Source organism: Oncorhynchus tshawytscha, linkage group LG18, assembly GCF_018296145.1.
Source record: "Oncorhynchus tshawytscha isolate Ot180627B linkage group LG18, Otsh_v2.0, whole genome shotgun sequence".
Classification (NCBI taxonomy): Eukaryota; Metazoa; Chordata; class Actinopteri; order Salmoniformes; family Salmonidae; genus Oncorhynchus; species Oncorhynchus tshawytscha.
In genome coordinates, this window is record NC_056446.1 from 14,157,684 (window position 1) to 14,229,772 (window position 72,089).

At 41.8% G+C, this 72,089-nt stretch overlaps 3 protein-coding genes across 4 annotated transcripts; all 3 read right to left on the reverse strand.

Moving 5' to 3' along the window:
* Window positions 1-6,133: 6,133 nt before the first annotated feature.
* Window positions 6,134-20,558, reverse strand: LOC112217551 (DBH-like monooxygenase protein 1 homolog). 2 transcript variants are annotated; one of them, XM_024377905.2, is made up of 13 exons: window positions 20,445-20,558; window positions 19,925-20,120; window positions 18,187-18,333; window positions 17,814-17,981; window positions 17,532-17,615; window positions 15,324-15,503; window positions 15,072-15,174; window positions 14,717-14,883; window positions 14,284-14,475; window positions 13,811-13,870; window positions 12,323-12,465; window positions 8,385-8,553; window positions 6,134-6,478 (listed from the first exon to the last, which is right to left on the reverse strand). In XM_024377905.2, exons 2-13 carry the CDS (start codon window positions 19,979-19,981, stop codon window positions 6,323-6,325), a joined length of 1,626 nt encoding a protein of 541 aa, XP_024233673.1. In that variant the 5' UTR covers window positions 19,982-20,120; window positions 20,445-20,558; the 3' UTR covers window positions 6,134-6,322. The 2 variants fall into 2 exon arrangements, with proteins under 2 accessions (XP_024233673.1, XP_024233672.1); XM_024377904.2 differs by lacking the exon at window positions 20,445-20,558 and having other exon boundaries at window positions 19,925-20,411.
* A 6,534-nt stretch (window positions 20,559-27,092) lies between these two features.
* On the reverse strand, window positions 27,093-36,735 carry LOC112217552 (syntaxin-7). Its single transcript, XM_024377906.2, has 10 exons — window positions 36,630-36,735; window positions 33,901-34,014; window positions 33,575-33,644; window positions 33,362-33,452; window positions 31,758-31,895; window positions 31,624-31,673; window positions 28,355-28,457; window positions 28,014-28,086; window positions 27,554-27,636; window positions 27,093-27,426 (listed from the first exon to the last, which is right to left on the reverse strand). The coding sequence occupies exons 2-10, from the start codon at window positions 33,983-33,985 to the stop codon at window positions 27,331-27,333; spliced, it is 789 nt and encodes a 262-aa protein (XP_024233674.1). The 5' UTR covers window positions 33,986-34,014; window positions 36,630-36,735; the 3' UTR covers window positions 27,093-27,330.
* A 33,049-nt stretch (window positions 36,736-69,784) lies between these two features.
* Window positions 69,785-71,036, reverse strand: LOC112218066 (trace amine-associated receptor 1-like). The gene has a single exon (XM_024378662.1). The coding sequence runs from the start codon at window positions 71,034-71,036 to the stop codon at window positions 70,011-70,013; it is 1,026 nt and encodes a 341-aa protein (XP_024234430.1). The 3' UTR covers window positions 69,785-70,010.
* Window positions 71,037-72,089: the final 1,053 nt, after the last annotated feature.

Here is a 72,089-nt window from a genome sequence, read left to right on the forward strand (position 1 = left end):
CCACAGTCCTGTGGGTTGCAAGCTTCATAAAGGGGCCCAACGTAATCTTAAATCTTATTGTCACGATAAAATGTTTTATCACTCCTGTATTTCAGGGTCTGTCTCTGGTTGCAGGGGAAATGATTTGTGAGACCACCCTTGTGTGGTTGCTCAATAGTGGTTCCTGTACAACCACGGTACAGGGTCAAGGGTTTCAACTACACAACGATCAATGTTTTCCCTTCCTTAGTGTACTGTGTAATTACAAAAGCAAACACAGTCTGTCGTCATGGTAACGGACTCAGGCCATGTAGATAACTCGTAATAGTCTACTTCATTTTCTTTGGCAACGTTAGCGGAGAACGTACTGGGGAGGAGTGCTGAACTACAGCCGTCTGTTTATGAGACCTTCGCCTCACCGTGTTTTCACCATCCTGTATACCACTGGCATCCTGTGGCATTTGTGTGGTCTCAGCCACATCATAACCACATCCAACCTTTATAGGAGGAAGTAGGAACACGGGACTCTACTCAAGAGTGCACCTTGTCCGGCAAATATGAATTTCAAATACACATCTAACCCTAACTCAACTAAAGCAGTTCACTTCCAATGTTGCTAATGGAAGGGGGAAAACACAGCTGTCAGCCATGTACATAGCTCTCACACAGGCTTGTCCTGGGAAGTGGGTAGAGATGAAAGGTCAATGGAAGGGCTGTTGTTTTAGATCGTGACAGGACACAATGTAGGCATGCTGTGCGCCACCGACATTGGCGGATCAAATGTTTCTGATTTTTCACAGACCACAGTGGAATGCGGTCGACCTTGCTGTGCACTTTTGATCATGGTGGACATGGAAAGTGCTCTGGACAGTGAGTGGCTGGCTGCCTGGCTGTTGTTTGTGTCCAGTGATGACAGGAGGCCCAGATAGTACTCACTGAGTACTTAACTCTTGCCTCTCTGCTGTTAACGTGTCTCAAAATACCCCTGGTCCCTGTGCAAACATTTGTCTGTGTATTTTAGACAAAAATAAATAAATAAATGCATCCCTGTCACACATTAGAAGGCAACATGGGGTATGTTGTTTTCTGTCCTAATGCTCTCCAGTGTTTCAATACCGCCAATTGCACCATGATGGCTGTCAGGCCAGGCGTGCTATTGACGTGAAACAAATATATTAGCCCGAAACCGCACCCGCCAAATGAAATATTCTGTCCAATTTTGAGAGCAGACCAACAACTTCAAAGACTGCCTGGGAGAGTGACTTCAGTTGAAAAACACCAGGGGCATATTTAACTCTTGGCCGACAGCCACAAATTGCTGGAAGTCCTTGCAAAACATCAATATTTACTGGTATACTGAAGCCTTCCTATAAAAGTGGTTTTATGTTAAAACGTGCCAGTTGCACAGAGAGATGGGGAGAGGGATCTCATCTTTATTTATTACGTTTTTTTCAAATATGCCTTCTCAGAGCAGCCACCGCAGTGCACACTTTCATAGCAAATACAAAATTCCTTGGTACCATAGATCTAGTACAGAATGAACAACAGACCAGCTCCAAAGTAAAGTTTACATTCCTTCGGGGGTTCGATGAATCTGCTGGAATGTGTTCTTGAGAGGCTCTATTTTCATGGGGCCACGGGTATTACCAGTGGGGGCCACTTTATTGGGCAGAGCAGGAATGTACGATGCCAACACAGTTGTAGCTGCTGGTCTGCAGCTATTTCCTCCCGCCCGCGAAAAGGTAAATAAAGAGATATATTTCCCGTGGGCTTAAGCAAGGCCTAAAAATACTGTCAGCACAACATTAGGACATCTGGCTTATTGGAATATACGACAAATCACCTGGTTATTTCCCTATGCTCATCCATTTAAAGTGAGATATATGATTGAAGTGAATATAACTCAGTTTAGTCATGGAGTATTTTTGTTACCCACGTGTGGTACTCACCCAGAACCCTATATTTACAAGGGGAGAATCTCAATTGAATCCTCCTTGAGTCCTCTCTTTTGCCTCCTTCTCAAAACCCGTTGGAGGAGAAGGTTAGAGGGGAGGGACCACTGGCTTTCTCATCCAATGGGTTTTGTTAAGGAGAGAGGAGAGGACACAAAGGAGTATGCCATTGAGATACTCCCAAGGATACCCTTCTCCAGGCCCTGGGCTGGGATCCTTAGCTCTACCCAGCTAAGAGACTGGTGGTTGGTTAAACCAGATCCCCTTTTCTTCCCATTGGCCAGTTCTTTGTGTGGCTTGTATCTGATCAACTAACCCAACTAATTATAAAACCCTCTGCCTATAGAAAAGTCCATGCACATTGTGTGTTACTTCTGGTAACATCTCTTGTCTTTGAGTTAAGGGCAGCTGTGTATCAAAAATAGGTTAGCTAAGTTTACTTTATAGAGAAGTGAGTGGAAAAGCTGAGCCTCAGCCTGTGTGCTTGTTTCATGATATACCACCTGCATAAACATACATGTATGGGGATCTCCTTTGGGGAAATCTTGTTAAAATAGTCCTATCAAGTAAAAACTAAATCAACATTTATGATTTTTACACAGCTTTGTAGTCAGAGTTTTATTTGGAGCTTATATGTTGCAGATGTGGAGTGTGGCTCTGAAAGCTATTAGCTAGTGGCCGAGAGTACGCACTCTTACAGGGCCAGTATCAGCTGATGGTGTCTGATGTTGGAACTTGGAACCAGCCAACTGAAGCCGGTTTGGGTTCTGTTTTTTTTCTCTATAAAATGTAGGTCAATGCGTTCTCAGAACCTCCTACCCAATTTATATAGCAGGGTGGCATGCTTCCAGTAATGAGGAAACCATGGTTCCCAGACTAGACTCTAGTCTCTGGACAAAAACCATAGCAATGTACAGAGACAACAAAGACCATGGGGCGGAGGAGAGAAAAGTCAAGTTTCGAAGACCAGGGGAGGAGGACTCAGATCGGATTTTTAGAAACCCCACTTCAAGGGCTTCAATGTTATCTGCAGTATAAATACATCATCCAATGGGTTGAGGCGGCAGGGTAGCCTAGTGGTTAGAGCGTTGGACTAGTAACCGAAAGGTTGCAATTTCAAATCCCCGAGCTGACAAGGTACAAATCTGCCGTTCTGCCCCTGAACAGGCAGTTAACCCACTGTTCCTAGGCTGTCATTGAAAATAAGAATTTGTTCTTAACTGACTTGCCTAGTAAAATTAAAAATAAAACACGGTCTTGGGAGTCTACTTTGGTCAGAAGTGAAATATTATTATGTGCAATTATGACAGTTTTATTTACTGTTCATTTGAATGAGATAAACAACACCAAAAGCCTAATGTGGTATGTGTTGTCAGATGGACATCCAAACAAACGATAAATACTCTTCAGTATAGCCTACACGGTGTGCTTTTGATTAAGTCTGTAGTAAATATCTATATTGCGTTGCCATTCTCCTGGCCTCATACTGCATGAGTGAGGAATGAGTTTTATGTTCTTTTCAATTCCCCTGCTGCCTCTGCCTCAATCCTGTGCTGAGCAGCATCAAAGCAGGACTTTACGTAATAGGCCTCAGAAAGGCATCGACATTAGTTTCCATCCATATCCTCCAGCCAGGAGAAAACGGCACCTTCTGCAGTAGGAGACTTGTGCAGTCTTCTTGTCTTATAAAAGCAGGTCTCTGCCGCTTGAGGGCCAGCGAATGCCGTTCGGCGGGGAGTGCCAGTTGTTGACCGTGAGTCCGCTGCTGTTAAAGGTCCAAGGACAGGAGAAGAGAGGAGGAGAAAGGAGACAGAGGTAGGATGGGAAAAGGTCCTTCCCCATTGGTTTGGCCAGATGGGTGTGTTTACACACTACCCACAGCAGTCTGTGAGGCCTTGGGAAATGACAGTGGTCTGAGTCTTTCTCACTACCTTCCTCTGGGCTCAATAATCATCTCTCTGTTACAGGAAGAGGAACCAACGGTCTCCCAAACATGAGTGATGACCTCGCAGGTTCAGATGACTCAGCGGAGGGTTCCTGCCCCTCCAGACTGACCACGAATTTGAAACAAACGTTTCCATTCGGCTCCCAGACAGAGGGATCGTGTCTGTCTGTGTCTGAGACCGGGCTGAGACATACTATACAGGATTGATATGTTATGAGGGATCAGTGTGTTCATATCCAAAGGTTAGTCAGCAAGTCAAACCCAGTGCAGGATAGAGCTCCTAATAAATAAAAAAAATTGGCAAGCATCCTGGCCCAAGACCTTGTATTACACCGTCTGACGTAAAGGAGATGTCATACTTTTGATATTGGATTTAAATGATGCATACATTACAAGGCTTACTATGTAAAGTCAGTGTCTGCGATATCACACTGAGATACTTGTCATAGGGATGTCCTCATGCGCTTACACTATTTCTGTGTTGGTTTGAGAACGAGATGCAGCAATTTGCTAGTGAATACTGACCTCTGCTGGATGCGTTTGGAATTGATATCTTTTTGGAAAATATGGACCCCAAAAAACATGTCGCCACCCAGAAAGGACTATCCTTGATGTCAAATGAATGAAAATAATCCGCTATGGGTAATTATATCTGTGTAACATTGGCATAGTGACATTCAGTTTAGTAGTAGTCGTAGTAGTAGTAGTAGCAGTGGTAGTAGTAGAAGTAGTAGTAGTCGTAATAGTAGCAACAGAGGAAGTGGCCTAAGGAGTAAATTCAATTTGATCCAACAACATCATTGGACGGATTACACCAATTTACTCTGATGCACCACAGCCACATACTTTATTCTGAACATGCCCATCTTTAGAGAGCCTCTTTCATGTCTGATGGCATTTGACAAGGGCACTTACGGCCAGGAAAACCAAATAACCTTGCAAAACTCTTACATGGCTTCTCACTTTGCAACAGGATGCCGCTGAAAAGGCTCCTCATACTGTTGTTTGTTTTAAAATTTCTGCAATCTTCTCAATTGTGGATGTACCATTGTTAAACATGCCAATGATGGCTTAAACAGACAGATTTTGATGAATATTTTTTATTATACTAATTGGATTTACACAGGGTGAAAAAATATATTTTTTAAAGGTCACCTCAGTGCATACAGACCAATATGACTATCAGGGAATCCTCAATTAACTTGGATTTCTGGTTTTGGCATAAATAAATAAAATCCCTTTTTAAATTTGGGTGGTCTTGGTTTGCCAGTTTTGAGAGAGAGTGTAATATGGATACTATCTCATACTTTCAGTATTCTATGGTATCACCTCTATGTCATGCACCACAGAAACAGAGAGGAAAGTCGGCACAGACTCATAGAACAACAGACAGAAGAACTGTCAGACAGAGAGGTAGCCGAACGGGGGAAAAAAGGTCATGTTTTCACCCATGACTCTCTCAAACAATTCATATCAATCCCAGACTGTAATTGGTGGCAAATTCGTCTCCCCATTCGGAAAACCTCCCTTTCATAGCTATCCACGCCTAACTAGAGGCACAAAGAGAAACAAAACAATCAATAACTTAGTAAAAGATAATGATGGTAATACCTTTTCATAAATGGCCCATGTAATCTAATAATTCACATACCTTCTTCACCGTCACTATCCCATTGATGTATCTTGCTGTATCCATTAGATGAACAAAATCCATCCACTCATCCATTCAATCAACCATTCATCCAATGTCATCCACATGGTCTGGAAATAACACAGTATTCCATATTCCATGACTCTTCTCTCCAACTACTCCTAACACAAAAGCAAGAATGAGACCTTCCTTTTTGCCCTGGTTGCGACTGTATGGGACATTGTCACATTGGAGTTACTCAGCCAGAGTAATCGCTGTAAGTCGGACTAGTGGTGCTGGCAGCACTGCGGCCTTAGGGAGAGATGTTCCTAGCGGTACCAGGGTGACCAAGGCTGTAACAGTGGCCTTACAGTACTGAAACTACCCTGAGCCAACTATATGTTTCTATGTAGCCATGTCAATTATTTGAATCAGGTCTGGAGAAATTCACTGGTATTTGGGGCTATATTGCAGGCCTAAATTCTGGGCAATTTATCCATAAATCATAGAAGAATATGAAGAATGTGTCATGGGCAATACTAGCAAAAAGGGTCTTACACTCAACGTAAATAACTACCTACCTAAACTTGACCTTCTTGGCCATAGGTAATACTACTACTTCCAAAATACAACTCTAAATAAACATTTATTAACTCTTGGACATAAAACATTTTAAAAGTATGTTTTATATATATTTAGACAATAAACCCCCCCCCAAAAATCCACCATGTCAACATCAGCACATCTGATGGAAGAGTCCTTCTAATACACAGGGAGTGGTGTGATTCACACAGTTGCATGGCTATAGGCTACAGGCTAAAGGCTTAAACAGGCCTGGACTACGGAGTATGTGAGGCACAATGTAAAGAGGAGAACCACTCCGCTGTGTGGTTCTGAGGCAGAACGGCACACCACGGAGGGAGGCTTGACTTCAGACTTCACCTCTGGTGGTGACACTAACGTCCCTTGAATCTGGAGGGGAAAAGAACCAGAGGGAAATGGGAATAACTATGAAATATAGTGAGGAAGATGACTCTCCAAAGCACATTCAAGCATATATTATACAGTCAAATTAAACAAACAACTTTCAACAAAATGAATATAAATCAACATCCCGGAAGAGTGAAAGGGCACAGTTTCATTGGTGGATGACATATACAGTGCCTTGCGAAAGTATTCGGCCCCCTTGAACTTTGCGACCTTTTGCCACATTTCCGGCTTCAAACATAAAGATATAAAACTGTATTTTTTTGTGAAGAATCAACAACAAGTGGGACACAATCATGAAGTGGAACGACATTTATTGGATATTTCAAACTTTTTTAACAAATCAAAAACTGAAAAATTGGGCGTGCAAAATTATTCAGCCCCTTTACTTTCAGTGCAGCAAACTCTCTCCAGAAGTTCAGTGAGGATCTCTGAATGATCCAATGTTGACCTAAATGACTAATGATGATAAATACAATTCACCTGTGTGTAATCAAGTCTCCATATAAATGCACCTGCACTGTGATAGTCTCAGAGGTCCGTTAAAAGCGCAGAGAGCATCATGAAGAACAAGGAACACACCAGGCAGGTCCGAGATACTGTTGTGAAGAAGTTTAAAGCCGGATTTGGATACAAAAAGATTTCCCAAGCTTTAAACATCCCAAGGAGCACTGTGCAAGCGATAATATTGAAATGGAAGGACTATCAGACCACTGCAAATCTACCAAGACCTGGCCGTCCCTCTAAACTTTCAGCTCATACAAGGAGAAGACTGATCAGAGATGCAGCCAAGAGGCCCATGATCACTCTGGATGAACTGCAGAGATCTACAGCTGAGGTGGGAGACTCTGTCCATAGGACAACAATCAGTCGTATATTGCACAAATCTGGCCTTTATGGAAGAGTGGCAAGAAGAAAGCCATTTCTTAAAGATATCCATAAAAAGTGTTGTTTAAAGTTTGCCACAAGCCACCTGGGAGACACACCAAACATGTGGAAGAAGGTGCTCTGGTCAGATGAAACCAAAATTGAACTTTTTGGCAACAATGCAAAACGTTATGTTTGGCGTAAAAGCAACACAGCTCATCACCCTGAACACACCATCCTCACTGTCAATCATGGTGGTGGCAGCATCATAGTTTGGGCCTGCTTTTCTTCAGCAGGGACAGGGAAGATGGTTAAAATTGATGGGAAGATGGATGGAGCCAAATACAGGACCATTCTGGAAGAAAACCTGATGGAGTCTGCAAAAGACCTGAGACTGGGACGGAGATTTGTCTTCTAACAAGACAATGATCCAAAACATAAAGCAAAATCTACAATGGAATGGTTCAAAAATAAACATATCCAGGTGTTAGAATGGCCAAGTCAAAGTCCAGACCTGAATCCAATCGAGAATCTGTGGAAAGAACTGAAAACTGCTGTTCACAAATGCTCTCCATCCAACCTCACTGAGCTCGAGCTGTTTTGCAAGGAGGAATGGGAAAAAATTTCAGTCTCTCGATGTGCAAAACTGATAGAGACATACCCCAAGCGACTTAGCTGTAATCGCAGCAAAAGGTGGCGCTACAAAGTATTAACTTAAGGGGGCTGAATAATTTTGCACGCCCAATTTTTCAGTTTTTGATTTGTTAAAAAAGTTTGAAATATCCAATAAATGTCGTTCCACTTCATGATTGTGTCCCACTTGTTGTTGATTCTTCACAAAAAAATACAGTTTTATATCTTTATGTTTGAAGCCTGAAACGTGGCAAAAGGTCGCAAAGTTCAAGGGGGCCGAATACTTTCGCAAGGCACTGTATGTATTTCCGTCAGAGACTAATTGATAGCACCAGATTAGCCCCAGCCCCAGCTGCCTGATCCTCAGCGCCAGCTCTGACGGAACACTCACCGACCACTCGTCCTGCCCCCACTTGGAGCAGCGCACGTTCATGGGCAGCTGTAGAACCATCTGGTTGAAGGACTTCCCTCTTTTCTTTGACCACCTGTACTTGTCCATGGCCTCTGTGAAGGACAGGTTGCTATACTTCTTTGGGCTCTTGATCATGAAAGGCCAGGTCCTTTGACAGAAGAGGAATGTACATTAAGTGACAGTAGGTAGAATGTTTACCCGTACGCCTGCTGATGCGCAATATATCGGTCACTGCATATGTGTACATGTACACTATTCAACATTTTGACAACTTATGGTCAGAAGGGAAAAAGGGCAGAGCTGCTAAACCAGATCATTCCCAAAGCATTTCCATGAGGTAGACGTTAGGGGGAAGTGGGACATTTAGTAGTTTCCTGCTAAGGCCTGTTTGTGTTTACAGGTTAGTGTTCGTCTTTACGACAAGGTTACTTGGAGAGCACTTAGCCTTTCTCGGATGGAAGAAAGAGCTGTGTAACCTCATCTTTTTTTTAGAGCAGCCGACCTGATCTATTCGAAACCTCCTCGTTCTTGTGAATGAGAACAGAAGGAGTTCCGTCCCGCTGTAAACGCACTCCAGCAGCTCGACCCATGAAATAGGCTCTCATTTCCAGGCCTCTCATTATTCTCAGGGCCAAGGTCTTACCTTACGCAACCTACTAAACAGGAGCATATGAACAGTAGAGACCATGGACACATTACAGTACGTAGCATCAGATTAAGGAACACGTTGAACTGTGTTTACTGTACGGACATACAATGAACTGACTTCTATGTGACGTAATCATTATATGAAGTAAAATGACGTTATATTTTAGGATTTCCTTTCATGCGCTTACAGCAAACAAATTGAAATGTTACGGCAAAATGATTGTTTTCACAGCAACTATTGTGCATCGTTTCATTTCATTTGATGAAAAACATGTTATTTTGAACAAAATGAATGGAATTCAAGAGCAAAAACATAGTGAGGAAAACAATAAACGATTGCTTTGTATATCTCGCCGTCAAATTCCAGCTTGCTAACTAGTAAAACATAACAGAACCTGCTAAAACAGGACAATGAGTATCACTGTTCTCAGCTGCAGCTCAGCTCCACATGTTGACCCCATTGGGCTAGTGTGAGTCCATATTCCTCTGTCCTTCCTCCCTTCCTTCCTTCCTTCTAATGGCCTGCAATCTCCTTGTCCCATAAATCTTTTCCAGTCCTTCCCCTATTCTCTCTCTCAGGCCTGAGCGAACATACAGTGGGGCAAAAAAGTATTTAGTCAGCCACAAATTGTGCAAGTTCTCCCACTTAAAAAGATGAGAGGCCTGTAATTTTCATCATAGGTACACTTCAACTATGACAGACAAAATGAGGGGGAAAAATCCAGAAAATCATTGGGAGAATGTCATATGGTCAGATGAAACCAAAATATAACCTTTTGGTAAAAACTCAACTCGTCGTGTTTGGAGGACAAAGAATGCTGAGTTGCATCCAAAGAACACCATACCTACTGTGAAGCATGGGGGTGGAAACATCATGCTTTGGGGCTGTTTTTCTGCAAAGGGAACCAGGACGACTGATCCGTGTAAAGGAAAGAATGAATGGGGCCATGTATCGTGAGATTTTGAGTGAAAACCTTCCATCAGCAAGGGCATTGAAGATGAAACGTGGCTGGGTCTTTCAGCATGACAATGATCCCAAACACACCGCCCGGGCAACGAAGGCGTGGCTTCGTAAGAAGTATTTCAAGGTCCTGGAGTGGCCTAGCCAGTCTCCAGATCTCAACCCCATAGAAAATCTTTGGAGGGAGTTGAAAGTCCGTGTTGCCAAGCAACAGCCCCAAAACATCACTGCTCTAGAGGAGATCTGCATGGAGGAATGGGCCAAAATACCAGCAACAGTGTGTGAAAACCTTGTGAAGACTTACAGAAAACGTTTTACCTCTGTCATTGCCAACAAAGGGTATATAACAAAGTATTGAGATAAACTTTTGTTATTGACCAAATACTTATTTTCCACCATAATTTGCAAATAAATTCATAAAAAATCCTACAATGTGATTTTCTGGATTTTTTTCTCTCATTTTATCTGTCATAGTTGAAGTGTACCTATGATGAAAATTACAGGCCTCTCTCATCTTTTTAAGTGGGAGAACTTGCACAATTGGTGGCTGACTAAATACTTTTTTGCCCCACTATATGTACAGTGCATTCGGAGAGTATTAACACCCCTTTTTCCACATTCTGTTACGTTACAGCCTTATTATAATATGGGTAATAAAAGTGTGCTGCTCATCAATCTACACACAATACCCCATAATGACAAAACAAAAACAGATTTTTTGAAATTTTGCAAATGTATTATAATAAAAAATATATATATATTTACATAAGTATTCAGACCCTTCACTCAGTACTTTGTTGAAGCACCTTTGGCAGTGATTATAGCCTCGAGTCTTCTTGGGTATGACGCTACAAGCTTGGCACACCTGTATTTGGGGAGTTTTTCCCATTCTTCTCTGCAGATCCTCTCAAGCGCTGTCAGGTTGGATGGGGAGCGTCGCTGCACAGCTATTTTCAGGTCTCTCCAAAGATGTTAGATCGGGTTCAAGTTCGGGCTTTGGCTGGGTCACTCAAGCACACTCAGATTCTTGTACCAAAGCCACTCTTGCGTTGTATTGGATGTGTGCCTAGGGCCGTTGTCCTTTTGGAAGGTGAACCTTCGCCCCAATCTGAGGTCCGGAGTGCTCAGGCGCAGGTTTTCATCAAAGATCTCTCTGTACTTTTCTCCGTTCATCTTTCCCTCAATCCTGACTAGTCTCCCAGTAACTGCACCTGAAAAAAAATCCCACAGCATGATGCTGGCACCACCATGCTTCACCTTAGGGAGGGTGCCAGGTTTCCTCCAGGAGTGACGCTTGGCACTCAGGCCAAAGAGTTTGATGTTGGTTTAATCAGACCATTGTTTCTCATTGTCTGAGAGTCTTTAGGTGTCTTTAGGCAAACTCCAAGCAGGCTGTCATGTGCCTTTTACTGAGGAGTGACTTCCATCTGGCCACTCTACCATAAAGGCCTGATTGGTGGAGTGCTGCAGAAATGGTTGTCCTTTTGGAAGGTTCTCCCATCTCCACAGAGGAACTCTGGAGCTCTTTCAGAGTGACCATCGGGTTCTTGGTCACCTCCCTGATCAAGGCCAATCCCCCCTGATTGCTCAGTTTGGCCCGGCAGCCAGATCTACAGTAGGAAGAGTCTTGGTGTTTCCAAACTTCTTCCATTTAAGAATGATGGAGGTCACTGGGCTCTTGGGGACCTTCAATGCTGCAGACATTTTTTGGTACCCTTCCCCAGCTATGTGCCTCAACACAATCCTGTCTCGGAGCTCTACGGACAATTAATTTGACCGCATGGCTTAGTTTTTGCTCTGACATGCACTGTCAACTGTGGGACCTTATATAGACAGGTGTGTGCCTTTCCAAATCCTGCCCAATCAATTGAATTTACCACAGGTGGACTCCAATCAAGTTGTAGAAACATCTCAAGGATGATCAATGGAAACAGGATGCACCTGAGCTGTATTTCGAGTCATAGCAAATAAAGTATTTTATTTTTTAATATATTTGCAAACATTTCTAAAAAAACATTTTCACTTTGCCATTATGGGTTTTTTTGTGTAGATTTTAGAATAAGGCTTTAACGTAACAACATTTGGAAAAAATCAAGGGGTCTGAATACTTTCCGAATGCACTGTATGTACTCGCTGTATAACATGCAGTAACTCATTCGAAACATAACTTCTCCCTGAGAACACATGCTGTATGACCTTTGAAAGGTGCTCCAGGAAGAGAAACTCTTCACCTCAAAAGTATCTTCCCCAATTGTTGTTGCAGGTTCCAACTTGAACTGCTGCATAGGTATTGCAGCTGCATACTTACGTGACAGGGGCCTGGATCTCTTTGACTCCAATGAACTTGAGCTGCCCGGTGATCTCAGGGAGGCTCTCACACCTGGCCAGGTTCACTCTGGGATAGTAGAGCAGGTATGACAGACACATCTCATCCCTGGTGGTCAAACCACCCTGAAGGAACAACCAGAGGAAAATAATCAAGAAATCAAGCCTGGGAGACAATCAGTATGCTCAATATTAAACGCCAATACCACAGCTAAATTAAGGTTACCACTTACCATGTTTTACAACTATCACATTACACGTTTATTTCATTCTATTTAGCTCCACAGAAACATTTGTCAACAAATACACCGATATCTGCATAACAATCATCAACTCTAACAGCCACTAAGAAATCACGAAAATCTGTTTCGGAAACAAATTTGAACGTGAGTGATAGTTTACCCATTTGTGCCACAAATGCTAAAATGTTAGCATTTTGGAAACAGTGCCAGGGAAACTAAACTAAATCATGGATTAGTGTCATACCAGGTGCACAGACTGCTTACAGTGTAAGGAAACCAATGTAACATTTTGTAACTTGGGTGAATGATCCCTTTAAGGACTACTTCAGGGAGTATGGTTTCTGACAAGGAGCAGACACACAAGCATTGCTTTGTGGCGCCATGCGCTGGACAAAGTTGCAAATGGCAAGCAATGTGTTATTCGGGGGAAAATAATTGGCATGAATTCACAAAACCATGACAATGGATTCAAATTCAGTCTCATGTCGTTCCAGAATGACAATGAGTTATCATGTTTCCTCCTGAACAGTAGAGAGTAACTTCAGAAGAAAACGACCCCTGTTTTACGACTAGTCATCAGAAATGTGTTAGTTTGATGTCTCTGTAAGAAACAGTGCCAGTAGCTGCAAACAGCGATATAACCAAGATTCGTCTGTGGTCCTGGGGCTGTATTTGCAGACAGATTGTTCAGCCAAGAACAGACAGTCTTTAACACATACATCTGAAAGTATCAACCAAGAGGTTCATGCAGGGGAAACACAACTCATTCCTATAACAAAATTCCATTCCATTGCATTCAAGTAGCCTCCACTCTTTCCACTGATATATTATCCTTCTTAATTTTGAGAAATAGGAACGATAGTGGTCTTCAATGTAATTATTCTTCACAATAAGAATGTTTCAAAACAATGTGCTTCGTGTCTGTCTCATGGCGACGCTGAAGTCAAAGGAATAATCCCATAGCTCTATCCTAAAGGGTTCTGTAATAAAATTGGCGTGAACATGATCACTATTGTACCATCCGGCAACCAACCAAATCATAAAATCCTGGAAACACAGACAGATGAGAAACACGAGCTCAAATAGACTCAAATAGGCTCAGCCGGAGGACCAATAGGACACACTGAAAAATGTTGTGATCTCTGTAAACTCAGAAGAACAGTTAATTAAAGAAAAAAAAAATGTGTGTTTTCATTTATCCATGTGGATTGTGAGTACTACATTCTTACCCAGGTCATGTTTTGTCTGCCTTTTGTGGTGTACTTGCATTCTGTGATCAAATGGTCACCCTGAAAAGAAAACAAATTGAAATCAAGGCTCTTCTCCAGTTGTGAATTTAGAACCCCACATCAAACAGAATGGCGTTGTCATAAAGTACAACATCAATATAACACTAAAGCGACAGTGCATAAGGTGTGACTCACTGTGGTTTTAGCACGGCTGTACTGCGGTCAAAGGCAACAGCCGTTTGTATGAAATCTTTTTCACATAAGTGAGCAAAACCCCCCAAAATGAACCACTTCTGTCATGTATCTACAGTATGTCGGTGGATCAAAGTAATGCAATCATCAATCTTTACTGTTCATCAAAGGGTGAGGTAAACCTGCTTAGACCTGCATGGGAAACTCAAGCAGTAGATTTATATTCTCATGTTTCCTTCACTACTTAACATGTCAGGTTAACAGTATAGCAGTGTACCAACAGGTAGCAGCAGCCTCTCTTCCTTCAGCAGCTGGAACTCCTGGAAGTTGAAGTCAAACTCCTCATCATGTGACAGGGGCTGCAGCTCCTCCTGCTCCCGGAAGTGTCTGGTTCTGATGGCGCGGCCAGCTAGGTGGGCATGCATCAGAACAGCAAACACCCTCACTCCGTTGGGCATCTCCTGGCCTAGGGACTGATGGAGGAGCAAAGAGATTCTCTCATAGATGCAGAAAGTGCTTTTTTTAGTTTAATTGCACTTTTGGATGATCACTGTTTTGGGAACGTAGCAAGAATAAAACAGAGGCTTGCCACTGTAGGTGATGTAGCATAACAGTAATTTAACAGTGGATGTTGGACGCCTGTTGTTCCCTAGTGAAATGGGACTTTTGGCATCGCGCCAGATTGAAAAACAACGCCAGAGCTGGCTGTCTTACCTCCTGCAGACACTCGCGGGTACAGTGTCCTTCGGAGACGTACTCCTGCATGCCTGGAGGCAGCATGTGGTACAGACTGACCCACACACCTGTCTCTATCACACCTGCATCATACTGGCGCAGCTCCGGGGTGTAGAAGAGACGCAGGCCAGAGCTGTCCAGCACTCCTGAGAAGGAAACAGTAACATTACCATGCACAGGGTAACTGACCGTTGCGCTGTAAAGTGCTGTAGATGTCACTTTGGCGCACACACAAATGTGTATGCTGTGAACGGGTGAAAAGGAAGAACACAATGGCCATGGCAAACGAGCCACGTTCGCTGTAACATGACGCGTCTTTGTGGGTGTACTGTACCTTGTTGAAGGGCTGGGTTGTCATAGTGGACCTCCATCAGGACATAGACAGGGTCTATTGCTGTGCCAATGGACAGACCAACGTGGGGCGGATAGGTGAACCCCTGTGAGGGTAGATTGAGAGGCACACTGAACGTGTCGATAAGGACGCTTACGCGGGCCACTCCGATACACGCACACACACACACGTAGCTAATGAAATGTATTACGACACTGAATTGAAAACCACCACAAGTAGAAAACAATTGCCCACCTCACCACCGATGGCCCAGGCGAAGACTATCGTCTCACAGGTGAGAAATGAGTCAGGCATATTTGGATGGTAACATTCATGGCTGGCACCGAGCTCACTCTCATTCAAGTTGCTATCACATTGATACAACAAAATGTGATGAACCAGGTTTTCGTGGCCCCTTTGAATCAAAGGCTCAATCTGTAAACAAAAGAGGGGAAGTTGTACATTTGAATGCATTCTAAACCACAGTTGGCTTCTTTTGAATTGCCTACACTTGCCTTAAAAGACCTCAACTCTATTGCTCTTAACCGTAGGATACACATGAGATGGGATAAACAGGATTCGGTTGGCCCTGCTCACCATAGGATGGAAGTAGTGAAAAATAATATTTTTTCCTCGATAGGGGCCTCTAGTTTGGCCTGCGATTCTGAGCAAAGCAGCTTGCTGCCTGCTGGGCAAACTGTGACATCATACTGTGAGGCCTCCTTTCAAATCAGCACGACATAAGACCAAAGCTTGGCCTATGACCACCATATAAATATTTAGACATTCTTCCTTTTACTTTTTCTCAATTGTTATTATTTAGGGTGGAAGCAGCTGTCGTAGTCGAAGTTAGAGGTTGAGATTGTGACATGAGAGGGGGGGGAGTATCCCTTGTTAGACGATTTGAGACACTTTATAGGCTGCTGTCTCTGAATAGAGGACTTTGTTGAACAGAATACTTCTGTCAAAATAAAATACGCATGTCATGTAGACACAGTTTTCAGGAAGTCTTGAAAGTCAGAGTCAGCTAAACAGGAAGTGAGGTTGCGGTGCCCAGGATAATAGCGGGTGGGGTGAGGTGGTGAAAGGCCAAATAAATCCCCCAGAGGGATGAAACAGGTGGAGCAGAGGGTAGAGAGAGAAACCACGACTGAGAAAATACCATGGGAATGTTTTAAAAAATGTTTTTATGTCAGGATAGGCGTGCACAGGGAAAATGAGACTGGCTCTTTTAAACTTCTGTATAAATGCTTTAAAACGCAAAAAAAGAACAACAGTAATTTTTCTTTATGGACCACAGATGAATTGGATGAGACAGTCCTATTCAGATCACGCATAAAAACAGATGTCTTACATACGGCCTCTCGCTCGCTGACTCACACATCATGCACACGCACACGAAAACATCTGGGATGGAAAAATATGTTTAATGACAACAGCCTGACTCCCATTTGGATAACCAAATGATTTCCGTTTCACTCTAATTGTGTGCTAGCAACTCTTTTAGTATCTTACATCATTCCGTTATGCAAAAGATCCCTCTAAAATAAGAGTTCACAACAATATACGGGCTATCTTAAAACAACAGCGCGTGTGTTGTGCATAGTGGAATCAGACACCCCCAGCTGTTAATAAGGCTAGGATTTTCCATGTCTTTTTTTCTCCAATGGAGCATATTTTTAGTCTAGAATGGTGCTGGTGTTTCTCAGTCTATGCTCTAATTGTTATCATCCCAGTGGCAGAGTGGAGAACAGACGAGAAGAACCAGCTCAATGGGGCAGTACAGTAAGCTATGTGCTGGAGGAGAAGTAAGAGAAGAGGGAGCGAGCCATATTTATCTCTTTCTGGCACTGGTTCACTTAATCACTGAAGACTCTTTGTTTTTGCGTAACTGTGTTTGACTTGACAGAATAGTCGTACCGTAAGTGGTACGACAAATGACAACACGACACAGTACCACTATTCCACATGACATGATATAGCTAAGGCAGTGTAGATAAACGTACAAGCACATTTAGGATTTAGATTTAAGAGCACGTTTGGTATTTATGACAAATCAATGTGCCGTCATACCATACCTTTGATTCTAAATTGTATGTGCTACCTCCTTTAACCAAGTGTGTTTTGAAGGCTTTTGGTTTCATACTTGTTCAATTATGTTTGGGGTATATAATTAAAACAATGGCTCTTCTAATACACAGTAGCAATTTGAAGCTGCTGAGAGAGAGCTCAACACAGGGGGGGACATACTTCAGACGACAGCAATGAAAGAGGAACGCAGGCAGACCAAATAAGAACTCAAATGATCCAGGTGAGATGCCTTTAGAGAAGGGTAAACAAACTGACTGCGCCATGACTGAACTATAGGCTAGTCCTTCCTCAAGAGAAAGCCTGTCGTCGATTTGCTATTGTTTTTCTGCCGTGCTGTTAATATAGCTCAATGATTTCCAAGCGTGTACTTACTCTAATTATGTGATGCTTCTGCTGTACCTCCTGGATCTGAAATATCTGACACCAGTAGGTAGTGTCCTTGTATGGCACTGGCACCTATCTTGAGAGAAACAACAAGACAGCAAGACTGATGTTTACACTTAATAAAATGTGACTAGATCTCACACAGTGCAAATACGGTCTCAGAGTTGTAAAGGTCTCTCAGAAGTAACAAAAGCCAGAAGTGGTATCAGGTTTGTTTAAGAGACGGGTGGATACTGGGTAGCGTTTGTCTTCTCCAGCTGTCACACTTACGTTTATGTTTTGCAAGTTGAAAAAGTCGGTCCCAGAGGTAATATTAACTTTACTTCCTGGGTCGAGTAGTCGCATACTCTTCCTCCCCCTGTTCACTCCATGGTACATCGGTCCTGATGGTCCCACATCGTCACTGTGGTAGGCCCATATCACCCTCACTGTGCTTTCCTGGGCAGCACATATTACACATCTATTATCTATCAATTCATTTCAATGAAAAAAATTCTGCAAGAAGTACTATGACAACCCCGGGCACGAACTGACACTTCAACTAAAACGCCCACCCACCTTACCCCATACACAAGCACACATTTAAACATCCAAACAACCCACACATTTCCCATAAGATAAAACACTTCCACCGCCCACGTACCGTGATGTCCTTGTCATTTGTGTCACAGGTCAGGAGATCCCTGCTGAAAGCCAGGACAGTGTGTGTATTGTTCTCCCTGCCATACTCCAGCCTGTAGTTCTGCTGAACATCTCTATGCACTTTTCTCTTGGCGTCTGCAAAGTAATCCTGTAGAAAGCATGCCGGAAAAAACACAACTATTCTGGCTGCAATAATACTGTAATTAACCAAAAATGAAGGAGGGGATAAGAGAGCTCTTCAATGTAATTATAGATACATAGATGTAATTCACTAAACTTGGGGGAAACCAGTGTTCTTATGACACAATTGAAAGAGCACTCTAAACAACAAATGTGCATTACTGTTATTATTATTATTAATAATGACCTACTACGGCAGCAGGGTAGCCTAGTGGTTAGAGCATTGGACTAGTAACCGAAAGGTTGCAAGTTCAAATCCCCGAGCTGACAAGGTACAAAATCTGTCGTTCTGCCCCTGAACAAGCAGTTAACCCACTGTTCCTAGGCCGTCATTGAAAATAAGAATTTGTTCTTAACTGACTTGCCTAGTAAAATAAAGGTAAAATTAAATAAACTGTACGATTACTATAGCTAGGATGACTACAGTTACTATACCCAATTTGTCTTGAGCCCTGTTTATACCTGCCACTAACATCTTGGCACTAGCGTCTTTTGTCCTGATCTTGTCCACATTCTGACTGTCCCCACATTTTTAGACAGGTGTAGTCGATTAAAAGGCGCATTGTGATCGGATTGTGATCAGATCTTCCTGGCATGCATTCGTCAGGCATTGAACACCTCCGGAGGTAGTCAGGCATTGTGTCTGGATATCTTACAAGTGTAGACGGATCTGCACAGTTACAACTCTAAAATCATAGACAGGTGGCACCATTGACTATGTGTCTTAAAATAAATAAATCAATATTATTGTGAAAGAATGGCTTTGTAATAATTAGCATACAGGGAGGAACCAGGAAATCTGGTCACAGTGGGGACACCATGGACAAATCGGAGACACATTGTAATACCATGTGTAGACAGATTTCTGAAAATGTGGGTACAATCAGAATCTGGACAAGATCTCAGGACACAGGACCCATGTTTGCACCAGGTATAAAATGGGGCTGTTGTTGGCAAGTGTCTGGCTGTCACTGCCAAGCCTAGCTTGCAAATACATATGACAATTTTCCACTAAGGCGGGCAAACAACAACAACATTGGCACAAAACTACAGCTACCGTCTCCTTCTGGTAACACAATGAGAGAGGTTATTTTGGATTGTGTGGCATCGTTGCCAGAAATGTTATCCTTGATCCCTGATCCCTGAGGCAGAGCGAGATTCCTGTGATGTGTAGCAATATCAAGACCCCTTACACTGTTGGAGTTAAGCCATGAGTGGCTGGCGGTGCATCACAACAGTTTACCATACCTAGTTACACCTAACCAATAACAGATGTCACTATTGGTTCAATTTGGAGATCCTCAATGACTATGTTCTAGCTATTTTAATCGGGATTTAGATAGGACTATTTCAACACCCACAGTATAACCCAAATAGCCTTGGGAAAAGAGTTAAACATAAATGTAATATAAATCATTATTTTCCTATAGCAGCACAACTGAAGTATGCATGTCATGTAAAAAAAAAAAATGCAATTGAAAGTAGCCCACCTCGTGATAAAAAAGCAAGGCATAGGCCTAGATGCGTCACTTTCATTCTGTAAAACCAAAGGTGCATACCTGTAGATAGGGTCTTCCATCTGTGACTCCACCAATGACAATATCCGACAACGCCATTGCACCGTTGGGAGATAGACCAAATCCTACATATCCTGTCGTTTCCACTTCTATTTCGAAAGTAATTGTTCCCCGGTCAAACCTCCACTTTAGATGGTATTTCCCATGAGGGTCCAAGATGGTTGAATGTCTAAATCCGCTGCCGTGGGAAAAAGATGCGTAAAACCAAAAAGCTGTGAAGAGAACTAGGACATTACGATATTTCGCGGGTAACATTGTGAACGTTGACGTAAAAACACAAAAACAACTACAAACAAACTAAAATGTCTCATTGAATGTCGTTGTTGAGATAAATGGACGTTTCAGTAGAGGTTTGCCAGTGGTGCGCGGCGACCTAAAGACGCTTAATCTGCGAGGAAGCAGCGCTTCTCTCATTCTCTCACTACAACTGTCGAAATGTGTGCTGGCCCCTCTGATCTTTAGAGACACGTCCCACACGGCTACTTCTGTGGTCAGGCCTTACCTGAGTGGTTCGTTGTACACACAGGTGGCTGCGGCTTTCGGCAGTACAGCATAGGACCGTGATAGAGGCTACACATACTTTTAACGGCCTGTATCGACGGGACAGAACGTGAAGAATGGGTGCGTTACAAGCACATACATTCTGAAGTGTACAACAGGGTGCATGGTCAGAATGTATAGTTAGACACTGGATGGATCATCTCTGAACGTGTAAGGGCATAATAGACTATTAGCCTAAATACCAACCTGAGTTAAAAATAAAACTCAAAGCAAAAACACAAGCTAAATTACAATAGGTCTATAGAGGAAGAAAAAAAAGAGTATTACATAAATACGAAATAATAAAATATACAGAAGGCCTGTGTTTCTCATATCTCACCATGTCATATATTTTGTGGTAAAAAAAAAGAAAAAGTATTATCCTTGTCCCTTAATTTGAATTTATCCTAAATGTATCAGTGCCATTATGCCCTTACACGTTCACAACTGTAGGCCTGGATGTATGGTGAACTACAGTAGGAACGTAGCCATCAGTCAACAGGCTGACCGCAGTGAGACAAGCTGAAGCTGCCAAAACTTCCAGGAACTGTCCCTCCTTCAGAAACACACCTACATGCAAGATGAGGAGAGGGAATGACCCACTGCATAAAATGGAAAATGTGTTGGAATTCCTATATGCAAATCAAAAAAATAAGTAGCCAAGTAAAAATTGTAACAATAAGAATAATGCAATTAAGCATATGAGATTGAGTACACAAATCAGGTTTTTATTCTCATTTATATAGCCCATTAATCAGGTTTAATGAGTATATTGTACAGTAAAGCTTCCTCATTCAGAAATAAATATTCAAATATACAACAACTGAACATAACCAAGAATCAAGAAGTCCAAAAACATAATTTCAACTTTTGATTGTTACCATTACCATTAAAAGCATAAGGCAGATAGAAAATTGTGTAGCCTAAAGTGTGACCAAAACACACTGAATTAATATAGTATGCGAAGGTCAGAAGGAGGAAAGGGAAGCCAGGAATTATTTATTTTATTTATTTAACCTTTATTTAGCTAGGCAAGTCAGTTAAGAACAAATTCTTATTTACAATGACTGCCTACCCAAAGGCAAAAGGCCTCCTGTGGGGACGGGGGCTGGGATTAAAAATAAAAATAGATAAAAAATATATAAATATAGGACAAAACACACATTACGACAACACTACATAAAGAGAGACCTAAGACAACAACATAGAAAGGCAGCAACACATGACAACACAGCATGGTAGCAACATAACATGACAACAACATAGAAAGGCAGCAACACATGACAACACAACATGGTAGCAGCACAAAACATGGTACATAACATTGGGCACAGACAACAGCACAAAGGGCACGAAGGTTGAGACAACAATACATCACACAAAGTAGCCACAACTGTCAGTAAGTGTCCATGATTGAGTCTTTGAATGAAAAGATTTAGATAAAACTGTCCAGTTTGAGTGGTTGTTGCAGATCGTTCCAGTCGCTAGCTGCAGCGAACTGAAAAGACGAGCGACCCAGGGATGTGTGTGCTTTGGGGACCTTTAACAGAATGTGACTGGCAGAACGGGTGTTGTATGGTGAGGATGAGGGCTGCAGTAGATATCTCAGATAGGGGGGAGTGAGGCTAAGAGGGTTTTAGAAATAAGCATCAACCAGTGGGTCTTGCGACGGGTAAACAGAGATGATCAGTTTACAGAGGAGATAGAGTGCAGTGATGTGTCTTATAATGAGCATTGGTGGCAAATCTGATGCCCGAATGGTAAAGAACATCTAGCCGCTCGAGAGCACCCTTACCTGCTGATCTATAAATAATGTCTCCGTAATCTTGCATGGATAGGATGGTCATCTGAATCAGGGTTAGTTTGGCAGCTGGGGTGAAAGAGGAGCGATTACGATAGAGGAAACAATGTCTAGATTTAACTTTAGCCTGCAGCTTTGATATGTGCTGAGAGAAGAACAGTGTACCGTCTAGCCATACTCCCAATTACGTGTATGAGGTGACTACCTCAAGCTCTAAACCCTCAGAGGTAGTAATCACACCTGTGGGGAGAGGGGCATTTTTCTTACCAAACCACATGACTTTTGTTTTGGAGGTGTTCAGAACAAGGTTAAATGTAGAGAAAGCTTGTTGGACACCAAGAAAGCTTTGTTGTAGAGCATTTAATACAAAATCTGGGGAGGGACCATCTGAGTATAAAACTCTCATCTGCATATAAATGGATGAGAGAGATTCCTACTGCCTGAGCTATGTTGTTGATGTAAATTGAGAAGAGCGTGGGGCCTAGGATTGAGCCTTGGGGTATTCCCTTGGTGACAGGCAGTGGCTGAGACAGCAGATTTTCTGACTTTATACACTGCACTCTTTGAGAGAGGCAGTTAGCAAACCAGGCCAAAGATCCCTCAGTGACACCAATACTCCTTAGCCGGCCCACAAGAATGGAATGGTCTACCGTGTCAAAAGCTTTGGCCAAGTCAATAAAAACAGCAGCACAATATTGCTTAGAATCAAGGCCAATGGTGACATCATTGAGGACCTTTAAGATGGCAATGGCACATCCATAACCTGAGCGGAAACCAGATTGCATACCAGAGAGAATACTATAGACATCAAGAAAGCCAGTCAGTTGATTATTGACAAGTTTTTCTAACACTTTCGATAAACAGGGAAAAATAGAAATAGGCCTATAACAGTTAGGATCAGCTTGATCTCCCCCTTTAAATAAAGGATGAACCATGGCTGCCTTCCAAGCAATGGGAACCTCCCCAGAAAAGAGAGACAGGTTAAAAAGGTCAGCGATAGTCTTAGCGATGATAAGGGCAGCAACCTTAAAGAAGAAAGGGTCTAAACCATCTGACCCAGATGTTTTTTGGGGGTCAAGTTTCAGGAGCTCCTTTAGCACCTAGAACTCAGTGACTACCTGCAGGGAGAAACTTTGTAGGGGTGAAGGGGTAAAAAAGGGAGAAGCATCAGGGATAGTCACATTAGAAGGGTTGGGAGATGAGGAAATGTTGGAGGGGCAAGGAGACATGGCTGAGTCAAATAGGAATCCTGACTTAATGAAGTGGTGATTAAAGAGCTCAGCCATGTGCTTCTCATCAGTAACAACCACATCATCAACATTAAGGGACATGGGCAGCTGTGAGAAGGAGGGTTTATTCTCCAGGTCTTTAACCATTTTACAGAACTTCTTGCTGTTAGACCCACAGAGAGAGAACTGCTCCTTAAAGTAATTAACTTTGGCCATCCGGATAGCCTGAGTGAACTTATTTCTTATTTGCCTGAACGAGAGACAGTCAGCCTGAGTGTGCCGAGCCTTTTGTGCCGAGGTTTTTGCAAAATGCAATTCTTGAGGTGGAGTAACTCTGCAAGATCATGGTCGAACCAGGAGCCAAATCTGTTTTTAATTATCATTTTCTTTATGGAGGCGTGTTTGTTAACAATAACACTGAAAATATCATAAAAGAAGGTCCAAGCTTCTTCGACAGAGGGGATCAAGCTGATTCTATACCATTTTACAGAGGCCAGTTCATGAAGGAAGGCTTGCTCATTAAAGTTTTTTAGCAAGCGTCTATGACAAATCAGGGCAGGTCATTTCACTGAGCAGCCATTACGAACACAGGCTGTAAAACTGTGATCACTAAGGTCATTACAGGTGGTTTAAGCATGTCCCAGTTTAGGTCACCTAGCAAGACAAATTCAGGCTTAGTGTAAGGGGCCAGGAGAGAGCTCAGGGCAGGTATAATCCTTAATTGAAACAATAACAAAGTGGACACCCTGCCTCAGCTTTGGTAAAACGAAATGTACCCAGTCTCCAATTAATAGACAGGTATGGATGCAAGGACTGACCATTTATGAAATAGTTTTAACCGTGTCTACATTTACATTATTTTGGATTTTTTTTTAAATAAGCATATATTTTGGGTTCTGATGAAGTATTACTAGGGCTGTTGTGGTGACCGTATTATCGCCACACCGGCAGTCACGAGTCATGAAGGCAGTCAAATTCCACATAACCGTTCGGTCATGGTAATTAGGCTTCTTCCAAGCTCTGATGCTGCTGCTGTTCATTAGTAGCCTACCAAACATGCTAATTGCCTGGTACTCAGAACTCTATTGTCCCTATAATCACACTGACATCAATGCAAATGTTTTCGAAAATCTAATCAAACACTTCTTGAGAGCCCATGAGCTCATGTTGCGCAACATTTCTAAAGGCTATGCAATTGCGGGAGAAAACAAGAGTGATGGAAGCAAATAAAGAGCATGCTATTCTTTTCTTCTGAAAGCGACTACATTTTCTTCATATCACGCTCCTTTAGACCAGTCTAAAATAAATAATGGATTCATTGTGAAGGTGTAGGCTATATTACCTGGATTTATTAGACTTTTTAAAATGGCTTGTAGGCTATGTGTGGAAGCCAGGAGATGCTAAAATTGCTTATGTTAATTAATGGTCAATTACCGTGAGACAGACAGCTATTTGCTTGACAATCACCGACTGACAAAATTTCATGACCACCACAGCCCTAGGTATGACAGTTGACCTTAGCTCATTAGGCATTTCTAAGTTATATTCTTCAAGAACTAATGGGTATGTATCATCAATTTATAAATCCAAAAATGGATATAGCAACTACGGATTCTAGCTTTAAGAGTTCATTGCATCTAGTGTTGAACTGCTTTTTATTGAAGAAAATGAAAACAGAAAGAGCTATATAAAAAATTGTGAGGCAGCAAAAACATTCACTGGTCCAAAATCGTGTACAATCCATACATATTTAATCATACAGTGAGAGTAGTTATGAGATTAAATACAAATTCATAAAGTGAAGAATGAGGCAGCATTCCTTGGAGGAACCTTACAGCAAAAGTGATGCAAGATCTTGTTTAGTATTGCACAATCCTTGACCTCTAGTGCATAGACAAGGCTACGGTCCATTATAATCAGCAGGTCTTAAACAAGCCTATTCCGGGCATATTCTGTGTATTCTTCTTACTATAATATTAATTAACAATCAACAAAAATATGATTTCAATATCTCAGGATTAAAACGGCAAAAGCCTGGACACAAAAGCATTGGTCCATAGAACAAGAGACTACTATATACACTGAGCATACAGTACCAACCATTAGGAACACCTTCCTAATATTGAGTTGCACCCCCCTTTTGCACTCAGAACAGCCTCAATTCGTTGTGGCATGGACTCTACAAGCTGTCAAAAGCGTTCCACAGGGATGCTGGCCCATGTTGACGTCAATGCTTCCTACAGTTGTGTCAAGTTGGCTGGATGTCCTTTGGGTGGTGGGTCATTCTTCAAACACATGGGAAACTGTTGAGCGTGAAAAACCCAGCAGCGTTGCAGTTCTTGACACAAACCAGTGTGCCTGGCACCTACTATCATAACCCATTCAAAGTAGCGGAGGCTGCTCAGGGGAGGATGGCTCATAATGGCTGGGACGGCGTTAATGGAATGGCATCCAACACATGGAGACCATGTGTTTAATGTATTTAATACCATTCCACTAATTCCGCTCCAGCGACTACCACAAGCACGTCCTCCCCAATTAAGGTGCCGCCTGTTGTTTAAAGAGCACCTAAAGCTTTTGTCTTGCCTATTCACCCTCTGAATGGCACACAATCCATGTCTCAATCGTCTCAAGGTTTAAAAATCCTTCTTTAACCGTTCCCCTCCCCCTTCATCTACACTGATTGAAGAGGAATTAACTGACATCAATAAGGGATCACAGCTTTCACCTGGTGAAACCTGGTTTTTAATGTTTTGTATACTCACTGTATGTGCCTGCAGATAGCATACAGTATGTAGACACCAAAAGGACATACTCTTTAGATTATATAGAATTGAAGGAGTTTATACATTATTAATTCATTACTGATTGACTATTTTGACAAATAGAAGCCAACAATGGCACACTGACAAAGTTCCCTTGAAAAGTGATCTATTTAAATTTCAATATAATACACTGAACAAAAATATAAATGCAAAATGCAACAATTTCATCAATTTGACTGAGTTACAATTCATATAAGGAATTCAGTCATCTGAAATAAATTAATTTGGCTCTAATCTACAGATTTCACATGGCTGGGTAGGAGTGCAGCCATGGGTGGGCTTAGACCAACCCAGTTGGGAGTCAGGCCCAGCCAATCAAAAATAGTTTTTCCTCACAAAAGGGCTTTATTTACAGACATAAATACTCCTCAGTTTCATCACCAGTCCAGGTGGCTGGTCTCAAGACAATCCCACAGGTGAAGAAACTGGATGTGGAGGTCCTGGGCTGGTGTGGTTACATGTGGTCTGCGGTTGTGAGGCCCGGTTGGATGTACTGCCAAATTCTCTAAAACAATTTAGAGGCAGCGTATGGTAGAGAAATGGACATTACATTTTCTGGTGGACATTCCTGCAGTCAACGTGCCAACTGCGCGCTCCCTCAAAACTTGGGACATCTGTGGCATTGTGCCACTGTGTAATGATCACACTGTTTAATCAGCTTCTTGATATACCACACCTGTCAGGCGATGGATTATCTTGGCAAAGGAGAAATGATCGCCAACAGGGATGTAAACAAATTTGTGCACAGAGAGAAATAAGCTTTTTGTGCATGTGGGAAAAAAATTCGGCAATCTTTTATTTCAGCTCATGGAACATTGGACCAAAACTTTACATGTTGCGTTTATATTTTTGTTCAGTATAGTAAAGTGACAGTACAAAACAGCTGTCACATTTGTCTTCATTTTACAAGCAATGGGCCTTGAAACTCAAACTTAGTCCTAAAGAATCATGAAACTGCCAGGACCAAAGTGTGTGTGAAAAGCATCATCATCATCATCCTTTAACTGATGCCCAGATGATTAAACCAACGACAACAGCAAGTACGACCAGAACGACAATGAGAATGCAGATCTTCTTTCTAGATTTGCGCTGAAAGGGTCAGAAGAAACACTTAATGTGATATGCAAGTTGATTCGATGCAATGTTGTCACAATTTATTTACTAATTTAATTGAATAATGATGTATTTATTTAAGAATAATTTCCATGTTACCTACCTGATAGTCTGCAGCCTGTGCTAACTGCTGGGTGGCATTCTGAACATGAAGGTCGGCAGTTTCGACATGGGCCTCTATACTGTCTAGGGGTATAAGAAAATACAGTGAAAGGGTCATTCTCTCACAGAAGTTCAGTTTAGGTTTAATGTTTTGTTAACTTTGCAGAAAAGTTGGATGTTTACTTCAGAACACTGTTACTTTTGACTTGTACACTATGACGATGATTCAACTCTCAGAGGATGTCAGTTTTAACACCTTGAATTGATCCTCTGAGTGTTGTGTGACATATTTCAGTGTGTGTGTGTGGCATAGCTGATTGTCATCCTCTGTTCCCAGAACACTCGTTAGACTCTTCTCCATAAAGGCTCCTAAACATGCAGTATGTTGTCAATGTTTTGAAATTGGAAGAGTTTCTGATGTATTCAGAAGTCGAGGTATAAATGACTACATGGATGCTTACCGATCATATCACCCTGCTCATGGACCATCATTCCCAAGTCCTTAAATATTTCATTTATATCTGTAATATCAGACTGAAAAAAAGTAAAACCATGCATTGAATACACAGACAACATAACAGATTAAATAAACTGGATAGAAATCCATTACGTAAGTGTGATTTGCAGGATAGCATAAGGTGTGCTTACTGTATACATTTATTGAAAGGCAACCAATGTCATTTGGAGGAACAATAGACCTCATACAAAAATCTTAATTCAACCCTGAATCTTGCACATAATCGAGTTCGATGACTGCTCACATGGTTCGGGTTTATGAGTAACAATATGCGAGTGCTGTCACCTCTAGCTGTCTGATAGAAGTCTCTCTCTCCTGGATGAGCTGCAGGTCTTCCTCAGTGATGGCCACCTCCTGGGACTGAGACTGGACCTGGGCCTGCCCCCCACTGCAAAGTCAGACATGGGAAACACGGTCAACCACCCCAAAGCAAACACTCACCTCCCACTCTGTCAGGCTGGGCCAGAGAGATGGGCCTGAAAAGACTGACATAATAACACTAAAGTAGATTGTTCGATAAACAAGCAGACCAGTAGCAGTCAGAGAATAGAAAACTGTGGGATGTGTATGTGAACATTCATTTGATGGTTAAAACCCCTGTAGGTCTAAGCCCTTACATCACAATATCTACTAAACTAACATATGGAATTGTTTTAAGATGGTCATAAAAAGTCAAATTTAACCATTTGATTTGGAATTTTAAGACCCCTGTAAGTATAAAAAAAAAATATAAATGATATATACAGTGCCTTGCGAAAGTATTCGGCCCCCTTGAACTTTGCGACCTTTTGCCACATTTCAGGCTTCAAACATAAAGATATAAAACGGTATTTTTTTGTGAAGAATCAACAACAAGTGGGACACAATCATGAAGTGGAACGACATTTATTGGATATTTGTATTTTTTTTAACAAATCAAAAACTGAAAAATTGGGCGTGCAAAATTATTCAGCCCCTTTACTTTCAGTGCAGCAAACTCTCTCCAGAAGTTCAGTGAGGATCTCTGAATGATCCAATGTTGACCTAAATGACTAATGATGATAAATACAATCCACCTGTGTGTAATCAAGTCTCCGTATAAATGCACCTGCACTGTGATAGTCTCAGAGGTCCGTTAAAAGCGCAGAGAGCATCATGAAGAACAAGGAACACACCAGGCAGGTCCGAGATACTGTTGTGAAGAAGTTTAAAGCCGGATTTGGATACAAAAAGATTTCCCAAGCTTTAAACATCCCAAGGAGCACTGTGCAAGCGATAATATTGAAATGGAAGGAGTATCAGACCACTGCAAATCTACCAAGACCTGGCCGTCCCTCTAAACTTTTAGCTCATACAAGGAGAAGACTGATCAGAGATGCAGCCAAGAGGCCCATGATCACTCTGGATGAACTGCAGAGATCTACAGCTGAGGTGGGAGACTCTGTCCATAGGACAACAATCAGTTGTATATTGCACAAATCTGGCCTTTATGGAAGATTGGCAAGAAGAAAGCCATTTCTTAAAGATATCCATAAAAAGTGTCGTTTAAAGTTTGCCACAAGCCACCTGGGAGACACACCAAACATGTGGAAGAAGGTGCTCTGGTCAGATGAAACCAAAATTGAACTTTTTGGCAACAATGCAAAACGTTATGTTTGGTGTAAAAGCAACACAGCTCATCACCCTGAACACACCATCCCCACTGTCAAACATGGTGGTGGCAGCATCATGGTTTGGGCCTGCTTTTCTTCAGCAGGGACAGGGAAGATGGTTAAAATTGATGGGAAGATGGATGGAGCCAAATACAGGACCATTCTGGAAGAAAACCTGATGGAGTCTGCAAAAGACCTGAGACTGGGACGGAGATTTGTCTTCCAACAAGACAATGATCCAAAACATAAAGCAAAATCTACAATGGAATGGTTCAAAAATAAACATATCCAGGTGTTAGAATGGCCAAGTCAAAGTCCAGACCTGAATCCAATCGAGAATCTGTGGAAAGAACTGAAAACTGCTGTTCACAAATGCTCTCCATCCAACCTCACTGAGCTCGAGCTGTTTTGCAAGGAGGAATGGGAAAAAAATTCAGTCTCTCGATGTGCAAAACTGATAGAGACATACCCCAAGCGTCTTACAGCTGTAATCGCAGCAAAAGGTGGCGCTACAAAGTATCAACTTAAAGGGGCTGAATAATTTTGCACGCTCAATTTTTCAGTTTTTGATTTGTTAAAAAAGTTTGAAATATCCAATAAATGTCGTTCCACTTCATGATTGTGTCCCACTTGTTGTTGATTCGTCACAAAAAAATAGTTTTATATCTTTGTTTGAAGCCTGAAATGTGGCAAAAGGTCGCAAAGTTCAAGGGGGGCGAATACTTTCGCAAGGCACTGTATATATAAAAATATTTGATGAAACATTGAATTTGGCCTCAACGCATTGAATAACTCATTCAGAAATGGAAAAACAGACAGATAAAAAATAAACCACAAAGGAACAAGGTTTTGAAGCGTCTGTCCTATATCTGAGAGAGAGATAAGAAAATGTATTTTACCCCCTTATTCACTTTTTGCAATTTGTACAGCCATGGTTTACCTTCAGACAACTCCCGTAGACCAGATGAACAGAACCTTTGTGTTCGTGAGAGTCTCCCCTTTCGTTTATTGGTGACATATTAGTTTGTATCCAACGGTTCAGTCTGGATGGTCAGGTTTTGTGAGAAGACCTCTTCGAAGTCAGGATGTCCGCGACAGAAAATTCAGACAACTGCCGTAAAACATAAAGGATGTCGTAGAGCAAAACAACCAACGCTGCCGTGATCGTGAGAGTCTACCTTTGCGATAGTGGTGACATTGCGGGGCGTTCGAGAGAACTGGAATTCCAGGTTCGATGACCGTTACAAAAGATTATTCCCAGTCAGACCTAGTTTTTCCAGAGTTCCCAGTTGTCTTGAACGCACTGAAGTCAGATTTCCGAGTTACCGGTTGTTTTGAAAGCGGCATTAGTTTGTAGCTCACATGGTTCGGGTTTTACAGCCAATTTCATGACGATTTTCTTGTACGGATCCTCTCATGTGTAGAAAAAGGCAGCTTTCACAAGCCCCATGTCATGGTATAGGCGAAAACGTCAATGGCAGAAAGAGGGGATTGAGCTGCAGGCTCTACAAGAAATGGTAAGTCTCTAGCATAGCGGAGCTTCAAATCGACTTTAGGGGGTACAGAGGAGAAATTCATAGTAGAACAAAAGGTTGACCCTATATAGTCACAAAACACGACATTAAAAATAGAGCTAAATCCTAATAGACCAAATAAATATTATCTCCACTGTTGTGGTGTTGAGAAAAGAAGATGTTTCCATCCTTCACAACTGTAGGCAACAATAATTGAATCAGGATTACAAACTCTGGATAAATCCACAAAATAGTGTCTAGTGATTTCTTCCTCTGTAGTCAGGATGCAGTTTTATGTGGGGACAAACATTGGGTTGTATTTAGACAGCTTGCACAGTATGTTTAGTGCAGCATGTCTGTGCACTATTGCACTCAAAAGAACTAGACCACTGAAATGTTGAACTCTGACCTTTCAAAGGGGTTTCCATTTCCTCCAAAGCTGTCGTCAGGAAAACCACCCTGAGGGGGGACAGAACAGTGAGCCTGATGCACTCGCATTTCAGGTGCGATTTGATTTGTTTGTGTAAAGCATTGACTACTAACCGACACTCTGGACTCGGCACGGACTCTGGCAACAAACTCCTTCTCTTTCTGAGCAGCCTGCCTCTGTGCCTTTTGGAAATTGGCCAGTGCATTGGAGAAGTCGTTGATAAGGCGATCTTTCTGGATCTTTCTCTGGCGCTAGAAGAGGTAAACAAATGAGCAAACATCACATACTGTACAGTGTACATGATACTGTGTCATAGCACTCTTCAATTTCAACTGATCGACAACTATTCTTAGGATTTCTGTCTCAGGCCACCACACCCTACTTTACATAAGATGCTAGTATTTCACTTCTGCTTATTAAAACATTTATATTAATTTTGTTAGCAAGAAATACAACTAGAATGCATTTGTAATTAAACCAATAATTTTCTTTCCATTGTCTAAATTTGGGCTCCCGAGTGGCTCAGCGGTCTAAGGCACTGCAACTCAGTGCTAGAGGCACTGAGCTGTGTTTTATATGTTTTAATAAGCAGAAGTGAAATACTAACATCTTATGTAAAGTACGGTGTGGTGGCCTGAGACGGAAGTCCTAACAATAGTTGTCAATCGGTTGAAATTGAAGAGTGCTATGACACAGTATCATGTACACTGTACAGTATGTGATGTTTGCTCTGTATCACAACCGGGAGTCCCATAGGGCGGCGCACAATTGGCCCAGTGTCGTCCGGGTTTGGCCGGTGTAGGCCGTCATTGTAAATAAGAATGTGTTCTTAACTGACTTGCCTAGTTAAATAAAAAAACATCTAAGACCGTATTGAAAAACAGAAATTGTGGATGTTTGTAAGAATTTAATTATTCCTGCCTGTGCATGCGTTCCAGCCATTCCTTATGAACTTCACAAGAAGGCACTCATTTCTTTCTTTACCACACACAAGCACACATTTCTTCAACATTGTGGGATATCTGCTGTCAGGAAAAATGTTCATGCTGTGTGCCTTGGGCCTTCCTTGAACAAGAACCCCCACAACTACAAAAACAGGAAATAAAGGCCCAATGTGCTTAAGAATAGTGCACCAGCTGAATTTATAAATAAAAAGGGGTACCTTACAGTTAGTTTCCTGTAATAGTTCATTACACAATATAATGAAAAACTGTTCTATAATGAAAAACTTATTTAAATAATTGCATTTTGAGAAGAAATTCTTATCTAATGTATTATCTCCAATGTGTCATATAAGTAAAACTTTAAGTATGCAGGGTAAATTGAATGGACAGGTGGCTAAAATAAAAGATTAAATAACAGCATGTACATTTATTTTATATTGCAGGGTTTACATGCTTGCCTGTAGATGGCGACACGTGCTGTTTAATGACATGCATTCTTAAAAAGGTGAACAGAGGACACTATAGCATTTTTTTTTGTGTTAAGAGACTCAAGGAAAAGGTCATCCAGGGACCAGCTTGGACAGCACAGGCCCGCCCAGCTAACATGTGACCAATGAGCACTGAGGTGCTGTTCACATATTAATGTATGAGTAACATTCTGTCTGCTATTGGGCATTACACTACACGTTCCATGTAGTGCACACAATTCCTATACATTTTGTTGCTTGTTGTAAATTAAGTTGAAGCTACCGTACAAAAAAAAAGTTGATTACCTGTTCAGTTGTGACAGGCAAAGAGCCAAATTCCTTCACACATCGGTCTGTCTCTTTGGCAAGGTGGTTGACATTTTGCTGTTTCTGCTGGCTACATTTGAAAAGTCAAAAGCGTCATTTAGATAACATTCCACAGAAATACACATAGCAGCATGTAATAACTTTAAAAGCTACACACTGCAAGAGCCCTCTTCTGATTAGAACAGAACTCACAGCTGCTGTCTGAGCTCAGTTGTGTCTTGTGGGGTTCCCAACTGATTCACAATTCTCTGAATTTCAGATGCTGGTAGAAACAGGGCACAAATATTGTGACAAAACAATAACAGTACGTGTGTTCATTCAATAGGTAAAGTATTCAATTTGAAAGTTAATTCAAAATGAAAAAAATAATGTAAAAGGTATATTAAATACTTCTGAGTCAATCCCCAGGCCTCATATGAGAAGTATAGTATCCTACAGTCCTACTAAATTCAGAGGATATGACAAAACTTGTGTACTGATTTACATGTGTGCACAGCTTGTCCATATGTCTCACTTACTTTGTTGTGTTATCTTCTGGATGTTGGAGATTATTGTCTGAGTAAGCACATTTGGGTCCTGCACTTTTCCATACTGGTAGGCCATGGTTGACGCATTGGGAGTCTCCCGAAGACCTTGAAATATAAAATGTTACAAGTATTGTTGTAGGTCAGTCACTCACACAGCTTCAGTTCATTCCACCTGCTTTAGGCATTATGTACACTCATTCCCCTAGACATACTGTAGCGCGTCACCACAAGTGGTAAAAATCCCATTTGCTTGTATAAAATGGTTTTAAAATGAATAAACCTACATATTGTATTCATGAATATTGAACATACTAATAATAGGCTGTCGGTAAGAGTAAGAAATGAATGTACACAGGGTACATTCTGCATGAATCAGCCTTCCACTCAGATTAGATAGGCCTTCAAAGAGGCTAGGCATAGATGTCAGCTCAAAGTCAAATTTTGATTTAGCCTACATTTGGTTGAGTTGTCAACTGACATGAATTCAAAGTGAGCGCAACTAAAAAATGTCACCATGTCACTGGATTTAGATTAAAAGTTTGGGTGAAAAGACAAAATGCCCTTACGTTGAGGACTTTTCAAAAAAATCCAATGTTTTCCCCGTTGATTCAACATCACACAGATGTTTGGGGATAAATGATGTGGAAACAATGATTCAACACGTTTTTGCCCAGTGGGAGGCCATCTACAGGATAAGCTAATATGCTGACCACGCCGCCTGCATTGCATTGAAAAATAAATGTACACATACATGTTATTCAATCATTTCATCCAAACTGCTCGCGTCAACGAGCATCTGCATAGCCAGGCGCTAAAATTTAACTTGCTTCTATGTTTAACTCCTGATATGCTGCAAGTCCCGCCTCTCCCATCTCCCCATTGATTTTTTAGGAACATAACCACATGGGTGATTGAAAGATGAACTAAGGTCCACACTCCCCAGCTAGCACAGTGTATCTGGGCCGATTCCGGCTGAGAGTAGGGGCACTCGGCCGAGAGTAGGGCCACTCGGCTGAGAGTAGGGGCACTCGGCTGAGAGTCAGACTCGGTCGACATCATGTGGCCCGAGTCTCGGCCGCCTTCGGCAGAATTACTTACGGCTGGCTAGGATGCGGGGATTGAGCTCGGGCCGATTCCGTTGTGAGTTATCTGGCCCAAATGTATTACTTGGGGCTAAGGCCAATTGAGGCTACTCTCTGGCAGATGATTACACAGGCTGCTTTATATAATTAACATTTCATTATTAATTTTTCCATATATTCTCAATGTTTCTGTGATCAAAAAATACAATTAACATTTAAATGAAATTCTTTAAATGAAATTCTTTAAGAGTCCTGTGTAGTATTTTGATACTTTATGCAAGGCAATTGATAAGCATGAAAAACTTTGTGGATGGAGCCTCCCGAGTGGAGCAGCAGTCTACGACACTGCATCACAGTGCAAACTGCATTGCTACAGATGCTGGTTCGAGACCCGTGCTGGCCGCAACCTGGGAGACCCGTGAGGCGACGCACAATTGGCCCAGCGTCGTTCGAGTTAAGGGAGGGTTTGGCCGGTCGGAATGTCCTTGTCCTATCGTGCTATAGCGACTCCTGTGGCGGGCCAGGCGCACGCACGCTGACACAGTCACCAGGTGTATGGTGTTTCTTTGACACAAAATGCTTTTTTTTGTGGATGGGTATAATTTGTATTTATAAAATGTATAATAGTAATATTTAAAATGACTAAAATTGGGTAATTTTGTATGCGTTTATTTAAATTTGCATCAGGCTGCTTCTGGGGGGGATTCTGGTAAGATGCAGGCAAAGTTGGCTGAATTCGGGTAGACGAGTCCGACACCGGGCCGATCAGTTCCGGCCCTCTTCAGGGCCGCTTCTGGGCCGATTACTCATTGCTAGCTGGGTCCAGTCCAGTTCGTGGTGGTAATGCACCTTAAAGTTGGTTGCCAACCGTCATATAAAGTCCACAGAAAAAGAAGCGATTACTAGAAACTAACTAGGCTATGCTTTTTATCTGTGGATTAATTGTTGGAGTAGAGAGCACACGATTTTGGCCTGACTCAAAATGGGTCAAAATTCTTCAAAGAATAATTTTTTTCCAGGGGAAAAAAAGGAGCTTGTGCATTTCAGGTAAAATAACAATCAATTGTTTATATCCCAGGACAAATTAGCTAGCAACAGAAAGCTAGCTAGGTAAATGACCATGACGGTTTCATGTGTTTCGACTGTCTGCAAATTAATATAGTTTGTTTTGATATGTCAACCTGCGTGTCTTGATCGCGTCTGCTGTGGATGGACAAAATCAGCATGCGTGCGATTGCGCATGCGTGCACGGTCTCGTCGGCATGTAACGCTCTCAACCTGAAGAACGAGGCCAGAAAGATGCGGAAATACAGAAGCCTGAATAACCTGTCTCTATTTGCGACTTATGTCATCACATATACATTTCATCAAACGCAATAGACGTGAATTGTTAATTACCATGTGAATTTATATCAGGAAATACTGCAGTGTAAACGTTAAAGATACATTGTTTCTTCAGTTGCACAAATGCTGGCAACTGTTTGTGAAAGCAGACTATAAACATTAGCATTCCTTTAAGGTCGCATGATTTTTAGCTTAATTGTCGCTTGTCGACATTTCCAAATGATTGCATGCCCAAACATTGCTTTTGTCAAATTTCTGCCAACACTAAATACTTGTTTTCCATGTTTCGTTTACCTTAGTTCTGTCTTGACAGTCTGCCCCACTTGCACTCTGCTTCCTTATCTATGTGTCATGCTTTTCAGTCACATGATCTGCTCTGCTTTACAGGGTACCGACAACGTTTGGGTTCAACGTCAACTATTAAACCAAAGAAGATAAAATGTATCTTTGGATAAAAAGAAATAATCTATGACCTTTTTTTTTTTTACACATTATTCTACGGTACAGAAAAATTACAATAAAAGAGTTAAACGATTTATAAGTCAAACACTGTTAGACAGAAAAGGCCAGGCAAATGTTGACAGCAGTAGAATGAATGTGTGCAGAAGAGGTTTCTCAAATGCTTGAACACACTATTCAAAGTAGGCAATGTCATTGCTTAGATACAAAAAAAAGAATACCACTGAACCACATACAGTACATTTATTGACATGAATCCAATAAAAGCAATTTTCTGGGAAGTAAATTCCCTGTGCCAGCCATCTGCCCCCCTTAAAAAAGGGCCATCATGAAACATTGTAAAATTGTTTGCAATAAATTAGCTACATACTGTTCACACATAGTTTTACATAATAGTGATGTAGCTTTACAATGTCCTATCATGTAGTAGTAAATATATTTATATAGGATGAATTTTTATAAAATATTTCACTGGAGTCATGTCCCTCAATGTGATACAAAAATGGCAACGGTGTGCTTTAGGGATCTGCTGGATTTAGGACCATGTGAACACCACAGAGTGGGCTGGAGGCCAAATATAAGATCAGAGCTATTTTGATAGATGTGTGGCAGAAGAGATGGGACTCTGAGCCCAAGGTCCAGCATTTATATGGCCTTCAAAGAAAGGACAGTGAACCAAGATTCAAAGGTCAGATTAGGAAGCAAGAGTTGGTGTTTGCTCGATTTGGACATTGCACATTGAACTCGTCATTACATTTGGTTGGCGAGCATGTTAATGGTTTGTGTCTGGAGTGTGTGGTCGATGAAACGGTGGAGCTTGTGTTGTTATATTGTTGTAAGTATGTTGAAGAGAGGGAAAGCTTGAAGTGTAGGGTCATTGAGGTTGGATGAAGTTAGCAGGGCTCTTTTGTATTTTCTCAGAAGTATTGAGTTAGGTAGGAGGATTTAGAAATTTTGTAAACTGTGATTGATTCGGATGTTTGTTCAGTGCAATGTGAGTTTTTATTAGTCAGTATTGCATGTAATGTTATTGATTTGTCTGTTTTCCCCTGGCTAATTCCCTACTTTTCACACTGACACAGTAATAAACAGCTCTGATGTTACAGGCTTGAGTGGGACCAATTTCTTCATACTGCTCCCACCTGCACGTGCAGCTTTTCATACCGCAAGAACTGATCCCAAACCCAACTGTAGTTCTGCAATGTTATTTTAGGTGTATATGTGACTCTCCTCACTTGCCATCCATTATCACAGCAATTTTGCTCCCTATAGGCAATGTCAAATGTGCAAAAAAAAAAAAGAAAGTTAAATTACCAGAGATTCTCACATGGCCCTTACATTATATTAGGCTATCTGTATTACTGGGCTATATCAGCCAATATGATAGATGTAGTTTGAAGAGGGCAGAGTTGGAGAGACTTGCACTTTCTCTTGAGCTATTTCTACAGCCTACCTTTTAGAGCTGGGAAGATTTTCAGATGGAGAAATATATCTATATTTATTTATAGGCAATGTAGTAAACTATAGCCTAATCATAGGCCTATTTAGGAAGTACATTTCCTTGGAAAGATAACTGCCCCATGCTTCTCCGCCCATTCATAAGGCAATAGCCTACTCTATTTAATTGAGAGCACAAGCACACCTGATCTTGCAGGTATGGCTACTGAACGGGAAGCAGCAGGAATGATGACAGCGACACTTGCAATGTTTTGCACAGGCCTTTAGGATATAGCCTACCTTTTTAGGAGGACGCTTTGCAGGCAGAGACAAATAAATGGGTAATCAATACTTATTGAAAATAATAAGGCACAATGCTCGCTCACCATAGCAGTCTAACCTATGTGCACGTTGTGCCTTTTCAATGATGATTACAATCTTTGATTGCACTTCGACTTAGGTTTGTTGAGCGCCCTCCACTTCTTTCCATCGTCAATATTTATTTACAGAAAATGTAGGAAACTACAGTCTAATCATATTTGGGCTCCCGAGTGGTGCAGCGATCTAAGGCACTGCATTTCAGTGCAAGAGGTGTCACTATAGTCCCTAATTCGAATCCAGGCTGTATCACATCTGGCTGTGATTGGGAGTCCCACAGGCCAGCGCACAATGTAAATCAGAATTTGAATTTGTTCTTAACTGACTTGCCTAGTTAAATAAAGGTTAAAACATATATATATATATATATATATATATGATAATTTCATATTTAAGTTAACTGCCACGTGATTCTCTGCCCATGTAGGCAGCCTACTCTATTTCAATGAGACCACTATGATGAAAATTACAGGCCTCTCTCATCTTTTTAAGTGGGAGAACTTGCACAATTGGTGGCTGACTAAATACTTTTTTGCCCCACTGTACTAGGGGCACTTGAACTCTAGTATGTGAACTAAGAGAGGTAGGATACTGAAGTTAAAGCAGCGAATTCTGAGTTTGTGAATAATGCAAAAAATATGTGATTTTAATACAAGAGGTAGGCTAACGCATTTAAAGCAGAAAGATGACAATTTCAAAATAACTTGTGGCTATGTACAAATAGTGTTGTAATTTCTAAACAGTTCACCCGATATGGATGGATATACCCTCAAATGAAAGCGTACAGCCTTCACTTTAACACTTTAACTTAACTCTACACCTCCCTTTGCTCAAGCTGAGCCTTTCCAATGAGCCCGGAAGATGTAGCAAAAAAATGGGCAATCAGAATGCATATCAGATTTTTTTTCAGAGCTAATCTGCATTAGTGGGAAAAAATATCAGAATTGTGATGCCTGTCTAAACAGTGTCAATTCCAATTTCGGGGGTTAACCCCAACCGGGACTCAAACCCAGATCCAGCCATCATCTTAACCTCTACGCCAAGAGTGTCAAAACTCTTGACGAGCTTTCTAGGTGTTGGCTTAAGGTCACGACACTACCCCCTTCCTTTGGGAGAGTGTGTCTTCTCACATGTTCTCGCTTCTTAGATGGCCTCACGGGCGCCTTCCCACTTCTGACGTCAATGTAGCGAATTCGGGGGGTAGCCCCGACCGGGACTCAAACCCGGATCCAGCAACTGTCAAGCCAAAACTTTAACCTTTGCGGCCACCAAGAGTTTGGACCTCTTGGCTTAATGGTTATGGTTTTGGCTTGATAGTCGCTGGAACCAGGTTTGAGTCCTGGTCAGGGTTACCCCTGAATTTGCTACAATACACTTCCATTGTTTGGTTCATTGACTCTACCTGCCCCTAATTGACCTTTTTTTGCTACAACTTCCAAGCATTGGGGAGGATCCGCTTGAGCAAAGTGAGATGTAGAATCATTGATCTACAAATAATATTCCCTGCCAAATAATAGGTTTTGTTCAGAGCTATGCCCCCCCTGGCTTAGGGGATCTCCCATGGAGATAGTTCAATCAAATCAAAATCACCTTTATTTATAAAACCCTTCATTCATCAGCTGATATCTCAAATTGCTGTATAATGCAATGCAGGTGTAGAAGCACGGTGGCTAGGAAAAACTCTCTAGAAAGGCCAGAACCTAGGAAGAAACCTAGAGAGGAATCAGGCTATGAGGGGTGGCCAGTCCTCTTCTGGCTGTGCCGGGTGGAGATTATAACAGAACATGGCCAAGATGTTCAAATGTTCATAAATGACCAGCAGGGTCAAATAATAATAATCACAGTGGATGTCGAGGGTGCAACAGGTCAGCACCTCAGTTAGAGGACATACCATTGTATCTGTCCCATTATGGCATCTGTGAGAGCATGGGCATCTCCATTTTTTCTCCATTATGGCATCTCCATTTTGAAGTAGTCCATTTTCTTTTTCTACTACTTCTATGAAAATGTAAATGTAAACAAACTATGTAAACAAACTGAAATGGTGCATACTGCCACCTGTAATGTGTTACTTGAACAGGTTTAAAACCATGATTGCTCAAGGCCAGCCTTGCTTAAAGTATGGGTCGTGACCCAAAGTGAGTCGCGGACCGGTTATTAATGGTGGGTCGCAATGTGTCAGTGTAAATGTATAATTGTTTCAATAATTACTACAATTGATTTGGCCAAGTGCATCGGCACTCTCTGCTCAGTGCGCTTTCTGCTTAAGCAGTGGTCTCTGCTCAGTTTGGCAGCTGCGCGGGTGTGAGAGGGAGATGTCTGTGTGCTTCGCGGTTTACCTGATCTTTTTTCTGCAGTTTTTTTGAAGATCACGCAGAGACACACACGATGATGCGCTGTCAGCCACTTACTTGTCATTCCCACTCGCCATCACTCACCGCTGTCATCAAATGGACTCATGCTAGCTACAAGTTCTTACTGAGCTCAATTGTCATGAAACGCATATACAGTGATTAGTTCCTCTCTCTTTCATACAAACTCATAACGAGGAGCACCCACAATGTGTATTGCGTGTGGAAGTGCTTAGTAATGAGTCTCGCATAACGAACAAATTAATAAAACGACACGTCCTGACCAAACATCCACAGCATGATCGTAAACCCAGGAAGTTATTTCAGAACAGTTCTTTCTTTTCTCTGTATATATACATATATACACATATACACTGTTGAGTCTTATTGGTAGACTCAACAGCCTTGGTTTCTCAAATGATTGCCTCGCCTGGTTCACCAACTACTTCTCTGATAGATCTCAGTGTGTCAAATCGGAGGGCCTGTTGTCTGGACCTCTGGCAGTCTCTATGGGGGTGCCACAGGGTTCAATTCTCAGACTCTCTTCTCTGTATACATCAATGATGTCGCTCTTGCTGCTGGTGATTCTCTAATCCACCTCTACGCAGACGACACCATTCTGTATACTTCTTTGGACACTGTGTTAACTAACCTCCAGACGAGCTTCAATGCCATACAACTCTCCTTCCGTGGCCTCCAACTGCTCTTAAACGCAAATAAAACTACATGCATGCTATTCAACCGATCATTGCCCGCACCTGCCCGCCCATCCAGCATCACTACTCTGGATGGCTCTGACTTAGAATATGTGGACAACTACAAATACCTAGGTGTCTGGTTAGACTGTAAACTCTCCTTCCAGACTAACATTAAGCATCTACAATCCAAAATGAAATCTAGAACCGGCTTCCTATTTCTCAACAAAGCCTCCTACACTCATGCTGCCAAACATACCCTCGTAAAACTGACTATCCTACCAATCCTTGACTTCGCCGATGTCATTTACAAAATAGCCTCCAACACTCTACTCAGCAAATTGGATGTAGTTTATCACAGTGCCATCCGTTTTGTCACCAAAGCCCCATATACTACCCACCACTGCAACCTGTATGCTCTCGTTGGCTTGCCCTCGCTACATATTTGTCGCCAAACCCACTGGCTCCAGGTCATCTATAAGTCTTTGCTAGGTAAAGCCCCGCCTTATCTCAGTTCACTGGTCACCATAGCAACACCCACCCGTAGCACGTGCTCCAGCAGGTATATTTTCCTGGTCATCCCCAAAGCCAACATCTACTTTCTGCTGCCAATGACTGGAACAAATTGCAAAAATCTCTGAAGCTGGAGACTTATATCTCCCTCACTAATTTTAAGCATCAGCTGTCAGAGCAGCTTACCGATCACTGCACATGTACACAGCCCATCTGTAAATAGCCCACCCAACTACCTCCTCCCTCATTTGTTCTTTATTTTGCTCTTTTGCACCCCAGTATCTCTACTTGCACATCATCATCTGCACATCTATCACTCCAGTGTTAATGCTAAATTGTAATTATTTCACCACTATGGCCTATTTATTGCCTTACCTCCCTAATCTTACTACGTTTGGACACACTGTACACAGATATTTCTATTCTGTTATTGACTGTACATTTGTTTATCCCATGTGTAACTCTGTGTTTTTGTTTTTGCCACACTGCTTTGCTTCTTCTTGGCCAGGTCGCAGTTGTAAATGAGAACTTGTTCTCAACTGGCTGACCTGGTTAAGTAATAAATAAATAAGAAACAGACCAGAATGCTTCAGGAAACAGTGCCTCGACAGTGGAAAAGTAAGTCAGCTAGCAAGGAATTGTTGTCATTTTACAGCAGGTGATGATAAGCAGAAATAAGGGAGTACTAACTAACTCTCATAGTAGTAGATGTGAGTTTCTCTTTCAAACAATCCCCTGGCCTTGTACACAGCTAATAGCTAACATTCGCCAAAGCAAGCTGTACAGATGAAGATGAAAAATGATCAGGCCTAGTTGTCACGTTCTGACCTTAGTTCTGTTGTTATGTCTTTGTTTTAGTATGGTCAGGGCGTGAGTTGGGTGGGTGGTCTATGTTCCGTTTTCTATGTTGTGTTTGCGTTTGGCCTGGTATGGTTCTCAATCAGAGGCAGGTGTCGTTAGTTGGTTCTGATTGAGAATCATACTTAGGTAGCCTTTTACCACTTGTGTTTCGTGGGTGTTTATTTTCTGTTCTGTGTTTGTATTTCACCGTTCAGGACTGTTTTCGTTTCGTTCTCATGTTTTGTTGTTTTTGTTCGAGTATTCATTAAAAGAGAATATGAATACTTACCACGCTGCACCTCGGTCCTCCTCTCTATCTCCCAACGATGAGCGTTACACTAGTGTACATCTTACTGTAGAAATTATTGTTGAAAATTAGTCTAGGTTGGAATTGTTGCTGTTACAATACAATAATAATTGTCATTCTTAACTGGAATAAACTGATTGAAGCAAGGTGCTTTTTGAGGCAAACACACTCACACAGTTCTGAGTTGCTCATCTACAACAGGAAGCGGTCTCCTGCCAGAAAGAGAAAGCAGTAGATGCTCTGGTCCAGTTTGGCACCACATACCTTTGCGAGTCAGGGTTCTCAAATCTGACATACTTAAAAAACAAGTACAGAAACAGTTTCAAGGCTGTGCATGACCTCAGTGTTACACTGTCAAAAACAGAGCCCAGAATAGACATGTTGCTGTTAAAATACAACACATATTTTATATTCTGAACTGGAATAAACTGATTGATCACATCACACATATAGACCAGAAAAGGACTGTGTATGTGTTTTCTGGTATATATCTGTGTGATGTGATCAATCAGTTTATTCCAGTTCAGAATAAAAAACATGTGTTGCATTTTAACAGCAACAGTTCCAATCTAGACTTTCAACAATCATTTCTACAGTAAGATGTACAGTAGGCCTGATAATTTTTCATCTGTACTGTTACTTAGGGTTGCACTATCAAAAAGCCTGTGTGTGTTCTGTTGTTTATCTGTGTGATGTGATCAATACGCTTATTCCAGTTCAGAATGAAAATTATTTATTGTATTTTTAACAGCAACAGTTCCAGCCTAGACAGATATGTAAGTGTTTTAATGGGGGAAAATAAACATGAATAGATATTTATATGGATATTTAATTTCATTGTTATTTGTTTTTGTCTATATTGCATTTGTTTTAGGCATAAGGGCAATGAAATATACCAATATTTATATATAGTTGCATATTTTCCTAAGCTTGGGCCCCAGGAAAACACAGAATTTCTCATTTGGGTCACAGGCTGAAAACGTATAAGAACCCCTACTCAAGGCTGATCCCTCCTGATGACCTGGATGGAATTGACCCTTCGCTAAGCCCTGCCCCCCCTTGGTTACTATTGAAACCTCAGACAACATTTTCCCAGGAAGCTGAATTCCCCCTTCTAACCACTGGTGAAATCCCCTCACAATGATCTCAAACTGTGTTTTTAATGAAAACCTTCTTGGTTTCCACTAATGCAATTCTGCCGTTACAATACCCTATGACATTCCTGCCTACTTCCTGGTGCATGTCCCATACTGTTTGTGATTGTGCGTAAAGCTTATATCAGCTTATAAATTCATGAAAATGGGACTTCATAGGGTATTGCTTCATGGGAATCTGGTACAATTATGTCTGAATTCACTGTCAGCATACAGTCAAAGCTACTAGCCATTTTTGGAGTTGTGCCCTCAAATCGTCAGATAGGAGTTGTATTAATAGCAGGGCTGTCCACGACAACTAAAAAATATTAGGCAACCAAAAGTTGTCTGTTCTTTCGACCAATCGATTGGTGGATTTAAAAAAATGTATTTGTTGTACTTTGTACCCCCATTTATTCTCCCCAATTGGTAGTTACAGTCTTGTCCCATCTCTGCAACGCCCCAATGGACTCGGGAGAGGCGAATCCCTAGAGTGTCCAAAGCTGTCATCAAGGCAAAAGGTGGCTACTTTGGTTAATCTCGGTAGACCAACAGCCTAACGACCAAACAACTGACCAGTTGACTAATTGGAGTCAACCCTATGTCACGCCCTGACCTTAGTATTCTTTGTTTTCTTTATTGTTTTGGTTAGGTCAGGGTGTGACATGGTTGATGTATGTGTTTTTGTACTGTCTAGGGGGTTTGTAGGTTTATGGGGATGTTTACTATCTAGGTGTTTATGTAAGTCTATGGTTGCCTAGATTGGTTCTCAATTAGAAGCAGCTGTTTATGTCTCTGATTGGGAACCATATTTAGGCGGCCATCTTCTTTGGGTATTTCGTGGGTTATTGTGTATGTCAAGTTCCCTGTGTTTGTATCATAGCGTCACGGTTATTTTGAATAGTTTGTTTAGTGTCTAGCTTTATTAAAAGTATCATGTATTCACATTACGCTGTGCCTTGGTCTCCTCCGTACAACGAACGTGACACCCTAATTAATAGCATGGCTAACTTAGATAGCTAACATACATTTAAAGAAAAAAGTTACATTAAGTGACTAAGTTATTTTTTTACCTGCAGCAACACCAATGGATGTTAAAAAGGCCAGGCATTCAGATATAGAATTTTTCTATGCACCCCTAGTTTTTCTCTTTAGTTAGAATCACCCACTTTCTCAACCAATCAAGGCTTAGCTATTCCCGCATCTCACTGGTGCTCACATTTTCCAGTCAGTGAGTGGGGTTGCCTAGTGCAGTGGTTCCCAAACTTTTTATAGTCCTGTACCTCTTCAAACATTCAACCTCCAGCTGCGTACACCAGGGTTTCAAATTTGTTTTTTTTTGCCACACACACACAATATGATACATTTATTAAACATAAGGAGTGTGAGATTTTGTCACAACCTGGCTCGTGGGAAGTGACAAAGCTCTTATAGGACCAGGGCACAAATAATAATATAATAATCAATAATTTTGCTATTTTTCTAGCCATCTTACATATAAAACCTTATTTGTTCATCAGAAATGGTGAATAACCACAGGTTAATGAGAAGGGTGTGCTTGAAAGGATGCACATAACTATGCAATGTTGGGTTGTATTGGAGACAGTCTCAGTCTTAAATCCTTTTCCACACACAGTCTGTGCCTGTATTTAGTTTTCATGCTAGTGAGGGCCGAGAATCCACTCTCACATACAGTTGAAGTTGGAAGTTTACGTACACCTTAGCCAAATACATTTAAACTCAGTTTTTCACAATTCCTGACATTTAATCCTAGTAAAAAGTCCCTGTTTTAGGTCAGTTAGGATCACCACTTTATTTTAAGAATGTGAAATGTCAGAATAATAGAAGAGATAATGATTTATTTGAGCTTTTATTTCTTTCATCACATTCCCAGTGGGTTTACATACACTCAATTAGTATTTGGTAGCATTGCCTTTAAATTGTTTAACTTCCCACAATAAACTGGGTGAATTTTTGTGTGTGTTTTTTTGTTGTTGAATGTTACCCCCTTTTCTCCCCAATTTCGTGGTATCCAATTGTTAGTAGTGTCATGACTGTACTAATCAGGTCAGGTTACAGGAGACCACAACCCTACAGATAGCTCCATCTATGGGCTTTTATGTTTTGCTGTCGTGCTTAATTTGCGGTAGCCTATATTAATTAGATAATGACACACTCATTTGCGCTTTTGTGGGCTGGGGCTCATAAAACGTCTTTTAATGTAGGGATCATATTTTTTTTTAAATATATGGCTCATCAGGCTCAGGTAGTGTCAGGCTTGGATTTTCATGGCGATCAACGCACTAATCAAATCCATACGTGCTTTAAGTGCTTTAAAATGACACTTCCGGTTTGGGTGGGAAATACCTGGTTACCAGGGAGAAAAGTGATTATTCTCAGTATGGAACATTTGTAAATTACAGGGAAAATATTCAGGCCTGATCTGTAGCTTATTCTTTAGATGTTTGGGGCTGCTGGTGAACCATGATGTGCAGGTATAATCAAAGTGAGGGTGTCTATAGCTAGATCCCCATCCAATTGGTGACAGATTTTCATGCAAATATTCAAAAATCTGAATATACTGTAAACAATGAGCATTTTAGGGTTTCCTTTGGGAAAATTTTATGCCTGACCACGTGACCAGGAAGATTTTAATTTACTGGACATTTGATACATTTACCAGACATCCATATGCATTCAGATCGATAAACAAGGGATGTTGGCCAAATGAGCCACATTTTACATGTCCTTAACAGCATAGAACAAGTTACAAAAACACTATTGTGTTTGGATGTGTAGCATATGCAAAACTTTATAGACATTTTTTTGTTTTTTGGGGGGCTGCTTTCCTAAAACAATTGTTCAGATCGTAATGATGTACCCTGAGAGTCAGGAAGCAAGTTCAGGGAGTGAGTGTTTTAATAAATAAACAGAACATAATACAAAATAAGGAACACGAACAACGCACAGATATAACACAGAAACAGAAACAATAACGCCTGGGGAAGGAACCAAAGGGAGTGACATAAATAGGGAAGGTAATCAGGGAAGTGATGGAGTCCAGGTGAATCTGATGACGTGCAAGTGCGCGTAACGTTGGTGACAGATGTGCGCCATAATGAGCAGGCTGGTGACCTAGAGGCCGGAGAGGGAGCACACATGACAGCTAAAATTGTCCCTTTCCTAAATTAGCCATGGATGGAGATAGGGACTTGGACTTGTAGTTTTACTTAATTCTCCGTACTGGCCAATGTTTATAACAGCGATTCTGAACCAACCATTAATTCATACATTTTTGTACCCCTGACCTGGGAGGATGTAAGTTCAATGTATGTAGCTAGATGTAGAATGTTTACTAGCTAAAGTTGCCCATGAATGGAAGTTAGGCTGGCGAGCAAGCATTTTACTCTGTTAGCTTATGATGATTGGAATTAATAGTTTTTTGTATCTTTTAGTTGTCACTGTATTAGACTAAGCAGAGGTAATTGATGTTGAAATGCTCCTGTTTTCTTTGCGACTTGCGGTAACTCTCTGTGGTTATAAATCAATAGTTGTTTAGTTGTCCGAAAAATGTCGGAAACATTAACTTGCTTGACCATGCTGTAGGTCATGTAACTCTGTTATTGTACAAGTAACGTTAATATGCTTTGTGGACTTCACTGGACAGTGGTTGCTGTCTGGTTTTGTGATAAAACAAAGGTCTGGCTAATGTGTTTTTACTATCTCTCTTAAGCCTATATCACTGTCACAAATCATAAGAGGTTATTAAAGAAGAGATGGAGAGGGACAGAGACACTTAATTAACATTGCCACATTCAGGAACTACTCTCACCTACAATAACCATATACTTTTCACACGAACCGCTACCCACTTTGAGCAAGAAATCATTCATGTATTTGTGTGAAATGCCTGGGTTTGCCAGGGATCTCTCGGTGAAGAGGGCAGTCTTGAAAAAGGATTGGGCCTTTTTTGCTGCACACTTGTAAGGCTCAGATTGTCCAAAATGGTTCCAACAACTCTTCTACTGTTGTCCTTCTTCGTAGTTGTCCGGTATCCGGTGACTTGTGTAATACTGAACAGAACTACAGAGTTGATTTTCCTTCCATTCGCTCTTAAAGATGCTTCTTTGAAGACCGGCTAGCCAGCCGTATTGATGGTGCTCCAGTGGGGTGATGAGAGTAGCGTAATACGATGGTTTGAGCAGAGCAACAGGATGGTCCTACTTATATTCCCTTTCGAAGATACCTTACTTAGGACAGCTAATCAGCCGTACCAGTGATGGTCCGGGAGGTGATTTTTATCGCTTCCACCTCGTGTTGAGATTCAAAGTTCAAACCATTTTAAACGTGTAGCTGCTGCTTCACGCTTTTTCTGGTTCGTTGTCTTTTTTTTCTTAACCCATCATTTATACCTTTGCTTGAAAGGGGCGGTTCCGGAAGGCTGGCACGGTCCCTGACCTCACTCCGGGGTGGTAATTACTCACTGTGCAAAGTTATGGAATACAATTATCTCTTATAACTTCTCAAATCGCATCCCTCTCTTAACAAAACCACTTGGATAATTTTCCATATTACATGCACAACCCATAGTATGCACACTTCATCCATATAGTGGGTATACTTACAGTATTTCCTTTATAACATTTTTAATGACATCACAAAATGACATTAGTGTTCTATCGATCGCCTCTGACCATTCCCCACGTTCTACAATATAAATATTGTTAAAGCATTCGCTTTTGAACGTGTTAGAGTTTCAGCGGGAAAAGGTCTGTTGAGACCAAGCACATTCCTTTGGTGAATTTCGAGAGCACAGGCCTGGATCTTCTCCCTTGATTTATAACAGGACATGAGTTGTTAATACCTACATGTACTTCTCCCTCAACCAGGACAGAGAAACCAGACACATGCTCATTTCTCACAAGACAATGAACAAATGTACACAACTGGTTATGAAAATAAACCAAAACTTGTTTCTCACTAGTGTAGCTGGTTGTGAACTCTTCAAACAACGTTTGCACTGTGAGAATGAGAATGGAAAATGACTGTAATTAACACATGCATTAACAGAAATGTATGTACCCAAATGAGGGGGATTGGTGGTACATTTACTAAGCCTACTGGTGACATACAGTACCAGTCAAAGGTTTGGACACACCTACTCATTCAAGGGTTTTCTTTATTTTTACTATTTTCTACATTGTAGAATAATAGTGAAGACATCAGCACTATGAAATGACACATATGGAATCATGTAGCAACCAAAAAAGTTTTAAACAAATCAAAACATTTTTGAGATTCTTCAAAGTAGCCTCCTTTTGTCTTGATGACAGCTTTGCACACTCTTGGCATTCTCTCATTTATAAAAAAAGAAATATTCAAAGGGCAAAACATCAATTTATTTTAAGGGAAGCCAGCATCTGTACTGTACACTGTGCACCCACCTACTTTCCTTTCCAATTCGCAAGAGGGTGAAACCAACGATCTGTACAATGGGAGTCGTTGTCCCAAATGCGGGATGGCACGCGACAAGCTTAGGTCTGCATATTATGCCCATAGAAATGCATTGGGCTAATTCTGGACAGTTTTTTTTGCGAGACCTAGCCCTTTCGCTTCCAGTAGAGGTGCTTGGGTAAGGTCACTAAGGAAGCCAAGCCAATCCATTAGTTCATACTCCACGTGGTATACAATAAGGCCGTGACAAAAAAAGACAACTCTCACACAATGGCAGAATAAATTCCACTGCACATTTGTCACCAAACCGGAAAGCAACATATGTCCAGTGAAGTCCACAAAACAAGTATTGCAAACAAACACCTGCAGCATGGTCAAGCAAGTTAAAGTTTTTGACAGTTTACTAAACAACTACTGCTTTAGAACCATCAGAGTTACCATCAGCACAAAGACAACAGGAGCACTGTCTCCGCTATTCCAGCACCATTTTAAATTTAAAGATCAAATCAACAAGGCTATATATGCTTAGTTTAATACTATGAAAATAAACTTAAAGATACCAAAACAATTTAGTATTTAGTCCAAAGAATGTTGCTAAATTTCATGTGGCTGTCCATGGTACTGATTTTGTGTGTGTGTGTGTGTGTGTTTGTGTGTGTGTGTGTGTGTGTGTGTGTGTGTGTGTGCACGTAAGTAAAACCAATAATATTGACTCACCCTACTTGTAGACTAGTTGAACACCTATGCCACCCTCTTTCATGTTGCCAGAACAGTTTATGGTTCTGTCATACAGTACACTTTTAGTTTTTGTTGTCATAGGCTACCTAGCCAAAATGATTGGCTAATTCTTTTATATATTGTTTTATCAAGGGAGACCAAATGCTTGCTGGTATCAATCAATATCGCAGCAGCATGTTATACTATTTTGGTCCAGACAGCGTAAGCTACATGGGCTACATATACTGAGGGGTGCTGTTTCCCTCGCTCGGATGATTTCTCCATGCTAATTGATTATGAAAACACAGAGAAACAAAGAACAAATGATTTTATAATAATGTGCTTGTAATCATTAAGGACTGGGGAGTCAAACTCTAAATAATGCTATAATATAACCATTCTCCTATTTGCTTAAAATGCAGTGGTAAATATGTTTTACAGTGGTAAATATTCAAATAAAAACATCCAAATGAAACAAAAACCCCCACCTCTCTGTCATGGTTTAAACCATTTATTCTACGTGGCTACACAAACAGTCTCCCTGTCTATGGCGATGTCCACTCAGTAGTGCTGGATTTCGGCCTCAGTTGCGCTCCTTCAAATGCATAGATTTTTCTTTGTACTTGCTCATTTTCACCATTTATTTGCCATGCGCCCTTCAATAAAAATAGCCTTCATTCCAATGCATTTGATTTATCATTGTTTGCCTTTGGCAGTCAGCTGTTTAGATCTCTCATTGCTTTTTTTTTTTTTTTTTTTTTTTAGGTGGGTACAGGTATTGGTGTTCTCTGTCCTGTCAGTGGCCAGAACAAGTAGACCATTTTATTTAGCTTTATTATTTTCTCTCAATATTTGTTTTCTTTCCTGGATCAGCTGATGATGGTCGCCAATATCACTAGATAACTAGCCTACAGCCAGACACCAATGTGCATCCAAACCATCCACAATGAATGACAGTAGGCCTATAGTTGACTCTTTCGGTTAGAAGCATTTGATTTTGCAATGGCGTAGGCCTACATTATTTTCGATTCGTGTGGCCCTTTTCACGGCGAAAAATAATAAAATGTTACGGAAATCCAAGATCCAGGAATCGTACAGGATTTAAGTTCAATGTTCTAATTCAATTGTTAAACGCTTAATAATTACAAATAACACTGTCATTAATGTAAGGAAAGAAAGGTAATTTTTTATGTCACGTGATCTGTGAAGACTCCAATCATTCAACTCAGGAATCATGGACAACTCATGAACTAGGGTGTAAAACATGTTTTGATTCAACTCATGTCTTATATTGAATGTAAGCTACCTGTTCTGCATGTGTTCATGTGTGTAAAATTGCCTTGGCTGAGAAGGTCGGTTACCGCCAGTGACTTTTGAAAATATATAGTTATATGCATTGAAAGTATAGGGAGTGTTACTACTTTCACCACGATCGGCAGTCAGTTTACCCACCAATTTCTTTACCACTACATCACTGGCTACCGGTAAGCCTATTTGAACTTCATGGTAATAGGCATACACATTGTAGCCTAGTCTAGTAAATTGACCATATGTGTTAGGATGACCATCCCATTTTTCCCGGGACAGTTTCAGCTCCATTTAAGGTGTCCCGACTCCATCCCATTTTTCCCGGGACAGTTTCAGCCCAATTTAACGTGTTCCAACTAGAGGTCGACCGATTAATCGGAATAGCCGATTAATTAGGGACGATTTCAAGTTTTCATAACAATCGGAAATCAGTATTTACAACTTTATTTAATGAGGCAAGTCAGTTAAGAACACAATCTTATTTTGAATGACGGTGTTATGGTTTTCTTCTATCTTCTCCTCTGAAGAGGAGGTGTAGCAAGGATCGGACCAAAATGAAGCGTGTTCATGTTCTTTAATAAAGAAAAAAACTCAAACATGAACACAATACAAAACAATCAACGTAACGCGAAAACCGAAACAGCCTATTTTAATTTTTTTATTTAAAAAAAATAATGTATTACATTCAATACCATTCATTCTTTACAACTCATAATTTTCATTCATACTTCAATAATGGTATTTTAATTTAACTAAACAAAAACCCCCAAACAAAACCTCAGGGGAGCATCTTCCCTCCCCGTCATCCTACAAACTACCTTTCCCCATCTCCCTGTCCCTAATCTATCCCCTTACAAATCTAAATGACACCCAGCCCTAAACCCCCCTTCCACCTCTCCCGGGCAGCATACTGCCCCCACTTCCTCTCCTCCCTCTTCATCCTCCCCCTCAAATCTCCTTCCACCCTCCTCACTATCCCTTCCACCCCCCAATCTCTCCCTGTCTTCACCATGTTCTGCCTGGCTTCCCACAGCCCCCGTTTAAAGAGACTCATGAGAAGCCAGAGCAGAAACCTGTCCCTATCCGTCCCTCTCGCTCTCCCTACACCTCTCTCTAACCTGGCCCACGTCAATACAAAATCCCCTCTTACCAAACCTAACAACACCCGTGCCCTAGCCCATACTACTCCGGCAAAGGCACAGTCCCAAAAGACATGGCGCACAGTCTCCTCCCTGCCACAAGAGAATCTTGGACAGGTGGGGGATTGCGCCAAACTATGCCGGTACATGTTGGAACGTACTGGCAAGCACTTGTGGAGGCTCAACCAATTCAGGTCCTTGAGCCTGTTGTCCAGGCGCCGCGCCTGCACTCCCTCCCAGACCACTGCCGAGATGCCCACTACAGGCGCCGGACTCCCTGCCTGTCTGACCTCCTCGTACAGGTGCCTGTGATCTAAACCTACTCGGGCAGCTGCAACCACTTGGCCGCATGGCCAAAGTGCCATGGCAGCTGTTCTGCCCGAGGACCCGTGTTAGACCACACCATTACGCTTCTCGCCTGATACGAGAAGAACACCCGCAGGAGGTAACCGGATGGGTGTATCACTGGATGAGAAAGCTCCGTTAACAAGAAAGAAACAAAAATTGCGTCCAGCATGAGAGGGAGATGTGGTACCCCCCTACCTCCCTCCCCGATGGGACAGAGCATGCGTGCCCTGGCGACCCACTCGTACCTGCCACTCCACATGAACTGAAACACAAGCCTCACTAGAGGCCTCCTCAGACAAGCGGCAATGGGTAGATGTACGCCAAATACAAAAGAGACGGCAACACATCCACCTTTAGGACCAGGACTTTGCCCATAAAAGACAAATACCTAGCCTTCCACATCGCTAGCTTCCTCTGTACCACTGCGATACCCATGTTCCAGTTCAGCGTCGCTGAGCCGGAGGTCTCAAAATGGACCCCGAGAATCCTCAGGGCCCCCTCACAGAGAGATAACCCCCCGGGCACATCCGTTCTACCGCGCCATCTTCCGAAAAACTTAACGGAAGACTTTGCATGGTTCAGAACCGCTCCCGACGCTCGGGTGAAATCGCCAATGATGGCAAGGGACCTTGTCAGGCACGAGTCCTTGCACAGTAGCAAGGAAGTGTCGTCGGCGTACTGTGTCATCTTAACACGCAGCCCACCACTTCCAGGGATCAACAAGCCTTCCACCCCTGTGTCTGCCCTAATGGCAGCCCCCAGAGGCTCCATGTACAGAACGAAGAGGAGAGCCGAGAGTGGGCACCCCTGCCTGACCCCAAATGAGAGGTCAAAAACGTCACCCAAGTGACTATTTACACTAACTTGGCACCCCGCTCCGACATATAATGTACGAATCCATCCTATGAACTTCTCCCCAAATCCTAATCAACCTAACACTCTGAATAGAAAATATCTATTCACGCGATCAAAGGCTTTCTCCTGATCTAGCGCTGCTACCATTAAAGGCAGGCCTCTATCTTCAACCCAAGCAAGCGATGGAGTCCCTGATTAACTGTAGGTTCCATCTAATAGAGCAGCCCTCTACCCCACACGTCTGATCCTCATGGACGACGTAGGGAAGGGCTGTACGCAACCGGTCTGCTAAAACCTTTGCAAGTAGCTTGTAATCTACGCACAGCATGGTCAACGGCCGCCAGTTGCCAAGGTCTGTTACTTCCCCCTTCTTATATAAAAGTGACAGCACACCAACAGCCATTGATCCCCCGGGACCCCCGTCTCAAGGATGGCCTTCAAGACTTCGAGGACCACTGGTCCAAGTATACCCCAAAACTTGAGATAAAACTCAGCTGGCTGCCCATCCATCCCAGGCACCTTCCCTTCTCCCATCCTCCTAAGAGCGCTCTCAACCTCTTCTAGTGAGATCTGGGCCTCCATCACTTCTCTAATGTCCTCCGGCAACCGCCTGGACAAGTGTTCTAAAAACACATTCCCTGCTCTACATCTATTTCCCTTTCCTTAAATAAACCTTGGAAATGATCAGTTATCACCCTGACCATTTCCTCTGGTTTTCTAACTATACTACCATTTTCTTCCCTAATGCCATGCATTACCTTCCACCTCTGTCTGGCCCTAACCGACTTAAAGAACATAGCAGAACAAGTCTCATTGTGTTCTAGAAATCCACTATGCGCACGCTCCAGGAAAGCTCGAGCCTTCCGCTCCTGCAACTCACTGAGCTGCGCCTTTAGGGTTGCGGATCTCTCCCAGTCAAACGACCCGCCGAGGTTGCCTGCCTCGTACTCGAGTTCAATTATACTTTGGATACGATCCACCTCCCTTCTCTCCTCCCTTTTTTCCCTCTTACAATACCCTATTATAAAAGCCCTAATCCTCACCTTAACTAATTCCCACCACTCTAACACCCCCTCGCACATGGACCAGAGGCCTTCAAGCCTCCAAAAGAAACCAAAAAAAACGTCAACAAAAGCCTGCTCCTCCAGCACATCCCGATCTAACTTCCAGTACCCCCTACCAAAGAGGCAGACTGGCGACCCCACCTGCAGGAGCACCCCGTCGTGATCCAAAAAGAAAACAGGCAACAGCCGCCCAGACAACTTACCCAAAGACCTGGGTACAAAAATATAGTCGAGCCTCCGAGCAACCCCCCTGGAGTTGCGCCATGTAGGAACGGCCATTTTCGGAGTAGTGTGCAGGCCACCATCAACCAGACCCTGGCAAGCCATTAGCCCAGTGATGGCGCCTGCACTGCTATCCCCCCTATTCCTAAATCTGCATTAAAATCCCCCCCTATCACTAATTTCCTATTTGTGACACACAGGGGCGCCAGACAGTCCACCATCTCCCTCCTGTCTGCCACCACCTATGGCCCATACACCACCACTAATCTAAATGTGCAATCCCTTATCGTGACATCCACCCCTATAACCCTCCCCTGCATCACCACAAAAGAACCCTCCACTTTTACCTCCCTGTGCCCACACAAAATCCCTACCCCCGATGAGTGCACCCCCCCAATACCCCACACCGACTCCCCCTTGTCCCACTCCCTCTTAAACCTACTAACATCCCCTCCATCCCTCAGGTGAACCTCCTGTAAAAAACAAAAATCAAACCCCACACCCTCCAAATAACTAAAAACCGCCCTCCTCTTAACAAAATTCCTTAAACCCCTTACATTTAAACGAACAAAAGTAAAATTAGACCCCATGAAAGAATAAAATAAAAACATGTAATACACTCAAATACTAAACCCAGACAGAAAAAAACAAAAACAGGAGACTCACCCGATGCGCCCCTGCTCCATATCTACCTGTGAAAACACCATCCGTACTCCCGACATCCCCCCCTCTTCCTCCATCTCACCAACCTAGGATGCAGGAATAGTGTTTGGCTCCGGGGTGCCCTGCACCCTGGGTCTAACCTCACACTCTCCCCCCTCCCCAGTGCTGCAGCTGGTTTGGAAGAAAATAGGGGAGGCTGAGTCCCCAAACAAAAAACTCCCCACCTCCTCCTGTACCCAGTCCTGAGTCTTGTTAGGTGTGTCCCCACCCAACAGAAGTTGAGGGCCTGGGGAAACCAGCAGCAACCCAGAGGTTTCTCCCACCCCCATCACTCTCTTGACCATCCCCTCCCTCTCACTGTCGGCCAATCGCACCCTCCTCTTCATTCTCGTCTTTGGTGATGGCGGCAGTGGAGAGATACCACCCCCCCCCGCAAGTTCCTCCACCATACCCCTCATCTCTTCCACCAGGGCACTTTCCCCCCACTCCACTTGCTCTTCCACCGTCTCCTTCTCCACCACTCCTCCCTCGCTTTCTTCTCTCTCATGCTCCTCCACTCGCTTGCCTTCTTCCGCCGCTTTTCCTGGTTCTTCTACTCCCGTGCCTTCTGTTTCTTTCTCTCTTCCATCCGCCGCTTCTTGCTCCTCCTCCTTCCTTGCGACCCTCCCCTCTGGACCTGTCATGAGGCATTCTTCCTTCCCCTCCTCTTCTTCCCCCATCCCCCGCTCCTGCTCCCCCCCCAGCCACAGACGCGTATGACCTCTGACGAGCCGGGCACCCCCGCCACAGGTGTGCTAACGAGCCACACCCGTGGCATGCCTTAGGCTCGTCACAATCCTTCGCCTCGTGCTCCCCAGATCCACAAAATCTGCATTTTCTTGCGCTGCATGAGGCGAAGATGTGGCCATAGGCCATACAGCGCCTGCAAAATGGAGGCTGACGTGCATAAAACAACGTCCCCCTGTCAGCCCCCAGGGAGAACATAGCAGGAGGATGGAGGTAGCCACCATGTCCCTTTGGGTCCTCCCTGAGGAGGGCCTGGAAGCCTCTCCTCCCATTCCAAAACCCAAGGGAGTCTTTGAGGTGCCTTGCTGAGGAGACATTATCCATGTATCTCCCCAGAAAGGCCCTCACCTCTTCGTCCTTAACGTATGGGTTGTATATGTTGACAGTTACAACCCTAAAGTTGTTCCTCGCCAGGCTTGTTATTTCATAGTGGCTCATCGGCCTCTCACCTCCCACTGCTCTTGCCCTTCTCAGGATATCATCGTGTTTCTCCTCTGTATTTAGTGCCACGTCGTATGCTCCCTCCAACGAGTTGCCTTGGAAACAAAACACGTCCTTCACCGTCAGCTTTAGAATCCCCATCAATATAGTCCTTCCAAAAGTTTCCCGTCCTAAAGGCTCCAACTCCTTTTCCTTCCAAGCAAACCGAATCGTGTTGGCCAGCCCAATCCCAGGGACCGACCGTGTTGATGGATTTAGCACCATCTCCGCAAGGAGAATGGCGCACCCGGCTCACGTTCTCTTCCAAAACAAGGAAAAAAGAAAATCCAAAGTGACTGAGCCTATACTGGTGCAAACAAACACAGAGACAGGAACAATCACCCACGAAACACTCAAAGAATATGGCTGCCTAAATATGGTTCCCAATCAGAGACAACGATAAATACCTGCCTCTGATTGAGAACCACTCCAGACAGCCATAGACTATTCTTGATAACCCTACTAAGCCACAATCCCAATACCTACAAAACCACCACATAATAAACCCATGTCACACCCTGGCCTGACCAAAATAATAAAGAAAACACAAAATACTAAGACCAGGGCGTGACAGACGGCTTAGGAACGGTGGGTTAACTGCCTTGTTCAGGGGCAGAATTTTACCTTGTCAGCTGGGGATTCAATCTTGCAACCTTACGGTTAACTAGTCCAACGCTCTAACCACCTGCCTCACGAGGAGCCTGCCTGTTATGCGAATGCAGTAAGAAGCCAAGGTAAGTTGCTAGCTAGCATGAAACTTATCTTATAAAAAAAACAATCAATCAATTATAATCACTAGTTATAACTACACATGGTTGATGATATTACTAGCTTATCTAGCGTGTCCTGCGTTGCGTTGCATATAATCGATGTGGTGCGCATTTGCGAAAAAGGACTGTCGTTGCTCCAACGTGTACCTAACCATAAACATCAATGCCTTTCTTAAAATCAATACACAGAAGTATATATTTTTAAACCTGCATATTTAGCTAAAAGAAAGATTAGCAGGTAATATTAATCAGGTGAAATTGTGTCACTTCTCTTGCGTTCATTGCATGCAGAGTCAGGGTATATGCAACAGTTTGGGCCACCTGGCTCATTGCAAACTAATTTGCCAGAATTTTACGTAATTATGACATAACATTGAAGGTTGTGCAATGTAACAGCAATATTTAGACTTAGGGATGCCATCCATTAGATAAAATATGGAACGGTTCCGTATTTCACTGAAAGAATAAACATTTTGTTTTCGAAAGGATAGTTTCCGGATTCGACCATATTAATCATCAAAGGCTCGTATTTCTGTGTGTTATTATGTTATAATTAAGTCTATGATTTGATAGAGCAGTCTGACTGAGCGGTGGTAGGAACCAGCAGGCTCGTAAGCATTCATTCAAACAGCACTTATTTTAACTTAATATAACAATAAAATCAATTTAGCCTCAAATAAATAATGAAACATGTTCAATTTGGTTTAAAATAATGCAAAAACAAAGTGTTGGAGAAGAAAGTAAAAGTGCAATATGTGCCATGTAAGAAAGCTAACGTTTAAGTTCTTTGCTCCGAACATGAGAACATATGAAAGCTGGTAGTTCCTTTTAAGATGAGTCTTCAATATTCCCAAGTAAGAAGTTTTAGGTTGTAGTTATTATAGGACTATTTCTCTCTATGCGATTTGTATTTCATATACCTTTGACTATTGGATGTTCTTATAGGCACTTTCATTCAAACAGCACTTTCGTGCATTTTGCCAGCAGTTCTTCGCAATGCTTCAAGCATTGCGCTGTTTATGACTTCAAGCCTATCAACTCCCGAGATTAGTCTGGTGTAACCGATGTGAAATGGCTAGCTAGTTAGCGGGGTGCGCGCTAATAGCGTTTCAAACGTCACTCGCTCTGAGACTTGGAGTAGTTGTTCGCTTTGCTCTGCATGGGTAACACTGCTTCGAGGGTGGCTGTTGTCGAGGTGTTCCTGGTTCGAGCCCAGGTAGGAGCAAGGAGAGGGATCGAAGCTATACTGTTACACTGGCAATACTAAAGTGCCTATAAGAACATCCAATAGTCAAAGGTATATGAAATACAAATCGCATAGAGAGAAATAGTCCTATAATAACTACAACCTAAAACTTCTTACTTGGGAATATTGAAGACTCATCTTAAAAAGGAACTACCAGCTTTCATATGTTCTCATGTTCGGAGCAAAGAACTTAAACGTTAGCTTTCTTACATGGCACATATTGCACTTTTACTTTCTTCTCCAACACTTTGTTTTTGCATTATTTTAAACCAAATTGAACATGTTTCATTATTTATTTGAGGCTAAATTGATTTTATTGATATATTAAGTTAAAATAAGTGTTCATTCAGTATTGTTGTAATTGTCATTATTACAAATAAATTTTTTAAAAACGGCCGATTAATCGGCATCGGCTTTTTGGGGCCTCCAATAATCGGTATCGATATCCGCGTTGAAAAATCATAATCGGTTGACCTCTAGTCCCAACTCAATTTGTCAGCAAGACTCATCAATTAATGTAGGCCTAATCAATGGCAATTGCTGAACGTCATCCGGCACACTTTTTGGTGTTTTGTAACAGATGTCTATTTCCATTCAAGTGTACATGCATTGCACTGTTTGGATTATTTTTCAGTGGACGAACATGCACAGGTAGCCTACTTTTTGAACTGATTTTTTGACAATCTGATGACAGCATCAGGTTGTGTTCATGCCACATTAAAAGGTAATTCACCATTGAGTTATGTTTTTATTATTAGGCCCACAAAATATTTGTAATTCGCACTCTGGCTACAAGGCCCTCCCCCGCCTTCCCTTTGGCAAATCAGATCACACCTCCATTTTGCCCCTCCCCTGCTATGGTACCCCTGGTAAGGACTGTTTAACGTTGGTCTGAACAACCGGCATCTATGCTTCAAGATTGTTTTGACGACGCGGACTGGGAATTGTTCCGGGCTGCCTCTGAGAATGGTATTGACGTATACACTGACTCGGTGACTGAGTTCATCAGGATGTGGATAGAGGATGTTGTTCCCACTGTGATGATTAGAAGTTATCCAAACCAAAAAACATGGATAAATGGCAGCATTCGTGCAAAACTGAAAGCGCATACCATCGCATTTAACCACGGCAAGGCAACTGGGTACATGGGTGAATACAAACAGACCAGCAATGCCCTCCGTAAGGCAATCAGAAGTAAAACGACAGTACAGGGACAAAGTGGAGTCACAATTCATGTGCCAGGGACTCCAGATAATCAACGATTTATAAAGGGAAAGCCAGCCACATTGCAGACACCGACGCCTCACTCCTGGACAAGGTAAGCACCTTCATTTTCATATCTGAAAATTCTAACAACCCCAAACGTGAAATTTGTTTAAAAAAATATATTTTTTAATTGGATATGGCAGTCAATTGCAAAACATTCTAACAGTATTCTCAACTCACCTTCGTATACTTTTAGTGTGGGGATATGACAGTAAATTGCAAATGAGTCTGACATAATTTTCTTATCTCATCACCACTAATGAGATGGGTGTGCTTGATGCATGTCGCATCAGAGCTTCTCAAAATCAGGGGGCGTGGTCGACAGTGCACACCTTATCTCTCTTATCACATCCAACCTGAGTGACCGAAGCAGCTCTTCGATTTCACTTACCAGCATGTAATCTGAGCCAGGATCACAGTCAAAAAGATTTTGCTGATTCGGTCACTCATTTGTATACATTTTTTTTGTATTTCCCCTGTATGCTTGCGTTAAGTTTCCCAAATATGTCTGTTACATAGGCAAGGAGATTTTCTTTTCCTTACACAAAGTCAAGTCTGTTTTTAATTTGACATCCATTGCGAATGACAAGAGTTCTTCTCTCAATTCGATTTTTTTCTCCCAAAACTCCACCTGGATAACCCCCCAAGCCTCGCTGTGAAATAGAACATTGTCATGCTCTGATCCCATATCTCCACATAGTTTAGCGAACAGGCGTGCGTGATGTAGTTTACAATCGAAGTTACCGGCTGCATATCTCACTGCTCTCAGCTCTTTTGTGCCAGTTGCTCTCGGTGTATCCATTATAGCTCAGTGGGAGTATCATACAATGGCAGAGGGAGACACATTCATAACTAGAGTGCAGAGGCCTGTCCGCCGTCCAGTGATAGATGGAGCCCCATCTGTGCAAAAGCCAGCCATTCAATCCCATGGTATCTGTTTTTCTTCAAAATAGCCACACAGCACACTGAACATCCCCTGTGCTGTTTCATGCTCAGGAATCGTGAGACAGAACAATATGTCCTCGTGAATAGCATCCCCCAACATTTGGCGAACAAAAGTCAGTTTCCTCTTGATTGCTACACTACAGTGCATTTGGAAAGTATTCAGACCCCTTGACTTTCTCCACATTTTATGTTACAGCCTTACTCTAAAATGTATGATATTGTTTTTCCCCCTCATCAATCTACACACAATACCCTATAATGACAAAGCAAAAACTGTTTTTAGACATTTTAGACATAATAAAAAACTTAAAATAATTTTTATAAAGTATTCAGACCCTTCAGTACTTGATGAAGCTCCTTTGGCAGCGATTACAGCCTCGAGGCTTCTTGGGTATGACGGTACAAGCTTGGCACACCTGTTTTTCACATTCTTCTCTGCAGATCCTCTCAAGCTCTGTCAGGTTGTATGGGGAGCGTCCCTGCACAGCTATTTTCACGTCTCCAGAGATGTTAGATCGAGTTCAAGTCGGGGCTTTGGCTGGGCCACTCAAGGACATTCAGAGACTTCTCCCGAAGCCATTCTTGTGTTGTCCTATTGAAGGTGAACCTTCACCCCAGTCTGAGGTCCTGAGCGGTCTGCAGTAGGTTTTCATCAAGGGTCTTTCTGTACTTTGCTCCTTTCATCTTGCCCTCAATCCTGACTAGTCTCCCATTCCCTGCCGCTGAAAAACATCCCCACAGCATTATGCTGCCTACACCATGCTTCACCGTAGGCATGGTGCCAGATTTCCTTCAGATGTGACTCTTGGCATTCATGCCAAAGAGTTCAGTCTTGGTTTCATCAGACCATAGAATCTTGTTTCTCATGGTCTGAGAGTCCTTTAGGTGCCTTTTGGCAAACTCCAAGCGGAGGAACTCTGGAGCTCTGTCAGAGTGACCATCGGGTACTTGGTCACCTCGCTGACCAAGGCCCACCTCCCCCTATTGCTCAGTTTGGCCAGACGGACAGCTCTAGGAAGAGTCTTGGTGTTTCCAAACTTCTTCCATTTAAGAATGAGAGAGGCCACTGTGTTCTTGTGAACCTTCAAGGCTGCAGAATTTTTTTTGGTAACCTTCCCAGGTTCAATCCTGTCTCGGAGCTCTACAGACAATTCCTTCGACCTCATGGCTTGGTTTTTGATCTGACATGATCTATCAACTGTGGGACCTTATATAGACAGGTGTGTGCCTTTCCAAATCATGTCCAATCAATTTGACTTACCACTGGTGAACTCCAATCAAGTTGTAGAAACATCTAAAGGATGATCAATGGAAACAGGATGCACTTCAGCTCAATTTTGAGTCTCATAGCAAAGGGTCTGAATACTTATGTAAATATAGTATGCTGTGGAAATTACAACTAGGGACACCTGAAGTCAATCTTAAATGAATCATTCTTTATTATTAACAGCAAGCTGGAGAGGTCACAGTCAAACTTAGATGCATAATGTACCGGGCTGAAGTGAGCTCTACCGGGGCAGTCCCGTTAGTTCTCTTATATACTGCTTACACAGACAAGTTATATTTGCATGATTTAGCTTATTCATCATTCATAATGAATTCCTCATTAACGTTTGGTTCATGCATGTGACCATTCATGCATGTGACCACAACATTTTCCATCAAACTTATTTCTGTTTTTTATTTGTAATACATTTGCAAAAAAAATGTCTACTTGTTTTCACATTGTCATTATGGGGTATTGTGTATACATTGATGAGGATTTTAAAAATCCATTTAAAATAAGGCTATAACATAACAAAATGTGGAAAAAGGGAAGGGGTCTTAATATTTTCCGAATGCACTGTGTATATACAGTTGAAGTCGGAGGTTTACAAACACTTACGTTGGAGTCATTAAAACTTGTTTTTCAACCACTCCACATATTTCTTGTTAACAAACTATAGTTTTGGTAAGTCGGTTAGGACATCTACTTTGTGCATGATACAAGTAATTTCTACAACAATTGTTTACAGAAAGATTATTTCACTTATAATTCACTGTATCACAATTCCAGTGGGTCAGAAGTTTATATACACTAAGTTGACTGTGCCTTTAAACAGCTTGGAAAATTCCAGAAAATGATATCATGGCTTCTGATAGGCTAATTGACATCACTTCATTTGAGTCAATTGGAGGTGTACCTGTGGATGTATTTCAAGGCCTACCTTCAAACTCAGTGCCTCTTTCCTTGACATCATGTGAAAATCAAAAGAAATCAACTAAGACCTCAGATTTTCTTTTTGTAGACCTCGACAAGTCTGATTCATGCTTGGGAGCAATTTCCAAATGCCTGAAGATACCACGTTCATCTGTACAAACAATAGTACGCAAGTATAAACACATTGGGACCACGCAGCATCATCCCGCTCAGGAAGGAGACACCTTCTGTCTCCTAGAAATTAACGTACTTTGATGCGAAAAGTGCAAATCAATCCCAGAACAACAGCAAAGGACCTTGTGAAGATGCTGGAGGAAACAGGTACAAAAGTATTTATATCCAAAGTAAAATGAGTCCTATATCAACATAACCTAAAAGGCTGCTCAGCAAGGAAGAAGCCACTGCTCCAAAACCGCCATAAAAAAGCCAGACTACGGTTTGCAACTGCACATGGGGACAAAGATCATACATTTTGGAGAAATGTCCTCTGGTCTGACGAAACAGAAACAGAACTGTTTGGCCATAATGACCATCATTATGTATGGTGGAAAAAGGTGTAGGCTTGCAAGCCGAAGAACTCTATCCTAACCGTGAAGCACGGGGGTGGCAGCATCATGTTGTGGGGGTGCATTGCTGCAGGAGGGACTGGTGCACTTCACAAAATAGATGGCATCATGAGTCAGGAAAATTATGTGGATATATTGAAGCAACATCTCAAGACATCAGTCAGGAAGTTAAAGTTTGGTCGCAAATGAGTCTTCCAAATGGACAATGACCCCAAGCATACTTCCAAAGTTGTGGCAAAATGGCTTAAGGACAACAAAGTCAAGGTATTGGAGTGGCCATGATAAACCCTGACCTCAATCCTATAGAACATTTGTGGGCAGAACTGAAAATGCGTGTGATAGCAAGGAGGCATACAAACCTGACTCAGTTACACCAGGTCTGTCAGGAGGAATGGGACAAAATTCACCAAACTTCTTGTGGGAAGCTTGTGGAAGGCTACACAAAATCTTTGACCCAAGTTAAACAATTTAAAGGCAATGCTACCAAATACTAATTCACTGTAATTTAAACTTCTGACCCACGGGGAATGTGATGAAATTGTCACGTTCTTACCTTAGTTCTTTTATTATGTCTTTGTTTTAGTATGGTCAGGGCGTGAGTTGTCTATGTTCCTTTTTCTATGTTTTGGGATTTCTGTGTTTGGCCTGGTATGGTTCTCAATCAGCGGCAGCTGTTTATCGTTGACCCTGATTGAGAACCATATTTAGGTAGCCTGGTTTCACTTTTGAGTTGTGGGTGATTATTTTTCGTGTTAGTGTTTGTTACCACACGGGACCGTTTTGTTTGTTTCACTTTGTTATTTTGTATTTTTGTAGTGTTCAGTTTGTCTTATTAAAATGGACACTTACCACGCTGCAAATTGGTCCGATCTCTCTTACTCTTCATCAGAGGAAGATGACGAACGTTACAGAAATAAATAAAAGCAGAAATAAATCATTCTCTCTACTATTATTCCAACATTTCACATTCTTAAAATGAAGTGGTGATCCTAACTGACCAAAGACAAGGAGTTTTTACCAGGATTAAATGTCAGGAATTGTGAAAAACTGAGTTTAAATGTATTTGGCTAAGGTGTATGTAAATTTCCAACTTCCACTGTATACAGAAGTATGTGGACACCCCTTCAAATGAGTGGATTCGGCTATTTCAACCACACACGTTGCTGACAGGTGTATTAAATTGAGCACACCACCATTTAATCTCCATAGACAATCATTGGCAGCAGAATGGCCTTACTGAAAAACTCAGTGACTTTCAACGTATCAAATCAAATCAAATCAAATTTATTTATATAGCCCTTCGTACATCAGCTGATATCTCAAAGTGCTGTACAGAAACCCAGCCTAAAACCCCAAACAGCAAGCAATGCAGGTGTAGAAGCACGGTGGCTAGGAAAAACTCCCTAGAAAGGCCAAAACCTAGGAAGAAACCTAGAGAGGAACCAGGCTATGTGGGGTGGCCAGTCCTCTTCTGGCTGTGCCGGGTGGAGATTATAACAGAACATGGCCAAGATGTTCAAATGTTCATAAATGACCAGCATGGTCGAATAATAATAAGGCAGAACAGTTGAAACTGGAGCAGCAGCACAGTCAGGTGGAAGTTGAAACTGGAGCAGCAGCATGGCCAGGTGGACTGGGGACAGCAAGGAGTCATCATGTCAGGTAGTCCTGGGGCATGGTCCTAGGGCTCAGGTCAGTTGAAACTGGAACAGCAGCATGGCCAGGTGGACTGGGGACAGCAAGGAGTCATCATGTCAGGTAGTCCTGGGGCATGGTCCTAGGGCTCAGGTCCTCCGAGAGAGAGAAAGAAAGAGAGGAGAGAATTAGAGAACGCACACTTAGATTCACACAGGACACCGAATAGGACAGGAGAAGTACTCCAGATATAACAAACTGATCCCAGCCCCCCGACACATAAACTACTGCAGCATAAATACTGGAAGCTGAGACAGGAGGGGTCAGGAGACACTGTGGCCCCATCCGAGGACACCCCGGACAGGGCCAAACAGGAAGGATATAACCCCACCCACTTTGCCAAAGCACAGCCCCCACACCACTAGAGGGATATCTTCAACCACCAACTTACCATCCTGAGACAAGGCTGAGTATAGCCCACAAAGATCTCCGCCACGGCACAAGCCAAGGGGGGGGCGCCAACCCAGACAGGATGACCACAACAGTGAATCAACCCACTCAGGTGACGCACCCCCTCCAGGGACGGCACGAGAGAGCCCCAGCAAGCCAGTGACTCAGCCCCTGTAATAGGGTTAGAGGCAGAGAATCCCAGTGGAAAGAGGGGAACCGGCCAGGCAGAGACAGAGACAGAGACAGCAAGTCACTGTCATAGGATGCCACCTTTCCAATAATGATTGCTAGTTATAGCATCAATTCTTAGTTTCACAGTGTTCTCTGACTAAGGTATTAATGTGAGTTTCTGTGCCTCTGCCTCCACAACACAGACACCAGAGAAGAAGGAGATACTTCTCAAATAATGACATGCCTCCTTTGTGTAATTACAGTCCATTTGGTGAGCCAGCAGCAGTGCCATTCGTTGATGTATAAGTGCTGTTAGTATTTCATGAGATATTGTCGAGATGATCAACTAATGATGTTATATCTACATCAAGATATAACAGAGAGAACATGCTGCCGACAAACAGGGCCCAGTAGATGATTATTTTGATGTTCCTCTTCATCCAGATGTAGGGTGCTCACTGAGCAGGGACGATCCGGGTGAAGTACATCAAATTCAGACAAGTCGAGATTGACGTGTTGGTGGGGTGATGAGTTCACCATTATCAGAACACCAGCAAAGCAGAGTTCTGAATGTTCATTTGAATAAGAATCAGCACAAGTATTCCTTTGCAATTAGTGAGACCAGAAAAACTGTGTTGTAGGAAACCAAGGCTCCTTGGAGTATATTCAAAGGCCGTTTGAGAGGGATTCAAATGTCTCCTTACAGCACTATTGAGAACGGCTCAACTAAAACAAGAATTCTGAAAGGATCTTGTATAACTCTGAGGTTTTGTTTTTGTATATCTACTGTAGGTGGGACAGTATATAGGCCTTAATATTGGCATGTAAACCTCATCACGCTCTTATGAACATACTGCAGAGTTATCGTATGTTCTGCACATGTTATTTTTGTGCTCTTGAATACAAATGAATGTGAACAAATGAAAACGTATCAGTACTGAATCACCTGGAATGAGTTATCCATCTTGTTAATCTTTTTCTCTGCAAAACTGACAGGCGCTCAACTGAAGAAGATGGTTTGTCTGTCCGTATTTATTTGGACAGTGAAGCTACATTTTTTTTAAAACATTTCGCTCTACATCATTTTGGATTTAAGATACATTGTTTCATCTGAGGTTACAGTACAGAATGTCACCATTTATTTGAGGGTATTTTTTTTATACACATCTGTTTTAGCGTTTTGGTCCCATATTCCTAGCATGCAATGACTACTTCAAGTTTGTGGCTCTAGAAACTTGTTGGCTGCATTTGCAGTTTGTTTTGGTTGTTTGATTGTGTTTTGCCCCAATATGAACTGAATGATGAATATTGTATTGTGTCATTTTGGGAGTCACTTTTATTGTAAATAAGAAGCGATGTTTCTGAACACTTCTACATTGTGTATGCTACCATGATAATCATGAATGAATTGTGTATAACGATGAGTGAGAACATTAGAGTAACTAAGATCATAACCCCACAAAACATGCTTACCTCCACTTTTTTTATTGGTAATTGTGAGAGGTAAGCGTGTTTTGGGGTTATGATCTTTGAGAATCTGTGACTTTCTCTCTCATCGTTATTCACGATTCATTCATTGTTATCTGTAATCATGATAACAACCACATTAATGTAGAAGTGTTCAGAAACAGGACTATTTCTAGCTTTTTTGGGCCACTAAGCATTTCCTGGTTGCTAAAATTCCAACAGTTCACCTAATTTCAGTTTATGGGGCAAAACAAGCAGTGAAATATATTTTTCATAACCAAAAATATTGTATTTTCAGCTGTTTGAAGCTGGTGTACAAAACCAAAAGGAAAAGAAGCAAAAACAAAACTTAAAGGGAAGCATAGAAGTAGCACGCACAGAACAGATGTACTGCTTCGTAGACTTGCTTTCAATGCGAAAGACAGATCTATAAATCACATTTCTATGTGAATTTGGTAGGGTCGCCCCAAAAAGTTACATATTGTAGCTTTAAATTTGTATATTTATGTGCAAAAATAATACAAGAAGAACTGAGTTGAAACATGGATAATTGGTGGAGTACTATGGATACTACTAAACCTTGTAAACCTCCAAGGGCCATGTTGCCCAGGGTTAAGAACGTACATTGTAGATTAATATTATTACATTGTATTGTACTATACCCTCTAAATATTATTATTCCAATCTGTTGTTTTTTAATATTCCTTAAAAAAAAGAAAAAAGAAAAACGGTACCGCGGACCCCACGTTGATAACGCCTGCCCTAGAGATCTGGATTGCGTGACCGGTCAGTAATTTTGCCATGATTTACTTCAATGTTTAGATAGCTGGGTAGACTACCTTACCTAAGGGGGGCCTCTAACCGACTGCTTGTCTCTTATTCCTAGAAACGGCACTGTTCAGAAACTATTCTATTCTTATTTACGATAAAAGTGACTCCAAAATGACACACAACATTATTTACCATTAGTTTCTATCGGGCAACACATTTCAATTTTGACCCATTAAATGACTGTGAATTTATACATATTGAGTGTGCGACTCTCTTTGTTTTTACAGTTTATTCACCGTTAGTCAGCACCTCTACTCTAAATCATTTTCTCTGGGTGTGCGCCAGCTCACGCTTTCTATTACACACCATTATCTGAAACACGACCAAAACAAACTGCAAAAGCATCAGATAAGTTTGTAGAGCCACAAGCTTGATGCAGTCATTGTGTGCTAGGAATATGGGACCAAATACTACATTTTTGACAAAATGTAACACACTATAAGTGAATTTGTCCTAATACTTATGACACCTTCAAATTCAGGGGACCACAGATGTAGGATATTTTGCTACAGCAGGACAAAGATTCAGCAGCAACAAGAAATGTGGATTATAATGAATGGACACTTTTGTATTGGCTGATATTTTATTTGCCATAACAAAAAATCTAAGTGGAAATTAGAAACTTTAGAAGCCTTTTTAAAACTCAAATACACTACAATTTTGCATTTCCTTCTATGTAGGAAAATTCTCAGCAAGAAAGTGTGATCAAATTAAAAACGTACTCTGCAGATACATTAAATGCATTCATTTCTAAACAGTAAAACAGATATGTATAAAAAATACCTGAAAATAAAATGTGACAGTCTGAACTGTCACTTCATATGAAATATTTGATCTGAAATGCTGGAGTATAGAGCAAAATTCAACTGGATTGTGCTTTTTTAAACCTACACACCTGTGTCTGATATTGTTGAATAAAGGACTGAGAGCAAGGCACATATGTGTCACACTTCTTTGTCAGTATTAGATTTGGCCATATTTATTCTGAAAACAATTGCATTATTGAAGAGTCAGGTTGAAATATTTGACCAGAAATGATCATTCTAAACGCCTTCCTGAACCAACTGTAAAAGAATGCATACACCATGGGATTAATAGTTGAATTCAAATAGCCAATCCATACAAATGTTACAAACAAAACGGGTGGGGTAGAGTAACTAATAAAAGGATCAATGCAGTTTACAACAAAAAAGGGTGTCCAGAATGATAGAAATACCCCCATAATGACAGCAAGTGTTTTGGTGGCCTTCCTCTGTGATTTGCCTACTGAGTTCTGATTGGTTGTACCCTGAATTGAGCGTGCCTGTCTCTGTGCTATTAGGAAAATCTTTAGGTAGATGCTAAGCATCCCGACTCCTGGGATGTAGAATGAGATCACCGAAGACACAGTACTCGACACTTTGTTTTGAAACAAAATACATTCTCCCTCACAGGCAACATTATTATAGTAAAAATCCTCCATGCCCCAAATATTGATCCCCAGAAATATCATACAAAACCCTACTACGGCAGAAACCGTCCAGATGACCAGCATCATAATCAGAACAACATGAACAGTTATTTTAGTTCTATAAAGGAGAGGGCGACACACTGCATAATACCGATCAATAGAAATAAAACACAAGTTAAGAATGGATGCAGTGCACAACATGACATCAGTGCTGGTGTAGATTTTACAGAATAAATCTCCAAAATACCAGCAGCTTTCCAGTGAATGTACCATGCTGGGAGGCATCACTAAAACTCCCAAGAGGAGGTCTGACACAGCCAGAGAGAGGATGAGGTAGTTGGTTGGGGTGTGGAGCTGTTTGAAGTGAATGATGGGGATGATTACAAGAAGGTTGCCACACACTGTGAGAACAGACATTGAGCCAAGTAAGAGATAAAGTAATACTCGTATTGTTGGAGGAAAGATTGATCTTTTGCAAGACCCATTCACTGACTCAAAACATAGAAATATATTCTCAACAATGTCAGCCTTGCTGAGACTGATTCCTGGTTCCATTGTCATTGTTGAAAGAATCTGGAAAAAACGTAATACAACGATTGTCACATTAGTTAGTAATATACATTTTAAACAATTACATTTTGGAAATTACATTATGCATGGTTTAATACCAAAAAAATTAAATGCTGTATTCTTCACCACAGTATACTGTCACTTAGTAAAATCTATTCAATTACTGTTGCTTATTCATTGGAAATATTTTCACAAACACCCAAAGGGACATGCTTTTTCCATTTCAAAAGGTGTGACAATCCATGTAAATGTTTCCAATTCAGCAAGTATGATTTGTTTTCCTGGTGCTTCATCATAGCTTACCTCTCAGCCATGCAGATGATGCATCACATGTGAATCCCTTTTCTCTGGTCACAATGTGATACAAAAATCTGAACTTGAATCTCATGCTTTTGTACCTATAGTCTATTAACATAATGGTGATTACAATATCCTTTTGACCAATCAGACATTTCTACATTCAACTCTACAGGGCACTCAAACTGATGATGTCATATGGTTGTCATCACTCCCCTCAACACCATTGTGGATAATTGTAAAACCTTGACAAGTAATCATGCCATTTTATAATGGACTCAAATTCAGAATTTGAAGTCAAACATTGTTACACAAAAAGAAAGTCAAATATAGAGAGCAGTAGAATGTGCAAAAAATATTTCTTAAATGCATCTATTCAGTTTACTGGGGGAGGTCGGGTAATGTAATTATGTGCACAAGCACTTATCACCACATCTGTATTTTAGTCCCGTCTGAATCTGCCATGCTAGAAGTTTTTACATGGCAGGAGAGTAAACATTCCAGACAGAATAACCTACTGTTGTTTGGGGGTGGAAACTTCAAGGTCCTCTGATAATACTAGTCCCGTGCAAATCGACATCCCCGTGTTTTAAGAGAAATGTCTGTGGTTTTAGCCAGAAAACATGAACTGATTCGATAAATTGAACGAAGTACTGCGCATAAGATATATGAAGGGCCTGCATGTATCAACTTGCACAGTGAACGCTTCTGTTCATGTTTTGTGCATGTGAATTGAATATT

Bases quoted from the DNA above. Each gene is read 5' to 3' on its own strand.
- LOC112217551 (XM_024377904.2), bottom strand. From the start codon at position 20,197: ATGTTACCCGCGAAATATCGTAATGTCCTAGTTCTCTTCACAGCTTTT. The intron at 18,334-19,924 runs GTATGCACCTTT...TGCTTTCTACAG, and splicing joins ATGGAAGACCCTATCTACAG to GATTACTTTGCAGACGCCAA. The intron at 15,504-17,531 runs GTAAGTACACGC...TTTTGTTTACAG, and splicing joins AGAAGCATCACATAATTAGA to ATTGAGCCTTTGATTCAAAG.
- LOC112217552 (XM_024377906.2), bottom strand. From the start codon at position 33,985: ATGGCCTACCAGTATGGAAAAGTGCAGGACCCAAATGTGCTTACTCAG. The intron at 31,896-33,361 runs GTAATCAACTTT...TACCTCTTCTAG, and splicing joins TGCCTGTCACAACTGAACAG to CGCCAGAGAAAGATCCAGAA. The intron at 28,458-31,623 runs GTCAGAGTTCAA...CTGACTTTGCAG, and splicing joins AATGGAAACCCCTTTGAAAG to TGGGGGGCAGGCCCAGGTCC.
- LOC112218066 (XM_024378662.1), bottom strand. From the start codon at position 71,036: ATGGAACCAGGAATCAGTCTCAGCAAGGCTGACATTGTTGAGAATATA.